Genomic DNA, 72089 nt, shown 5'->3' with positions numbered 1-72089 from the left:
TTCTCCTTGCACCTGGTGAACCAATAAATCGGAATCTGCTATCACCAAGAGTTCTTTGATGTTCATGTCGATGGCCATCCTGAGTCCGAGAATACAAACTTCATATTCCGCCATGTTATTGGTACAATATAACCTAATCTTAGCTGAGATTGGGTAACACTGACCTGTTTCTGAAATTAAAACTGCTCATATTCCAACTCCAATAGAGTTTGATGATCCATCAAAGAACATTCTCCATCCATCATATGACTCTATATCTTCTCCAACAAACAAAACTTCTTCATCAGGGAAGTAGGTTGTGAGCGGCTTGTAATCTTGGTCCATCGGGTTTTCTGCGAGGTGATCAGCCAAGGTTTGTCCCTTGATGGACTTCTGTGTCACATATACAATATCAAACTCGCTCAACAAAATTTGGCACTTCGCCAGTTTACCCGTAGGCATGGGCTTCTGAAAGATGTACTTTAGTGGATCCATTCTTAAGATCAAGTACGTGGTGTATGTAGACAGGTAATGCCTAAATTTTTGTGCAATCCAAGTCAAAGCGCAACATGTTCGTTCCAACAGGGTGTATCTTGCCTCGTACGGTGTGAACTTCTTGCTCAGATAGTAAATGGCTTGCTCGATTCTACCTGTCTAATCATGTTGCCCCAATACACATCCAAATGCATTATTCGTGATAGATAGATACAATAACAAAGGATTTCCAGGCTCTGGTGGGACCAATACTGGTGGGTTGGACAAGTATTCTTTGATTCTATCGAAAGCCCTTTGGCATTCCTCTGTCCATTTTGTGGCAGCATCCTTCTTCAGTAACTTGAATATGGGTTCGTAGATCACTGTAGATTGAGCTATGAACCTACTGATGTAATTCAGTCTTCCCAAGAAACTCGTCACGTCTTTCCTGGTCTTGGGTGGAGGTAGCTCTTGGATTGCCTTTATCTTTGATGGATCCAACTCTATGCCTTTCCTGCTAACGATGAATCCTAATAGTTTTCCCGCGGGTACTCCAAATGCACACTTTGCTGGATTCAACTTCAGATTATACTTACGCAACCTCTCGAAGAACTTTCGTAAGTCATCCAGGTGGTCTGAACTTCTTTTGGATTTGATAACGATATCATCCACGTACACTTCAATTTCTTTGTGGATCATATCGTGAAAAAGGGTAGTCATAGCCCTCATGTAGGTTGCACCGGCATTTTTGAGACCAAATGGCATTACTCTGTAGCAATACACTCCCCATGGAGTGATAAACGTTGTCTTCTCTGCATCATCTTCATCCATCAGGATTTGGTGATATCCTGCAAAGTAATCGACAAATGATTGTAACTCATGTTTTGCACAATTATCGATGAGTATATGAATATTTGGAAGAGGGAAATCATCCTTAGGACTGGCCCTGTTGAGATCTCGATAGTCCACACATATTCTGATTTTTCCATCATTTTTTGGCACAGGCACAATATTGGCTAACCATGTGGGATAATTTGTGACCCTTACAATGTTTGCCTCAATTTTCTTAGTTACCTCCTCATTGATCCTTAAGCTCAAATCCGGCTTGAATTTTCTTGTCTTTTGCTTAACAGGTAGACAAGTGGGATCAGTCGGTAATTTGTGTGAGACAATAGCAGTGCTTAATCCTGCCATGTCATCATAAGACCAAGCAAATACGTCAACATACTGCTTAAGCAATTCTATTAACTCTTGTTTTCTTTCAGCCTCCAAATGTATGCTGACTCGTGTCTCCTTCACGATTTCCTCATCTCCTAAGTTGACAACCTCTGTTTCATCCATATTGGGTTTCTTCTGACTTTCTACCTGCTCGATCTCGTGTGGCAGATTTTCAGGCATCATGCTTTCATCATACTCTTTGTGATCTTGTTCATCATTTTCACCTTGCTCGGTGGATTCATTTCATGTCATAATTGTTGAATGAGAATTTTAGTGCTGAAAAGTCCAAAAGGTAAGTAAAAATAAATAGATATTTAAAATAACGAGATTTTTTTAAAAAGAAAATAAAGACTTTTATTTCAAAGCATTCTAGCTTTTAGAAGAGACAAGCAACAAAAGATTGGGCATGATTCAAGCCTCAATTTGATCATGCGAATTTTTAAAACTAAGACTACTTTTCGACACTACCAGGACTCTGGTTGAAACAGGGACGGGTTGGTGGTCCAATTCTGCAAGATTTCTCCAGGTTTGGCATCACGAATGGTCAACTTGTTGAGATTTATCCCTTCCTCTTCTCCAGCCATGGCCACGAACAGATTGCCTAATCCTTCTACGATGTCATCAACACCAGCTTGATCTAGAATCAAAGCTTGTTCTGGTACAAAGATTGTATCGCTTGACCTGTGACAGTCTCTTCCTGAAGCAGGCTCATATCCTAGTCTGTTGGTGCCTCTCTGATGCTTCAGCTGGATCGGCTCAACTATGCCATTAGACTTAGGTCCAAGTCCATTCTTAGGCTGATATCCATACTTCAACATTTCTGACGCAACTATTTTCGCTGCACTTGACAACTTGGTATCTTCGGGCTCTGCTCCCTCATTGACCCTTATCGCTTGCATGATTTCCATAGTGTGAAAAGTGGATCCGTCTAGCTCATCGGTGACTGCGATAGAATTAAAAGAATGAATGGGGTGACTAACTCTCCGTGGATGGTAACTTCTATGCGGCCCCACTCAAACTTTACACATTGGTGAAGAGTGGAAGGAACCGCTCTTGCCATGTGAACCCATGGTCTTCCCAGCAACAGGTTGTAGTTGGATGAGACATCCATCACTTGAAATAGGATGGGAAATTCTGCCGGCCCCACTTGCAATGTGAGATAGATCTCTCCAATAACACTTCTTTGCGCTTCATCAAAGGCTCTGACTTTCACACGACTTTCCCGTATCTCTCCCATATTAACACCTAAATCCCTTAGAGTGGTGAAAGGACAGATGTTGCATCCAGAGCCACCACCAATTAAAACTCGAGTCACAATTTTATCACAACATTTGACTGCGATGTGAAGCGCTTTGTTGTGACCAGCCCCTTTTACAGGCAGCTCATCATTGTGGAAAGAAATCTTGTTCGCTTCCACTATTCTTCCAATCATTGCAACTAAGGTCTCACTTGTGGTCTCTTTTGGAAGTATCACTCCGTTTAACACCTCCATCAAAGCATTCCTATAAGCTTCAGAACTCATAAGCAAAGACCAAATGGATATGTGGGCTGGCGTCTTCTTCAACTGTTCTTTAACCAAATAGTCTTTAGACCGCATCTTCTTCCAAAACTCTGTGGCTTCAGCATCGGTAACATTCTTCTTTGGATTATGTTCTTTTTCGAGAACTCTTTGATTTAGGTCCTCCGAGGCGTAGCACCTCCCCGACCTAGTCATCCCTTGAGCCACGGCAGTGTCAATCATCTTGCCGTTGGCGTCCGCTTGATAATCCCATGGGACTGCTTTGGTGTCATACTCAGGCTTTCTAGCAATTCGAGTGGTCACTACAACTCGTGGGAGATATGTTTGGACAGTCAGATGTTCCCTTAGTTGAAAAGTGATAATAGATTGCGCCAAAGATGTCATGGCATCCGCTTCATCTATGTTTGGATAGTCGGGGGTCCCATATTCGTCATCCAGAGTAACCATGTTGACTTCCCAATTCTCATGATTTGGCAAGGGATTGTTGTTCACATTGAGAGGTGCTGGAGTGCATTTGATTACTCCTCTCCTGATCAAAGACTCAATCTGGTTCTTCAAACCATAACAATCTTTTGTGTCGTGTCCCTGGACTCCCGAGTGGTAAGCACATCGCTTGTTCCCATCAAAATTAAGAGGATTGGATCAGGTAGTTTTCCTTCAACTGGTTGCAGCACTCCCGCTGTCCTCAACCTCTCAAACAATTAAGCATAGGGTTCAGCAATCGGTGTGTAAGTGCGAGCATTTCTAGCTTCAGGATTTGGATGTGGTCTCGGTGCATATACTAGTCTATTTTGGTGAATTGGTGCTTAGACATGGACATATGGTCTTCAAGGGTTTTGGTATGCTGGTGCTCGGGGTGGATTATAGTGTGGTTGGGTATTATACACTGGGGCGTATGAAGTATGAGCAGCGATTTGGGGATTATTGGGGTATCGGTGAGATGGTCCTCCTGGTGGGTAAGTGACAGCTGAAACATCCTCCCTTTTCTTTTTGATGCCGCCAATGGAACCCGATTGTATAGCCCTACTTGCAGCTTGCAATGCGACCATAGACTGAATCTTCCCAGATTTAACACCCTGTTCTATAAAGTCTCCCATCTTGACCAATTCTGCAAACTTCTGACCCATCATTGACATCATCTTGTCAAAGTAGATACCTTCTTGAGCTTGAATAAAGTACTTCGAGAGCTCACTCTCATCTAGTGGTGGTTGCACCCTCGCGGCCTCAGTTCTCTAACGTCGTGCATATTCTTGGAAATTCTGAAAATTCTCAAATGGCTTCTTCTGTATATTGGCCAATGAGAATCTGTCAGCAGTAATTTCAGTACTGAATCTGAAACGAGTCATGAAGTCCTCAGCCATTTCCTGCCAGTCACGTCATTTGCGAGGGTCTTAGCAGGTATACCAGGTTAATACTTCTCCAGACAGACTCCGAATGAACAACTTCATCCTCAACTTCTCATTTCTCCCTACACCGACTAACTTGTCACAGTATGCCCTCAAATGTGCGTGTGGGTCGCCTTTTCCATCGAACATGTCAAACTTCGGTGGTTTGTACCCTACCGGTATGTCAATGTCTGGATGGATACACAAGTCATCATAATCCAGACTTTCTGTCCCTCTAGTGACTTGTAAGCTTTTCAATGTTTTTCTCAGACCCTGAAGCTGGGCATTTATTGATGCATCTTCTTTCAATCGAGCATCTTTCTCCATTTCTTCATATTGATCGCCTTCGTACGGGATATTAACCACAACTGGCGTTGTGAAGGTAGAAGCTCCAGCAGCATATACAGGTGGAACATGTGTCTCATAGGGAGCGGTGACATGAGCCCCAAGTATCTAATGCATTGAAGGTATGGTAAAGCTGCGATTAGAAAGGTCAGGAATGGTCCTGACTACGGTTGGAGAAGCTGGTGGAACTTGATCGTGAGTAGGAGTGTGTTGAGTCAGTTTTGGCTGATTTAGTAAGTCGGCAGAAGGCAAGTCAGCCTTTAGGAAGTAGATAGGTGTCTTGAAAGTAGGGAAAGTGGTCGCAGATAGTTTGGCCAAGTCTCGCACTTGACGCAATTCTTCCCTCAAGATCTCGAGTTCTTGTTCCATGTGAACCATTTTTCTCCTCGTTTTGAATGTCAGCTATACTTCAAGAACTTTCAGGATTCTCAATAGGTACTATTATGTTTGCGGCAGCGTTGAACTCGTCTTTATCACTCATTTTTCCCTTTGATCAAAGGTTGTATCGTGAGTCAACCAGTTTGCAAGTCGACACAAATCAACGAACTTTTGGGGATAAATAAAGAAAGGAAAACAAAGAAAAATAAAACTATGTTAGTTTGGGAAATATTGAAAGTTGTAACAAATAAGTAGATGTAACACATATATACGCCAATTTGGCGACATTCAAAGTGCGTCCTAATATAGAACCTTTTTTGCCTGAGGTAAGCCTACGTTGCAATTAGTTTGATACTAAATGATCCATTTAAACCCATCTTAGATTTGCAGCAAATATAACTGCATTGATTAAGGTTTGGCTATTACAACGATGTAGGTGGTCGGAAGCCGAAGAAATGAAAGTACAGGGGTGGCCATAAGGCGTATAAGAGGGATAGGCCACATGGCACTTTAAAGAGCTTATAAGGGAATTCAAAGAAGAAAGATGATCTACGGTCAAGTTGGAGCATCATCATCATCATCGTCCACATCATAGTAAGGACCCGGGTGATACTCTGGAGATTCGTCGATTTTCCATTCCCAGTTGTTTGAATCTTCCCTTTCATCAAACTCTATGGAACCATATTCTAAGTGAGCGTCTTCTACTGTTGGAACATGTTCATCCTCTATATGCATCACTCCTCCATCTCTAGGGTCATGCTCTGAGTATTCTTCTGGATCTTCTTCTATCTCCTCAGTTGGCTCTATAGGATCCTCTTCTAGGTCTTCCTCCATCTCTTAATTTAGTTCATCATCAACTGCCTGTATGAGATGGTTGATAAACCGTGGGGTCACCTGTTGATACATGGTCGTAGTGATGTGTATGAGGTTCAATAGCTCCATGCCAATTTGACTTAACCTTTGAGTGTCTGTGAACCCTAAGATTCCCTCATAGCTAGGCCTAGCGAGAATTCCTCCTATCATAAACCAAGTATAATATTCAGGCGTGCACCACGATTCAACCCCCATGTCTGAGTCAAGAATACCGCACCATCCTTGTACCAAAGCAGCGATCCTTTCGATCAGAATTCTTCCTTCATAATTGACCTCTATCAATGCCATATTTGACCGTAGTGGAACGCCTTGGGTAATCCCAAACTGCCAGAGGACTCTTAAAAGTGTGTAGGGCTGGAAGCCTTCCAACCCAATCAACTCAATGAAATAGGCCTGGTTAGTTCTCAACAAAGCTCGGCCATGGACCCATGGTAGTCGCCATTGAATGCGGTTCCCTGTGAGGTGGGTCAGGAAAAGGCACCAACTATCTCCATCATTTGGGGCATCCCACATGCCCAATCTCGTTGCATGGCTTCTGATTTTGTTGTGTAAGTCTGCTTCAACGCCATTTTTTACATGTCTTTGATAAAAGTGTTCCAACACCTAAATCTGCAGTAACAAGTTATTTCACTTAAAGTGATCATATCCTCTAGAGAAAAGGGATAATAATCGAAATATTTCCACCAAGATCATGGGTACAATGGTCATTCTAATAGGTCCCCTAAACATGCAGATGACCATAAGTAGTAGGTTGATGTCGACACACCCTTTTTTCTTTGGGAAGATCATAATACCCAAAAAGGCTGTCACGAAGACAATAGCCCTGAGTCTCTCCCAATCAACCCTGGAGATGAAGAATTCTTGATGGAACTTATCATAGCTATCTCGACGATCGAACCTTTTAAATAGATAATCCAACTTGACCCATCATTCATCAACTCTTCGCAAACATTGGCCTACCCTCAAACCCAAAAACTGAAGAAAACTTATTCCTAATGTAGTGCGCGGGGCCAAAGGTACTCTGCCAGCCAACAGTAAGTCAGCAATTTGACTTATCTCTTCCAATGTTAGTGTGATTTCAAAATCTGTGAACTGGAAGGTCACCGTTGTTGGTTGCCAAAATTCAATCATTAGAGTAATGAGTGACTTGTTTGCCTCCACATTTAGCAGATCAGTTAACGACCCTAAGTGTAGCATAATCTCATTTCCATAGGCCACTCGGATGTTTCCCCACCACTCTTTCAAAGTTCAGGGGACCTCAGTCATCATCCTGATATCAAGAAGGTTTTGGTTGATTTACATTTGAAAGAAAGGGTAAAGGGTATGATGAGTTTATTTACTCCAAATCCGTTAAGTGTTTAAGTTTGGATAATTTATATCAATTTCACACAAAGTTTATGTCTCGAGTTTTAAAGAAGAAACTCATTGACATTTGTGTGGTTTCCTAAATGCAACGACAATACCATATACTGTCTTGCCTAAGGCTATGCAACATGACCTATTCTAAGAGTAAGTTTATGTTCCTAGATGATTAAGAGTGCGACTGAGTAATTGCGAGAAAGTGCAGTATCTTAATTGCACCAACTCTTAAACTAAGGAATCCAAAGAGAGTTTCGAATGAGTGCAGGAACACCACTCGCGTGTACAGTGTGTGCGTGTATGGCCAAGACTCGATAGAATGTGCAAATGACTATGTAGGGAAAGCAGTAACAAGTAGTGTCTTAAAACAAATAAGAAATACAAGTTTGGATTTCACTTGCGACCTTTCAGTCAAGGCAATATATCAATAGCAAGCTGAAAAATAAACACGTAATCACAAATGTTGTTCCTAAATTGAATTTCTCTAAGGTTAAAACCTAAGTAAGTTCCCCAGCAGAGTCGCCAAGCTGTCGCACCCTATTTCAAGATAGCCGAAACAGTTCACAACATGATATGGCTGTCACTCTGATTTTGGAAAAAAATTGTTTTGTTTTAAAGTTGCCACCCAAATTTTAAGGAAAATATTAGGAAAACCATTTTTTAAATATTTAAATGTAAACTCTGTTTTTTATTTGTGAAACCACTGAGATTCTGAATAAAGGGTTTGATTACTCGAGGGGAAGGTGTTAAGCACCCCTCAGAGCCTATCCAAAGATAGTCCTTAAACTCAATTTAGAAAAATATGATTAGGAAAACTTGTTTATTTATTTGCTTTAAAAATCAATAATAAGTTAGTTAGTTTAAGAAAAGTGTAAAATACAAGGTACGACATATATATGTTTTATAAAATAGATTTAATGGTAGTATTTTATCATATTGTAAAAATAAATAAATTTACTTAAATGTATGATATATTCAGATGTAAAAATATATATAGGTAGGTGTATCATAATAAAATTATCCTAAAAATATATAGATGTTGAATTTGCGAAAATCTATCGTCTTATTAAGACGTAAAAATAAGATAGTAGTTGAGCGTAAATATGTAGTAATATGTTATGTGTAATTTGAATGAAAATATATAGAATGGAGTTTTATAAAATAAAATAAAATAATATAAATGATACTAGATGTTAAAATATTAAAATATTATATAAAGGTTTGTGATCTTAAGTATGGTATGTACACATAGGTTGTTTAAAACATATGAATATTCATTATTTATTTACATGTTGGGAAAAATTGACAATAGATTATATGTAGTAAAATAATATGTATATGAAAGTGTAGGGATTTATAAATTATAAAAATAAATAAGTAACTTCATAAAAGAGATAGTAGATATGAGAAAAAATAATATAAAGGGAAACAAAATAATGAGTTAGTATAGAGAAAACTGAAAAATATAGAATTTGTACCTTTTTGCGTATAAGACATATATATGTCGTACCTTGTATTTTACTCTTTCCTTAAACTAACTAATTTATCATTGACTTTTAAAGCAAATAAATAAACAAGTTTTCCTAATCATATTTTCCTAAATTGAGTTTAAGGACTATCTTCGGATAGGCTCTGAGGGGGTGCTTAACACCTTCCCCTCGAGTAATTAAAACCCTTATTCAGAATCTCACTGGTTTCACAAATCAAAGACGGAGTTTACATTTACATATTTAAAAAATGATTTTCTTAAAATTTCCTTAAAATTTAGGTGGCGACTCTAAAACAAAACAATTTTTTTTCCAAAATCAGAGTTACAGCCATATCATGTTGTGAACTGTTTCGGCTATCTCGAAATAGGGTGCGACAATGGTCACACTTTCCCATGGGCGTTCTGCTACGGGTAGTGGCTCCAGTAGTCCTCCCGGTTGCCTTTGATCTACCTTGTCTTTTTGTCACACAAGACAAGTCTACACATAGCACTCGATGTCGTCCCGCATGCGTGGCAAGTACTAAATTGCCTCGATCAACGCCCTCATTCGTCGCTGCCCCGAATGCCCAGCCCACGGTGTATCGTGGCTCTTCTTAATGATTCGCCACTTGATCGACCCAAAGTTGGGTACATAAACCCTCAGTTCGGATGTGAGCAAAAGACCATCTTCCACCCAAAAATGCCTTGTCTTGCCTTGGGCGGCCAACTCCATAAGCTTCATGGATTTCAGATCGTGTTGCATGCCATCCTTGATAGCATCCTGAATGTCACAATGCGCGGTAGTAATGACAGCAAGTTCAACCTTCCCACTTAGTGTATCCGCCACAACATTGCCCCTTCCCAGCTTGTACTCCAAGACGTAGTCGAACTCGGGAAAATTTTTCCACCTAGCTTGCTTCGGGGTGATCTTCTTTTGTGACTGGAAGTAGCTAGTGGCCACATTATCAGTCTTGACCACGAACTTAGAAACTAGTAAGTAGTGTCTCCACGTGCGTAGGCAATGTATGATAGTCGTCATTTCTTTCTCCTGCACCATGTAGCGATGTTCGGTCTCGTTTAACTTGTGGCTTTCAAATGTTATTGGGTGTCTATCTTTCATTAAAACTCCCCTAATGACAAAATTTGAGGCATCCGTATGTACTTTGAAGATATTTGAAAAGTCGGGCAGCGTCAAGACCGGCTCTTCGGTCACTACGGTTTTGAGACTTTCGAACGCTTTTTGGCACTCCTCGCTCCACACCCATGGCTTATTCTTCTTCAATAATTTGGTCAGCGGAGTGGCTTTAGCGGAGTAGCCACTTATGAACCTGTGATAGTAGTTCACAAGTCCAAGAAGGATCTTAGCTCGATCACCTTTGTGGGCGCCTCCCACTCTTTAATCTCCCGGATCTTAGCCTCGTCCATCCGTAATTCGCCTTGGCTAATGATATGGCCCAATAAGTGCACCTCATGCTGGGCGAACTCAGACTTCTCCCGCTTGATATATAGTTGGTTCTCCCGTAAGACTTGGAAAACCTTCCTTAAGTTCTCCACGTGCTCATCCAAGGTGTTACTATAGATGACTATGTCATCTAAGTACACTACCATGAACTGGTCCAAGTAGGGATGAAAGATCTTGTTTATGAACGTGCAAAAGGTGGTAGATGCATTGGTTAAACCAAAAAGGCATCACCAACCACTCATAAGCTCCGTATCTTGTCACACACATTGTCTTTCACTTATCCCCCTCCGCAATACGCACCTGGTAGTATCTCTTTCAGAGATCCACCTTGGTGAAGTACTTGGCCTGTCCAAGTCTATCAAACAAATCTGCAATAAGCAGGATAGGATACAGGTTCTTAATTGCTACCTTATTGAGCGCCCGGTAGTCGATGCATAAGCGCAATGACCCGTCCTTATTCTTTTGAAATAGAACCGACACGCCATAAGGTGTTTTGGACGGGCGAATGTGACCGAACTCGAGGAGCTTTTTCAATTGTTCCTTAGCTCTTCTAACTTGGGTGGAGCCATGCGGTATGGTGCATGTGTGGGTGGCTTGGTTCCCACATCCAACTCAGTCTTGTGATCTACCTCGCGCTTAGGAGGTAGAGTGTTCGGTAGCTCGTCCGACATCATGTCCTAGTCTTCTTCAAGGACATTTTCTACATCGGTGGTAAAGGCTCCTTAGCACCATTGTCTTCTCCCGAACTTGCAATAGTGGCTATGAACGTTGGCTCTCCCTTCTTAAGTCCCTTTAATATTTGCATGGTCATTAGTCGAACTTGTCCTTTCGTCGTTGGTACCTTAACCAAGGGAACCATGCATGATCCTCCTTGCTCCATGACCAAGAATTGTTGGAGGTAAGGATCGATCACTACGTGGCACTGCTGGAAGAACTATTTCCCACGAATTATGTCAAAGAGATCTAAAAGAGCGATAGTGAAATTGGTTTTACCTTACCACTCACCTAACATGATGCTTACTCCATGCGTGACTCCACACACGGGAGTCGATGGTGCATTGACCATCTTGAGTTGGGCGTTACTTGGACTGCAACTCAGCACCAACTTTGTCGTTGCCGTCTTGGTCATGATATTGGTCTCTGCACCCGTGTCGACCATAACACGAGCGAGTCTTCCATTAATTGTGATGTCGACATACTGCACGCCGTATTCTCTTGGCTTCCCTGGTTGCTTCATAATAACTCCACATAGTCCTATCAAGCCCAACTGTGTCGTCTCTACGCCTTGTCCTTGCTCTTGTGCATCCTTCTCCTTCCGCTCTCGTAGGATAGCACCAAGGCTCTTCAGTTCAGTGCACCTTGCATAGCCATGCGGCCCATCACATATGTAGCAACCAATTTTTTTGGTGGTTTCTGCCTTCCTCTCCATGGCACCATGACGTCTAGACTTCTTGCCATCGGACCTATAAGTGTCATGATTTTTGGTATGTGGCCGCTGCTCCTCGACTTTGCCACGATCTCCCCCACCATGGTCATGACTACCTCTCACCTCCTCTCATCTGGCTCTGTCAGGCTTTTCATGCCTGAAGTCTATCAAAGCTTCGGCCTGCGTGATGGATTCATTAATAGTCCTGACATGTCGGCATTCCAACTCCATCCTGGCCCAATTTCGCAGCCCATTCATGAAGTGGAACAACATATCTTCATCCGTGTGGTTGGGAATCTGAAGCGTGAGGGTTGTGAACTCCTTCACATATGTGTGTATTTTGCATGTCTGCTTCAGCTCTCTAAACATGCGCTTCACCTCATAGAAAACGTTGTTAAGGAAGAAAGCCTTTTGAACTCCGCTCGGAATTGCTCCTAAGTGTTGATGGTGCAAAGCCTGTTCCTCATTTCCGACTTACGCCTCCACCACAACATGGACATCTCAGAAAGATACAACACAATGGTGTTGATCTTACTCTCATCGCTCTTCACCCCATTACACTTGAAGTAATTCTCCAAATGCCAAAGGAAATTCTCCACCTCTTGCGCGTCACAGACACCTTTGAACATAGGTGGTTTGGGAGCCTTGACCTCCTTATCTCGGTCAAACGACGTTGATCTTCCAACTTCCACACCCTCCTTGAGTGCTTTCATCTTGGCCTTCATGGTCTCAATCGTGCTCAACGCCTCTATGAGCTGACTCTCCAAGGAAGTGTAACCTCCTTCATCTGAAACTCGGCACGCTGGCAGCCCTTCAACTCCTTGCGGATGTGGTTATTCTCCTCAAGGGTGAAGTCCTCTAGAGTCTTGAACTTTCCATCGACCTCGTTCAAGAGTCTGCCTTCCACGGCCTGCCTCGCCATTTTAACCCTTGCAATCCACTCATCTCCGAGTGTGACATCAATGGGCTCCTCACTACGGTCATCGTCAATGTGGGTGAGATGTTAGAGCCTCGCTTGATGTAGGGTCGAGTTGCATTTCTTTGCTACTCTTAAGATACTTCTTTCCCTTGCGGTTCTTCTTTCCACCATCCAGCCTGACGTTGGTAGTACTAGCGGCATTAAAGTCTCATTCGTTGGCCATTCTCTTAGTATCAAACATTTGCTCTGATACCACGTTGTCACGGACTTAGAGTCTCACTAAAGCTCCATGAGGCACTTGACAAATTACTCACTAATCTTTTAAGATCTTGTAAGCTCAAGTAAGCCCTTTAAACTAAGACCGCTAACAGAATGCAAGAAAGACTTGGAGAGTTTTAGGAAGAAGACTTGTATTGCTTTGTGGAAGATTGCTTACAACTTTCTTGATGCCTTACAAATGAATGCCCCATCTATTTACACTACAACCTAGGGGCTAAAGTGCAAATAATAATTACTTTACAAGTCCCTAACGTATTTACATTTTAGTCCCTCTCTAGAATTCTCTACATATTCTAGGATATTCCAAAGCCTTCTTGAAATATCTAAGGGGTTCTAGAGTTCTCCATAAGCCTCTCCACAACTCTAGATTATTCTACTCCTATCCGAATGCAAAATTTGACTGGTAAAGTGGCGGAACATGACATATGTCTCTGTCCGATCCTTGGAACTCTACTTAAATTTGACTTATACACACATAAGACCTATGAACCTCTGATAACATTTGTCGAATAAGACCTTGATATTATTAACATTTTCTGAAATAGATCTTAGTATCAACATACTTGCCAAAATAGTCCCCGACATCAATAGCACTCGCTAGAACAGACCTCGACATCAATAGCACTCGCTAGAACAGACCTCGACATCAATAATAAGATATCTCATCATAGTGTTCCAAAATTGATGCAAATAGGCATGTTCACATGCATGCCGATCCCCGAGACTCTACTTAGACTTGGGTTGTACACATGTGATACCTTTGAAGATTGTTAGGAAACTTTTTTTTATTCATTCTTTCTTATCATGTATGGTTACCTTCTCTAATACTGCGTTTCTACATGTTCTATTGGAAGATGACGATGACCAGAGCTACTTTTTTTGGTGGTAGAGGGGAAAACGATCCCATGCAGTTGCTGAGATCCCAGCTAGAGGTAGGGCCCAAGATAGAGCTTGTGCCTGTGGAGTGGCACCAACTAGAGGTTGTGCCTATAAAGTGGCACCAATTAGAGATAGTGCTAGAGAGGTCTCCGAGAGCCACAAGTTGAGATTGGAGAGGACCAGGTTCCTCCCGAGCAGGTAGCAACTGTAACGACCCTAAAAATGAACTAGTGAAACTAGAGCCTCACATGTGAGTTTGGAGTTGAGAACTTGATGAAATGATGAGAAATGACCGTGACGTCCGGAAACTAGTCATTTGAACTAGTGAGTTGTAAGGGTCAACTTTAAATGGTCATATCTTTTAGCTCAAAATGAATTAGGTGGACCTTTACCTATCCAATTAAAGGTCTTTGAGTCCTCTTTCCAACGCCACCGAGTTTGCCCAATTCCGACCTTGGAGTAAAAAGTTATGCCCGAAATATTGAAGCACTGTCAGGCTGAAAAAAAAGGGCGAACTAAGTCGGGAAGGGGTAGAATTTTTAAGTTAAGACTTTATGGTCCTTAGTCCTTTTCCAAAATTGACCCTATGTTATTTTATTCTTTTCCTAACAACTATAAGACCTTTTGATGACTTAATTCCTCTCATTTAAGTCACTCCTCTTAGAATTTCCAAAAAAATCATTCCCTCTCTCAAATATTTCTCTCTAACTCAAGGAAGAAGAGGAGTTGGAGCTAGGGTTGAAGATTTCGAGTGCTTCTTCTCCAATTTTCGTGGGTTTTCAACTTAGAGGTATGGGGATCCTTATCCTTGATTATTCTTTCTTTCAAGGAACCCAATCAAAAGGTTTTCAAGGTTTTTCAACTACACACAAAAACCTATTTCGATTCTAGCATGGGTTCTTGCATAAAAAGGTTTTAAATGATGATTTATATGGTTATTAATGATTATTAATGGTTTTTAGAAAGAAATTCTCATGAACCCATGTCTTCTCAAATTCTCTAAATTTGGCCTAAAGTGGGTGTATTGATTTTGTGTAATTGATGGATGATTATTGTGTAGATTGTTGTGGACTGTTCATATATGTATTTATCTATGTGGAATTGTTAAGAATTGTTAGTGAATTGAAGGATGTGGGATGTTAGCCTTGAATGGACAAAATTGTGAATTGGTCTTCATGTTGATTATTGGCTTATGCTTAGCTTAGCTTGTATAGTTGAATGTTGTTATTATCGTTGTTATTGTATTGTTAATTGTTGGAATATAAGGATGATGAAGATAGCCATGGAAAGAGGGTAAGTTGATCAAACTTGATAAATATTGTATAATTGGCATGGAATTGAGTATTGTGGCTTATGGCCTTTGAAAAGGGTGGTAAGATGGCTTGATCTCTTAGTATTAATATAATTGTTATTGGTTGATTTGATCCACCTTTGGTGGAGGTGGTTATTTGTTGTATTATTGTGAATTGAGGCCATGAAGGGCATTATGTGAATGTTATTATATTGTTGTATTATTATACACATATGAGGCTATATGTAAAGTCCTATATGAAGCTATATGTGAAGGTATGATGTGAATGAGTTTTATGTGAAGCTATATGTGAAGGTATAATGTGAATGAGTTTTATGTGAAGCTATATGTGAAGGTATGATGTGAATGAGTTTTATATGAAGCTATATGTAAAGGTATGATGTGAATGAGTTTTATGTGATCTTGTGATGATCCTATGTAAAGTGGATAGCATTGTGAGTTAAAGTATGATTTCTCATGATGTATATATGAAATGATGTTGGATTATGAAGTATCCTTAAATGAAAATGTTGTGACTTGGTTGGTAGACTAAAGTGTCCCTCCTTGTTACTTAAAGTCTTGAATGCATGAAAGTGTGAAGTGGGCTAGAACTAAGAAATGGTGCCCTTTCTATAAATGCTAAAAGAGGAATTCTAGGCCAAGACTTGAATTGGCAAAACTAAGAAATGGTGCCCTTTCATAAGTCTAGCTTTCCTAAGTAAATGTAAAACCATGATATCGGTAGACCTAATGGTGGTAGCCCTTCTCATGTGTGAAATGATAAACCTTGGACCGGTAGGCTTAAGGCACCCTTAATGAAAAATCGGTAGGCCTAAGGCACCCTTCCAGGGGGATTTAATGAGCTATCCTTAATGAACATTGATCGGTAGATCCTTGTGGTGCCCTTCTTGGTAGATGTGCTATGGGTCGGTAGACCTAATGATGGTGCCCTCTCTAGCACATATATGTGAATGAAATTACTTTATGGGAACTAAGGCTAAGCACCGAGTGGATATGGTTAAGATGGTAGCTCTCCCGAGTATGAGGCAAGAGTACAATGAACATCTTTGGATATCCCCTAAACCATGTGCCTACATGGGTTGCTTACTAGTTCTACCTTTGGCAAGTAGAACACCTTCCACGGTGTAGGGTTTTATGACACCGGATTCCATGTCTAGCTCGCATGGTCTATGTCGGTTAATGCCTATTCCCATCATGTGGGATGTGCACTCTAGTTATTGGATAGGTTCTACAACGTGTAGGTAGTAGTATGGGATGCTATCTACACATGGCACGAGTAGGCTTTGAAGATACTAAAGTGAGTTTCCTAAGTCTAACGATTATTATGTGAAAGTCCCCTTATGTGCTTGAATGTCTCCAAAATGGTTTCTTAAAGAATGTTGGTCTATTGATGTTATGTTGTAAAGGAAATGTCCTTATCTAAGGTAATCTTGGGGAACACTTAAGTGTGCTTGAAGAGGTTGTATGGGCAGTCACTTCTTGTCTCACTCAAGTGTGTCTTAAGAATATATTAGGTAGAGGTCCTATGGTAATGAAATGACATGTGTTCTTTTAAAGTTAAGCATGAGTTGTTTATGGACATATGTTGAGTATATGTATGGTTGGCTATAGTCTTATATGTTAATGTTGACTTGTATTATGTCTCTTATACTTGTAAAGGAAAGGTTTTATCAAATGATATGAAAGCATTTACTTCCTTGAAAATGTCCTTTTTGGCATGTTTTTGCATGGTCTCCATACTTAGTACTTAATTGTGCTAACCCCTTTCTTTCCCTTTTTGGACTAAAGTGTAGGGATTTGGAGATGATGACATGTCATGGCTATTTGATAGGTTTCTAAGTGTTGAAGATGAAGACTTGGTGAGTCCTCATATATTCGAGGACAATACCCCATATGTTCTTTTATGTCTTTTTAGTATTGTTTAAGTTGTGTATGGGATTGGTCCCGAATTTTGTACTCTAAAGTATTAGATGGTTTTGAGACATCATGTATAAAGTCTAGAAAGTCTTCCGCTTGCTATTGTTTTTTTTTTATGAAATGTCTTCTTTGTAAAGAAAGTTTTTAATTCATTATGGTTTTTAGTTTTATGCAATGAATGAATGCTAAGAGGCTTGTATTAGACCTCCGAGAGGTCGAGTACGCCGGTTACGACTAGGGGGTGCTCTCGGGTCGTGACAGCAACTCCCTTGTTTCAGGATACATTGTTGAGGATGGTGAGTGTGTTGTAGAGCTTCTCTCAGTGTGGTGGGGCAGTAGGCACACTACAAGGATCTCAGAGAGGGTCTCCGATCCTAGAGCAGCATCAAGCTTTGGTTATTCAGCCACTAGTGGGTCCCGCATCGACTGTTGGTGTATAGATTTCTCCCGAGGTAGACCTGGCAGAGGAGAACAATGTAGATATAAGTGGTTTCAAAAAATAAAACCACCCCAATTTTAGGGTGGGAAGAGTGAGGACGCTCACGAGTTTCTGACTATATGCCACGAGTTGCTATAGGCGGTAGGTATGGTTGATGCATATGGTGTTCATTATGTTTCACTCCAACTCCGAGGGCCTGCGATAGAGTGGTGGAGGATATATGTGGGGTTTAGGATAGTTGGGTCTCCTCCAGTTACTTGGGATATGTTAAATAGTTCTTTTTATGACCTATTCATCCCTTGGAGCATGACAGAGGAGAGTCATTTGGGATTTGAGGACTTAAGACATGGTAGCTTGTCGGTGACAGGGTATGAAGCCCGTTTCTATCACTTGGCTAGGCATGCTATGACCACTGTTCTAGATAAGGCAGAGAAGGTCCGTAGGTTCGTGAGAGAGTTGACTTTTTCCATTAGATCTTATATGTTTAGAAGCTCGAGAGGGGGATTCCTTCCAATACAACATGAGTACTGCCAAAGAGGCGGAATTGATAGTGAGAGAGAAGTTTGGAGACCCCAAGAGGGCCACTGGTGCCTCATCTAGAGGTAGCAATTCGCACAAAGGTGGTGACTCTTTCCAGCATCGTGGGCCCATTCATGCATCTATGCCCGCAGTCGAGGGTGGACAGACACCTTGAGGGTCCTACAGTACTTGCCGAGGTGGCCATACTAGCACATCTGGACCATCACAACAATCATTCGTACTAAGGTCTTGTTTTGGTTGTGGGGATCCAGGTCACATGATACGGTAAAGCCCCTTGCAAACCCACTCATGACCCCAAGATACTTAGAGCCCATTTGAATTGGCTTAAAAAGGTAGCTTTTTAGTAAAAAATAAAAAGTCAAACTGAAATGACTTTTAAGTCAAAAAATAAAAAGTAGGGGAGACCTACTTTCAAAATAATCAAAATAATATTCAAACTTATGCTACTAAAATTGTATACCTTCTTCCATTTAAGGAATTTTGTAGAGCATGTCATATTCAATCAGTAATAGTATATGTCTTTGGTTCCTGGTCAATGTTAGTGACCTAATACTATTGTATTCTAAATCATAAAAAGATTCTAGAAAATACATACTTGATTTTATGCATATAATAACTTGATTTTTGTAGTTATCATTTTTTCTTATTGATTCTCATAACGAAATCAACCAGAACATGAGCTAAAGAAAAACTCAATCTCAATTGGCTAGAGTTTCATGATGATAATGTGTTGTAAAATATAAGCAATTTACCACAAACAATATAGACAAGATATATGGAGGGTAGAATGTAGAGATCATCTTATTCAAATGTCTTCATGTCTTTTTGTGTATCTTTATAATGGTGAAAGAACAAGCCTATTTATAGATTGAGAAATTAATCCAAAAGTCACCATATTAAGTGTCATTATAAATAGATACATTCTTATCCAGAAAGGTTCATAGAACTTAGGGAATATGAATAAGTAGTTCATGTATTAACTCAATGGGCAATCCACTCATTCAATGCAATTTTTTTTGTTATGACGAATAACAAATGAAGGCTAATATGAGCATACTAGTACAACAAATCATTACTAAATTAATACTCAGTAAATTAATAATCTCTCTAAGATAATATTTTCCTTCGGTCCCGACTTGGGCCAATGGAAAAAATTACTCATTTCAATAAAATAATAAGATAAGATATTTTCAGAAGACACATATATAAATATATGATCCCATTAATATTATAAATTAATAATTCTTTAAATTTACAAATATATCTAAGACATTTTAGTGAAATATAATTTTATTGTATTTTTATTTTATTTTTGTTAAAATTTAAATTTAGTTGAAGTTCATCTCTAACTTTTCTTATTGCATCCAAAAGTTCCGATGTTGTATTTTCGAATTGCACCATAAAATTGTGAAGAGATCTAGATGTGATAGGATCTTCCTTATGCATAACTAGTTCCAAAAGTATTATATCATCTTTAAAAAAAAAATATTATTTGACCCATACACATACTCTATGTATGATGCATTTTTTTTTTGTATAAATTCAATAAATATGATACATAAATTAGTAAGATACCGATGATTTTGATGTAATAAAAAATAACCTTCACTAAATCTCAAAAAACTCTTTAAATTAATAAGTATTAACTTATCAATTAAATAATACCTCTACAAAATAATAACATTTTATGGTCCCACCTATATTAATTTAGTGAAGTTTTATTGTACTAGGTTTAATTTCCTAAATAGTTATACGTAGGGGTGTAAAAAATGAGCTCAACTATAGGTAACCTGCCCATAATTTTAAGGGTTGGGCTCAATTTGAATTGGGTTCAATTCAACCCATTCAAGCTTTAACCCATTTTAAGAAAATCTTCAATTGAACCCAATTTAATCTCCAGTTTCAACCCATTTTAAGACTCTTTATTTTCATTGTAATATGTGTTCCTATATTACTATCTATTTTATATCTTTTAAGATTTATCTATCCATTTATAACTTCTTTTTTAAAAATTTCTTGAGTTGAAATTCAAATTGTGGTTATAAAAAACTTAAATAACAATATATTAAAATTATTGAGATTAAAGTGAGTCGAATTGAGCGGGTCTTGACCCAATTCGTTTTAAGCCCATTTGAGTCCAACCCATTTTTAAGCTCATTTGAGCCAAAGTAAACTTAGGAGGGCCATGACTCAACCCAATTTCTATTTCAATTCATTTTAATACTAGGTAAATTGCCCGCGCTTCACGCGGTGGTGAACTACGTCAATAATATGCTTCTGAACATTTGATAATATAAGTGTTTTCGAGTGGGTAAAGCCCTACGATAAATTGTCAAGAATATTTTATCCAAAGATGAAATGAAATATTTTTTTAATCTTAAAACCAAAAAGATTTGATTCTAATTGTTTATGCATTTTGTTATTAATTCTTCATTTTACTCTAGTTCTTCATCACCAAATTCTTTAGAGAATATATGTAATTGTTTCACTGTCTATATTTGTATTTTCGAAAAGTGATACAAACATTTTATTCATCAATTGCTAGAGTTTTTCTTCTATTCAAGGTCTCTACATATAGAATCTAAATGTTATACATCTTATGTAATTAGTTGTGTACTTGATAAGTAAATTAAAATATAAAAACACATCTCTTGGAGTTCAATGAAATAATGTATGTCGCTCAAATAATTTGGATTAAATGATGTCTTGGCAAGTCCCTTATTCAAAATCATTCGCAATCGATGACACTACTTTGATAGCCAAAAGGCATATTTTGTTGTTTATGTTTCAATCAATATGGTTAAAACTTTATCTAATGTTTATAAGAAGATAATTATTTCTTTAAGATTTGATTAATATGGATTCATCCTACTTTGAGGGGTAATTCATTGACTCAAATCCGAAATTTGAACCCCAAACTTTTGATTAAGGTTGAGTACAATACTTACCATCCCACTACATTCCTTTTATTTTTATTTTTATGTCACTAATCAATTGAATCCCTTTAGAAGATAGAAAATTGAATAACTAAAACTCCAAGGTAGTGTGAAACCACCACAACTTCTGAACACTCAAAAGTCCCTTCTTGGACATACCATGATTCTTTTGGTCACGGAAAACTCTATAAAGATCAAAGTCATTCATTTCACAAGTTTAAGAATTCGAATCTACATGACACCAATAGTCTAATGATTACATTAAACTCTAACATATGTTTATTTCAACATAATGATCTACAGTATAAGCATAAACAACAAAGTTTAAAACATGTACTAAAAATAGCAATTAATAACATAAACATAAATTAATGACTGTAAAAAACCATATCAGCATCTGTAACAATCGAATGAAACAGAAAGGAAAAAATGGAGCCCACTGAATTCACATTGTCCCCTTAATGAAATTATTCCCCTCTAGTACCCGAGTTTTAAAGGAATAGATCCTCTCAAGATAGAACGATTCTATTCAGCAGTGTATTGATACAAAAACAATGGTGTCAGTGAGCTACTCAACATGAGCAAAGTACTGGAATATTTAATTGTGCAGAAGAAGAAAAAGTTCAGAATTTTCGTTGTTTTAAAATGAGAGGAAATCTCTCTATTTATAGACAATAAAAGGTAGTGTGAACAAATGCTTATTGTGCCTTATCGGAAAGGGCACAACTCTTTGGAAAAGTCACAACCTTCATAAAAGTAGCAACTTTTCATAAAAGTTTCAACTCTTCATAAAAGTCGCAACTCTTCGTAAAAGCTGCAACTCTTTATAAAAGTCACACTCTTCATAAAAGTCACAACTTTTCATGAAAAGGAAGGTTAATTTTGGAAATAAATAATTAAAAGGAAATCCTGGTTTGTGGTGGCGCCACGTCGGCGGGCCTAGAGTTCTCTTTTATATATATATATATATATATATATATATATATATATATATATATATATATATATATATATATATATATATATGATTTTTTCAATTTCAATTCAACCCGCTAATTTGTCACCCCTGATTATACGCTAAGATTATGTTTACAATGAGTATTAGTCCACCAAAGAGTCAATTATGGGCATTTTCAAAAGAAATTGGTTGGGATAAATTAAGGCCACGTAAAAAAGGGGGTTTGTCAGAGAAAATCTTCAACATCCATTTTGGTCCATGAATCATTGCTTCCGAGCTCCTCAATCCTTCTTCTAAAACTCTTTTGTCTTTCTCTCTCTCTCTAAACAGCAACAGCAACAATCAGCGTGGCCACTCATCACCCTCTTCATTCCCTTTTGGGTTTTGCTCACCATTCATATTCTCAATATAAAAAATTAACAGTGAGGGAGGGTTGTTGATGTTCCCATTGCTCAATGCTTTGTGTGTTTCATAGTAAATACTATGTGTGACTTCATCCGTCGCTATCCTGCTCCCAAGGTATGAATTGTATTCTTCAGGTTTCCTCCTACAAATTCATCATAATCTTCAAATTCAATTACTACTATTACCCTATAATGCTATACTATTTTGCACATCTAATTTTGTAGCCAGATGGTTGAATTCTGCAATACATAAATGCCACTATAACCTTATTTACCTTTCTCCTAGTGCTGCTTTCATCTGAATTTCTCCTTTTCTTTTATAGTCTCTGCATCTCTTTAAGATTGTCTAGTGATCATATATACACTCAAATAAATGACAATTAATATGTTTACCTTGCAGGGATATAATGTAAGAGCTCAAACGAGGTCTACCTGGTCCACCTTTTCTGCTTCTTGTTTGCATCCACATTATTCTAATCTATCATATGCCTATAACAAATCCGTTCATATTTCTTCATATCACAAGATAAACCATCCATCTTCGGGAACAAATGGTGTTTGCAAACGTACACCTTTTTCATCTTCGTACAGCGGAAGAGGAGTTTGTATCTTAAAACACCAAAAATCTTTGAGGTGTAGGTTTCAGATATATGCATCACTTGATGTTGCAAGTGCTGTTGATGTTATCAATGACCTTGGGTTAGACACTTTGACATTCTTAGCTGTGACTGTACTCATTGTTCCTGCCTTCAAGACCATAAAAGCTAGCCCTGTGAGTTGAATACATTATTCAAGTCCTAAAGTTACCAAGTTCAAAAAAATACATTATTCAAGTCCTTCCTCGTTGTTTGCTTCATGTTATAATTGGTTATGCGTGTATGTGTCAACAGATAAGTACTTTTTAATGAAAGATTTCCGCTTTTCAAATCAAGTGCTACTCTCCTTTTGTTATTTGATACTTTAGTCAAAAACAGAGTTGACTATTTTAGTGAAGTAAATTTTGCTGATGAATTTTAGGGTTAAATAAGGCCTTAGCTGGCGTCAAGATTACCTATGTCAGCATTGAGGCATTAGTGAGTACACTTCATGATCTTAAGACCAAATCGAGTTTCTAGTCAATATTGATGTAATGCAGATAGTTTACATGGGAAGGTATATCTTTCAGTGTATCCTAACAAGGAAAAGCAGCCCTTTACATGATATTAGTTTCTAAAATTGCCTTCCAAAATGAAAATATCCAGGAATAAACACATGATAGTTTTTGTAGACCTGCTCACTTGCCTTACATCATGACAACATTGATCTGAGTGAATTATATGCCTTCATTTGATCCGTATTGTCAAAAGCCAATGTGAACAATATCAGCTCACATTGTATCTTGGATTCTATCCTAAGTTAACATTAGAACATGTATGTCCATGATATCGATATTACACCCAAGTTCAACCCAAAGATTTACTTGCCTGAACTTGTGTTTTCCAGTGAGAAAGAATAAAGCTGTTTTTTGACTTGATGAAAGAAACTTTGAATTGTTGATATTTGACCTTTACTATACTTGTTACACTGAGTTTATCTGAACTCAGTTGTTAGCGTTTCAACATAAATTATTAATCACTGGAAACCTATGTTGCTCGGACTCTTCAAAAATGTCAAGGGATGCACGTCGGATTCGCCAAAAGTAGTGTATATTTGGAGAATCCGACACGAGTGCCGCATCAAAAGTGAAGAGTCCGTACAACTTAGCTGGAAACCACAGTACTGTATTATGGTCCTAAGTCCTAACTACCAGTCATTTTTGGTACTTGCACTGGCATTTGAGTTAAAATTTACATCATCTAGGTGAAGTCTTTGATGTATTTGACCTCTCTATGAGAGCGTTATTTAATGCTTTCCACTGATAATTAACATTTCAAGTCTAGCTGAAGGCTCTTATAGACATCTTTTTTTTTTTGATGACAAAGGAAACCCGCAGCCGCTACCCTTTGGGTGCACACAGGGTAAAACCCCGCTCCTATGCAATAGCTCGCAAACCACATAGGAGAGGTAACCCGCACTAGGCAACCCCAGTGCGACGAGCTGACCCAGAAGGCAAACCCCTTGCTTTCGCTGGTAAGGGGTTTTGAACTTGAGACCTCCAACATGGAAGTCCAAGCCCAAACCACTGTGTCTCTTTTCTCTGAATGACTCTTTGGCGTCCTAGGCAAAATCATGGAAGTTCTTAGAAGTGATTATACTTTTAAGATGCGTAAAAAAATATTCCATGAAGTAATTTTCCACCCATATTTGCAAATAATTGTTTAACTATGCATCTAATGGTTTATATGTGAGAACATGGTATGAATTCATTTGTAATCTAGTCATCTGTTGGAGTCGCATCAAAATTTCATGTCACCGAAGTTTAAGACAGAGATTGTATAGTACTGTTTTCTTGTAGTCAGATGGTGCTAATCTATTTATTGGTTTCAGATACTTGGTTTTTTCTTTGCTGGAGTTGTGCTTAATCAATTTGGGCTGATCAGAAACATCACGGATGTTAAGGTTCTTTCGGAGTGGGGGATTCTTTTCTTGGTAAGCTCATTGGTTGCTGTATATCCCATTTTGAACATTTGACCGTGCATGTAGTGTGTTTGTTTACCACTTAAAAGCAAGAAACCCAAGTCGGTAAAGAGTTAACTTATGAGTAACTGAGTAAGTAGTTTGTCAGTCTTTCCCTTCATTTATTCTTGTTCTTTCTTCTTCATATCACCATGTTTTGTTTGTTATTGTTCTATTCATAAATTCCTACTCCTTCCACTTTCACTCTCTTAAATAAAACACAGAATGGCGCCCCTTGCTAAAGTGCAATCATGTTTTTAATCATGTATTTGTTGAGGGAATCAGTTACAGAGAAAGTTGGAGGTGACCTTACACCGTTTTGCCTTCTTTCAGCCTATTTATATACTCTATTGTTTTTGATAATGACATCCATTGCAAAGTAGCATAGGCACCTGTGAATATTATTGGTTTAGACATATTTCATGTACATGTGCTGGTGAGAGGAAGCAGGCACCCCGTGGAATTAGTAGAAGTGTGCACAAGCTGGCTCAGGCACCAAAATTGTTAAAAAAGATATTTCATATTGTAAAGGTCAACCAATATTTATGTTATTTGCTTGCACGTTTGATTTTCTGACTTTTTGCAAATCCTATTTATTAGAGTAGGAAGCGCTTATTGATTATCTAAATCAATCAAGCAACAATCAATGATCAACAATCAACTATGCCTGAATCTCAAACTAGTTGCAGTTTGCGTTATGAATCCTTAGCTATTTAGTTCTCCCATTTCTATTTTTTCTATAAGCGGAAAATGTTCAAAAATGCCCTTAACGTATTAGAAATGGTTAAAAAATGTCTCCTTCAACCTATTGGATAAAAAATGCCCTTAACCAATTAGAAATGGTTCAAATTTGCCCCTCCTTGTACTTATTAGATCAAAGATTCCCTTGACATTTTAGAAATGACTCAAAAATATTTTCTAGTTCTAATTATATGTCAATAATTTTTTTTACTATACATTGACAATTATTTAGTTTCCTTTTGATTTATAATTTTTTTTTTGGAAAGTTCTTGGTTGTTTGTCTAAATGTTGTCTTACCTAATAGAAGTACTTACAAAATATATGAACTAACATGTAAATTGACCCGAATGTATGTTGTTTAAAAATATTATCTTAGTCACAGGGAAAGAGGAATTTCATTATGCATGTATGCCTACAAAAAGATATTTTTTTCTGTTAAGATGTTTCTTAAGAAAGAGTGTAAATACAATATCTCTAAACATAAATTATACAAAAATCTCAGTAGATTTTAAAGTCTGAAATTGTTAAGTAATGGGAAAAAACAGATACATAACTAAGATGCTAGTAGTAGTAAAAAAGATTAAAAAATTGAGACTTAATTTATTCCAATTTGAAGGCTAAAAAATATTTTGATGTTATAAATATATTATGTTTATAAATTCTAATAAAATATTTAAGACCGCGCGAAGCACGGGCATATTATCTAATAGTTAATAGTTGATAAACATTTTTTAGGTAGAAGGAGGAGGGCAAATATCAACTATTTATAATAGGTTAAGGGCATTTTTTTGAGGAACAGGTTAAGGGCATTTTTGAACCAATAGGTGGAAGGAGGGGCAAATTTGATCTAGTAGGTGGAAGGAGAGGAAAATTGGAACCATTTCTAATACGTTGAGGGCATTTTTGACAGATTCAAATTCCAAATGCTCTATTGTAATTGAGCACCTTGGAAATTTAACCTGTCCAACTCCAAACTTCCAATTAGCGAGTATTGGGCAAACACTGACAGATCCATAACTACTCATATTTACTTATAGGATCTGGGGCATATGATAGTATCTGATGTTATATTCATCTTTCCCATTGCTTGCGTCTTGACTTATTTGGAAAAAACTTGTATTATGTATGTTCGTATAGAAAGATCAATGAAAAACAATCAATTAAATGTATGCTGACAAGCAAAGACCATTTTAGTTAAGATCAGTGATTTAATTTTTCAGTTGGGTTAGACTTTTGTTTTGGGGTGGTGGATGGGTGGGGGGTGGGGGGTGGGGGGGGGGAATGGAAGTGATATCATATGTTGTGTTGTTTAACTTAAAACTTTTTTGTGTGCATTGATGTTCTGGTGAGTTGAAGATGTAGTTAATTCCTGTATTTATGCCTAAAAATGATACGTTACTAGCTCTAGTCTAGTGGTAAGAGGCGCAACTTGTGATGTTTGGGTCAAGCGCAGTTAAAATCCAGATATTTATGTGGAGAAGGGTAGAGGGTGAACCCATTATCCATCGAGTTTCGAACCGTGAACCACTTGGCCCGGGGAGATTGTTTTATACATAACTTAATCATGAAAATGAAAGGGTGACATTGCGATTGTTTTCTAAGGTAGGACTATTTTTCAGGATAAGGAAGGCAAAAGAATAAATATGAGAAAGCTTTATTCTTAGAACTTAGCTTTTAATTAATACCAATATTTCAATGGAAACAAAACCGAAGTAATTGATATTTGAAAAGGTTCTAAGTTTATTTTTACCATTCCAAGCTATTGACGGTTAATGTTTCAAAGTCCTTTTACAAGTTACAGTAGGACTGAAATCAAGTAACAGAAACATGTTTTATATGGAACTTTATCATGAAAATTCACGACTGATATCACAACGGTTTGCTGCAGTGAGTATATTTTGCTGGATAAGGAAGCCAAAAGAAGAATAGACAGCCTTGTGCTTTCTTTTGAGGAGGATAAAAAAGTTTTATGCTTATTTTTCAGGATAGAACTTAGATTTTAATTAAACGCAACGTTTCAATGGAAACAAAAGCCTAGTAATTGATATTTCAGAAGGTTTCTACGTTTGCTGTCACCCCAAGTTATGTCACTTCAAACTTTGTTTTACTTGATAAAAAAAATGTTACTTTAAACTTGCTATATCTTAAATGGGGGAATATGCTCTGCTGTTCCATCTGGTAGAATGGAAATGTTGCTCCTTCATTTCTTTCACATCATAGGATTACACGTTCAATTTTTTGATTAAAAAATTCTCGCTTCTCCTGTTTTTGTAATATGATGTGATGGATTCCCTCTTTATCTTTCTAGCTGGATCCCCTGTTTATTTAGAGGATAATACCTAACTTAAGATTCCTGACTTGATTAAAAAATTATTCTTAAGTAGAGATGTGTTTTTTAGTAACTGGAATCCTCTGATCCAACAACATATAGTGTGATTAGTTTCGTAAAGAAATATAATGATGATTAGTATACCTAAGAAGCTTAAAGGTCAGTATGCTTTGTGGATTGTTGCATTGTTATAAATTTCTAGGAAGTCTTATCTAGAGAATCAAGATCTTAATCTGTTTTAATACCCTATTTTTCTAATCAAGCATTTAATATAATATTAAACATTTCTTCTCTTGTATCCTTGGTTTTGTTTGTTAAGAATGTTGCAAGGTTGAATCTGACTCAAGGAAATATCTTTTTACAGCTTTTTGAAATGGGATTAGAGCTTTCACTTGCACGCTTGAAAGCGCTTGCAAAGTTTGCTTTTGGCATGGGACTGGCTCAGGTATTTTCTGGAAAAAAAAATGAATCGCTCCTTCTAATAGATTACTAAATTCTACATGCCATGGAAAAAGACCTTCTATCGTTTCAGCAACAGACATTTATATTAAATTCCTGTTAAGAAGTTGCAATGGTGCTTCATTATGCTTTTTTAGATAAATGTAAGAGGGGCAGTCTTGTGCTTGAAGACAATGCACCTCCCTCTTGAGATATTTATAACTGTTATTGTCTGCAGTTTTAGGAATTATTATGTGGGATATGTCTCTACATAAAATAGAAGTTGATTCTCTGCTTTTGGAACCATTTCATGGCCTGTAGGAGTTTGGACTCCATTGTGTTGACTAAGTGGGGTTTGGGTCATTCTGTCAATGGAGTTACCACTAAATATGGTACTCATTTACCTTATCTTCCTATTTTATCTTATTATAGTTAGAATAGGAATAGGTTTATACAATCCTATTAGAATAGGAATAGGAATAGAAATAGATATAGGAATACTAAATATGTCACGACCCAAGCCTAGGGCCTAGACGTGACCGGCGAATGGGGAACCCGAAGGAACCCCAAACAAGCCTCATAGCGTATCATTACACATCCTTGGTCGCGGAAGCAATTAAAATGACCATAAGCCATAAGCATAATCAAAGGGGGAAATCGGGACTAAGGGAGCAAGAAAAAAAGAAGAAGAAGAAATGATACTTAAATACCATAGCTGAGTCAAGCTCAAGCATAATACACAACTTGTCCAACACCACCTCTAAACATAGGTACTTTAGCGGGGGCCAAGACAAACAACTGGGCTCACCCTCATAGTCAAAACATAACTAAAAGGAAAAGTCTTATACATAGCAAAAGATCATAAGCAACGTCCCCGGAATGGAGGACTCACCAATAACCTTGATAGAAAATCGTATTAGCCACGCGGAGGACGAGGGTCAAGCGGTGCTCCGGTCCCTACATGGTGACATCATGTAGGCATAGAGTATGCGTTAGTACGTTGAATGTACTAAGTATATGGGATGCAATGCAATGCAACAAGGGATGGACATCATAGGCAAAATGCATAATCGTACCCGATAGATAGCATATTAATGAGATGATATGTATAATGATGCTTATATAAAAATCATATTTAGTAGGGCATAGTATATGTGTAGTGAGTGACCATCAATATAGTATTTCCAAGGCCTACCACCCCCTTGGAGAGGCGAAAGAGGTACAAACCCCTCAATGTGGTTACCCGGGCCTACCACCCCCCGAGCTAGGGACCAAGGTACAAACCCCTCGATATGGTTATACGGGCCTACTACCCCCCGTACTAGGCAACCAAGGTACAAACCCCTTGATACGGTTACCCGGGCCTACAACCCCCCGAGCTAGGCTTGATCGACTCACACACTATATAGAGAAAATCATATACATGTATCCATTTCATCATCATTTCAATACTTATATAATCATCCGACTCATAGGACGTACATTGGACCTTCCATTTCATAAGAATTCTATAAATGGCATTTTATCAAACATATGGTGGGCTACTTGTTCATGTAAATAAAATCATGTATTTTAAGAGTACTAAGTCCAACCAATTTCAAAATCTATATAAAACAGCCCACCAACAACCTACATATATATATACATATATAACAACCTTCATAATTTGATCATGGAGGCATGAAAACCATAAACATCATATAATCATTCCTTTTCATGATAACATACAAGAATAGACCATAATAGGATGTGTAGTAATAATTCCATAATTCAAGAGTTCATAAATGATCATAAGGACCCATAAACTTGGAGTAAAATAGAGGATAAATGGTTGGACTTGTGGAAAGGAAGGTTTCCACAATCAAACCCACATACCTCAACTTTGGAGAATCCTTGATGAAGATTGGAATGGAGAATTGATGCTTGAGATTGAATCTTGAGTCCGGAATTAAAGCTTGGGATCCTTGAATTTGGTTGATGATCTTGGTGGAATTTTGGAGAGGGTTTAGAGAGAGTTTTTGGATGTTTGAGAAATGTTTTAGAGACTTGGAATGAACTAATGATATATAGGGAATATCATATGCCCTTTTGGAAAAAAAATTGTCCAACACTTAGAAAAATTAATGGGGCGGGTGAACAGTGTTTCGGCTTACTGGAAATGGCACTTTTCTGCCGGCGAGGTTTTACGAAAATGGTTATAACTCCTTCATCCTAACTCGGAATGAGGCGAAACAAATTGCGTTGGAAAGCTAACTCACAAAGCTTTAATTTTGATAGTTTGAGCTCCTTCCAGTTCCTTGTGTGCTGAGAGATATGCCCCTTTAAAGTTGACCCTCAAAATCGCATTTTTTGCGATTTTCGAATTTTGATACGGTTGTTCTAAAATTCGGGTTAGACTCATTTCCCACTCAATTTGACCCCCTGAATAAGAATATGAAGTCGAATTTCCGAAATGATGCACGGATTTTGAGATATATGGAAATTACAATTTTAGGTGTTTCCGAAGCACATTTTCGGGCATTTTTGGGGTCGTTTCAAAATAGTATTCTACTTGGTAAAGGATTGTATTCTAGGGTCTATAAATAGGGTCTCAATGTAATAATGTAGACACAACAACAATTCAATAATATTCTTTTCCTATATTTCTCACATGGTATCAGAGCCTCTACGATCTTGGTAGAAAACCAAAGAGCTTCCGCTGCCGGCGGGTGGCTATTATCCATATATGCAGCCCAAAAGTTGGGTCACCGTGCATCATTCCGGTGACTACTTTTCATATTTAATTTGTGTAGCACCGTGCCATCATTCTGGTGACTACTTTTTCATATTTAATTTGTGTAGCACCGTGCCATCCTTCCGGTGACTACCTTTTTTTGCATATCTTATTTGTGTAGCACTGTGCATCTCTACGGACTACTTCTCATATTTAATTTGCATAGTACCGTGGATTTTTTCTGAACTATTTTCTCATATCTGAGTTGCATAGCACCATGTGTCTTTTCAGTGACTCCTCAGATTTGATTTGCATAGTTCCATTCGTCTTTCCGGTGACTCCTCAAATCTGATTTGCATAGGGTTGTGCCATCATTCCAACCCTACCCGTATAATTTTTCTTTTTCAGTAGGGTCGTGCTATCATTCCGACCCTACCCATATTATTTCTCTTTTTCAATGAGGTCGTTCCATCAATTCGAATTATCCTATATAATTTTTATTTTCTAGTTGGGTCGTGACATCATTCCCACCCTACCCATATAATTTTATTTCTTAGATTGTGACCACTTTTAGCCATCAAATCTAATACTCCGGCATATGAGCATGTTTCAGCCAATTTTTCGGTGACTTGTTTAATATCGACTCATCTATTGATTCCAACATGATCCATATACTTTATACTAGATTTTGAGCACTTTGTTGCTCAATGGGAGTTTAGTAGCCTTGTATGTCGATTATGTGAGTCACTCTATGGTCTGAAACAATCTTTGCAAGTTTGGTTTGGGAAGTTCAACGCTGTAATTTTATCACTCTGTGTTTTATCGGCATTATGCATCAAATTCAATATTTCATGAGAAGATTAAGCACATTGAGATTGACTGACATTATGCATCAAATCCAGTATTTAATGAGAAGACAAACACATTGAGCTTGACTGTCAATTTTGTGAAGTCGAGTGATCAACTTGCAGATATCTCACCAAGCCCCTCATCGGTCCTCGTGTTAATTACATTTGTAACAAGCTAGGTACATGAATTGTATGCACTAGCTTGAGGGGAGTGTTAGAATAGGAATAGGTTTATACAATCCTGTTAAAATAGGAATAGGTTTATACAATCCTATTAGAATAGGAATAGAAATTTATTCTTACACTGCAGAACAGCTGCAAATCTGTGGGACATGTTCTTATGTATACTTGGAATTAACTGGGTAATGCCCAAAACTACTTTAGAGTTGTTGAGACAGTGGGAAGGAGTGGGCAGAAGAAGAAGATCCAAAGAGGACTGGTGGAAATGCATCCCAGCCTGCATTTGGTGGACATTGTGGAAGGAAAGAAATGAAAGATCACATGATGGGAAACTTAACAGCACTCAGAAAATCAAGATGAATAGCTTGGGCCTGCTGTATTTTTGGTGTAAACAGGATTTGGCGGGGGAGGTAGATAGCTTAGTGGATTTTAAAGCTCAATTGTAAAGTTTTGCCCAGTTTTTGGCTTTTGAAATTACCCCCTGGGGGCTGTAAATCCCACCTCATCAGGCTTTGCTGACGAGTTTTGATGTGAATATAAAGTTACCTTATCAAAAAAATAAATAGATATAGGAATACTAAATAGTATCCTACTTGGTAAAGGATTGTATTCTAGGGTCTATAAATAGGGTCTCAATGTAATAATGTAGACACAACAACAATTCAATAATATTCTTTTCCTATATTTCTCACAATTATAATGGTTTCTGACTTTCTGGCTCATGGATAGTCAGTAGTGCGTAACTAAATCTACAGATAAAGATAAAAGGATATATACTGACAGACACTATTTGGGTGTGTATTGGAATTTGCCTCTTTCAACAAGGCTGTCTTCACCTCATCTTCCTGTGTTCATTATTTCAACAGTTTACCCTCTCATTTAATCTTCGCAGCATGTCTAGTGGGGTTGATACGTAGAGGCTTACGCTCTGGTGTTGCTAGAGTACTAATTTACTCTTTCAGCACCACTTTGCTGCAAATTAAGTAATCACTCTCCCGCTTCTATTTTTGGATAGAAGGATGTGATTTGTTCTAGCACCAAATTCATCGTATACATTACTATGGTTGCAAAAATAATGCCATAAAAAGTAATAACCTTGATTAAGAGCATCTCCAATCCTATTTTAGACTTTCTTACTGTTTTATTGAAATACAGTAATGAAAAGTCAAAGCTAAACTCTGTTATAAATTTGATCCTTTGCATGTCTCAAGAGAGGTGAGTTTATGTTACTTCGTCTGCCACTAACATGATAGAGTGAGAGCAGCTCTATCTCCTCCTTACCAGGTGGAGACAGAGCCCTGCTTGCTACAGACATGCTGTTTGTTAATATTTCACTTTTTCAAATTAAAAGCTTCTCAAAGCTAGAGTTCTCAGCCTTTTTAGTAAAGTCCAGATTTCTCACCCTTCTCTTTCTTTTTGACACATTCTGTTCTATTCAAGTTCTGTTGAGAACTTCACAATCATGATACACCAAATGTTTCTTCTCCTATTTTGCTGACACACATTACAGGGTTGAGTTATAGTTGGGGGAACCTGTTAGTTCTTGTTATTGTACTATTTATTTGATTTAGTTGGTTTCTGGAGAAGGTTATGCTTTTTCAGGTAATATCTTAGCAATGACAAGCTAATCATGTGCTGCTTCGTTGCACCTTCACAAGGAAGATTTGGTCAATGTTTCTAGACATTTGTGGAGCCAATGGGTCATTGCAAGGAAGTCTTAAACTTGTTCTGTGATGGCGGTGTAAATAGTCCTTACCTAAAGAACCAGACAGTTCTGAATGGTGTTCCTACTTGCATATTTTGGATTATCTGGTTGAAAAGAAATAATAGGTGTTCTAATGATAGAAGGGGTAACATTTCACTTGTAAAATCTATATGTTTAAAAAGTCTCTATTTGTGGGGTCGGAAGAATATTGTATCTGATTTTGATTCTTTGATAGACATTCTGCACTTCTTCAACCTATATAAGGATGATGCTCCCTTTTCTGATGTAATCTTTCAGTACCTTGTTGGTACTTCTTTAATTAAATATCACCATGTCATAGAAAAATGCTACACTTAAATCTGGATGAACTGTGTTTTGGGCACAAAAAATGTCTTATAAAATTGAGGGCAAGGGGTTGAAGAGCAAATCTACATGGGAAAAGAGTTTGTTGTTATACTTTCACTTACTTCTTTGACTTGGTCAAGAGAAAGCATTTTCATTAGCACTGATAAGACCACTTCTCATTGCTTAAGTTTTATATTTCTTACATTATTTTATGCCATTCGTTAGTAATCAATAGGCAATATTGACTGGAACTGATGAGGAAAAGTTGCCTCTTATGTAGCTACAATTATGTATGTACTTCTTTTCTGCATTTGAATTCTTACAACATGATGCAAGTGCCTAGGCGATATGAAGTCTCAGAGAAATAAGGAAAATTAAAATACAACCTTTTGCAGGTGTAATTAGTTCTCACAGTCAAGTATGTGCTATTGTTTGATGCTCTAGCATAATGGAATACCTGAAGTTTGATATCTGATGATTTCCTTTAGGATATTTGTACCTAGGTACTATGTGGTGCTTCAAACGTTTGCCTTATGTTTTCTTGTTTATTATGTTGAAGGTTGTATTATCTACTTTGGCATTTACATCTTTCGAGCTTCCACCTAATGATGCTGTCGGGACAAAGATTTTGGAGTTTCTTTTTCACTCAAGGCCTGATCTGGTAAGTATCATCCTTTAGGAACTAACTGTACTGAAATAACTCCTATAGCAAATAGAGGGGCTTTTATGAAGGCTAGAAATGTATGCAGTGTGTTGGTATACCACTTAAAAGCAAGATACCCTAGTTGGTAAATAGTTAATCAGATATGAGTAAGTAGTTTGTCAGACTTTCCCTTCATTTACTCTTGATTGTTCTTCTTCATTTCACCGTGTTTTGTTTGTTATGTTATTATGTTCATAAGTCCCTAGTCCTTTCCCTTTCTCTCTCCTAAATAAAATAAAAAGAATGTCGTTGGTATCAGAGTTGTATAATCCTCGGCAATAATGGCGAAGGGTACTAGGGTATATGGTGAATCTGGAAGTGAGAATTCTCCAACAGAAATGGGAGAATTATGCGATATGGTGCAGAGACTGGTCGCGGAAGTTGGACATCTCTATGGGGAAGTGTCCAGTTTGAAGTGATTCGATCAAGTGGTCAAATCGAAGGTGGTCGAGGGTAGAGAACCCAATCGGGGTGGAAACTGCAAATCTAATGGAGGGAGGCTCAACTGGAAGGTGAAGGGGGAAGAGTCTTGTTGATGCTAACAATTACAACCATGGGATGACTCGCTATTGATTTTCCCAAGTTCGCAAGGGAAGATCTGAGTGCTTGGTTGTTTATAGTAGACCAAATGTTTCCCTTGGATCAGAGGTGGGCATTGCAGCAGTCATCTTGGAGGGGAGGCCATTCAGTGGCATTTATCATTCGTGAGATACAGAAAATACCTACAGCCTCCATCCTGGATTGAGTATGTGATGGCGTTAGTGGAGAGATTTGGGGCAGATTATGATGATTCTATGGAGGAGATTAAGAAGGTAAGGCAGACTGGTAGTGTAAAGGAATACCAAGTTGTTTTTGAAAGAAATTTGACCTGGGTGAATCTATCTCAAGAAAATGCCATAAGCTATTTTTCGGGAGGATTCAAACCTTAATTCAATTTAGCAACCCTATGACTTGTCTCAAGTTTATAAGTCGACTAGGATGCAAGAAGCTTATCAAGTTGCTCAGGCAAGAGCTTATGGGCAGAGCCCTTGACCTATGGATCAAAGATTTTGCAACAAACCTATCTTGCCAACTCCTAGCACTGGGGGGTCTGCAAATAGTAGGGGAGTTACTAGAAGGACACTAAGTTTAGAGGAAATGAATGAGAAGATATTATGTTACTTTTGTAATGAAAAGTATGTACCAGGACACAAGTGCAGGAACTTGAAACAGCTATATCTCTTGGAATTTGAGGATAAGGAGGAGTTCCAAGTTCAGGAGGAGGAGGGGGTACTAAAATGATCAAGGAGTGGAGTTGAACCAGCCGTTAGAACAGATGAAAATTTCTGTTCATGCATTGAATTGATCATTGGGTTACAGAACACTCAGGATGACTGGTTATCACTCAGGAAAATCATTGAATATTCTGGTTGATACTGGTAGCTCCCATAACTTCATAGATCCAGAGTTGGTGAAGAATTTACTAACTCCATTATACCTCAAATGGTTGTTGCAGGCAATGGAAATATGATGAAGGTGGATAATGATTGCAAGATTTCTTGGTTATTACAAGGGGCTGAATTCTCTGCTGAGTTTCTTTTACTGCCACTGGGGTCTTGTGGAGTGGTTTTAGGAGTACAATGGTTACTGACATTGGGGGATATTAAGATGAATTTCAGCAAACTCACTATGAGTGTACAAAGGATGGAAACATTTACTTAAGAGGTGCAGGTAAGCAAAGTACATTGGTTGGAGCTGGCACACGCTCTCGAATATGTCAGGTAATCAATCCCTGTTGTATGATTTAAGTAATCCCTACTATGTGTACTGAACTGCTTGCATTAGAGACTAAAGACAATACTGATAAAGATCCTAGAGTAGTGAGTTTATTGGAGGAGTTTGTGGACTATTTGCTGAACCCACAGGGTTACCACCATCTAGGGGGGATTTTTGACCCCAAAATGGTTTTACAGAATGGCATTGACCTATTAACCAAAGACCCTATAGGTATCCTTCTGTCAAAAAGGAAATTATTGAGGAACTTGCGCAACAGATTTTAAATCAGGACATTTTTCAGCCTAGTAGCATTCCATTTGCCACACCGGTGTTGTTGGTTGACAAAAATGATGGCTCATGGATGCTTTGTGTAGACTATAGAGATCTTAACAAACACATTGTTAATAACAAATTCCCTATACCCATTGTAGAAGATCTTTTGGATGAACTAGGTGTTCAGTGTTTTTTTCCTAAATAGATCTTAGGGCTGGATAAATCAGGATGGACGAGGAAGATCTACCAAAAATAACATTTAGAACTTACTGCAGGCATTTTGAGTATTTGGTGATGCCATTTGGATTGTCTAATGCACCAACTAGCTTGCAAGGTTTGATGAATGTTGTCTACCAAAGATGTCTGAGGAAATATGTCCTAGTCTTTTTTATGACATGTTGATCTATTGTCAGTCTGTTGAAGACCATCTACTACACCTCAGTGATGTGTTTGTTGAACTGAAAAGTCATCAACTACTAGACAAGGAGAGCAAATGTTTTCTGGGAGTGGATAGGATTGAATATTTGGGCCATTTCATTAATCATTACTAAGGATGGGGTATCCACTGATCCTCAGAAGATAATTGCTGTTGAAAATTTGCATGTTCCAACTGCTATCAAGCAATTAAGGGGTTTCATTGGATTAGTTGGTTATTACAGAAGATTCATAGAGGGGTTTGACATCATCAATAAACCATTAACTGATCTTTTGAAGAAAGATAGTTTCAAATGGTCACCAACTGCTACTGATGCTTTTGAACAACTGAAGGAAGCCTTTACTAGAGCTCCTATTTTGGCTTTGCTTGATGCTAGCTGGATCTTTCTGGTGGAAACAGATGCTAGTGGTTTTGGTATAAGAGCTGTGTTGATACGGCAAGGGCACTCTATTGCCTTTATCAGCAAGTCACTATCACCAAGAGATGCAGCTATGTCTGTTGATGATAGAGAATTGTTGGCTATTGTGCATGCAGTTGGCTATGTCAGATTTTTGAGAAAGTTGGTCTTGTGGCCTACACATTGCTGTTTCCAGACACTCTGAAAATCCACTGTATCTCTCCTGAAGAGATGTTATGATGTCTCCTCTCATGCTTATCCTTCTATTATTGATATTGCAAGCCCCCACTACCCAGGACCTGAGGCCATATTACAAAGATGAATTATTAAGAAGGGTAATAAAGCAGTAGCACAAGCCTTGGTGAAGTGGAAAGACTTATCAGCTGATGCTGCTACTTGGGAGTATTTCAATGTCCTTCTAACCAGGTTTCCTACTTTTGATCATTGCGATGGCCCAGGATGAGGCGGTACTAGTGATATTTCGGCATGGGACGCGTTTTATTTGGCAGTTTTTTGGATGTTAAATACTATTGGATGGGTTACTTTTTATTGGCATTAGAAGCACATCACATTATGACAAGGTAACGTTTCACAGTTTAATGAATCTTCCACTTATTTGATGGGCTGGTTAAGGGATTGAGGACAAGGATCTCATGGTGGAGGGAGTACTGTTATCAGAATTATATGGTTGCTGAGTCAGCAGACGAGTCAACAAAGAAGTTAGTTGTTAGTCAAATTAGCTAACAAGTTTTAGCAGGAAAGTTAGTTTTGAACAGTAACAGTTCAGGAAATTAGTTAGGAACAGATTTGATTCAATTTATTCCCTTGTATTCAACTATATAAGTACTTGTACAATTCATTGAGAAGATTATGGATCCACACATTTACATTTTATCTATCACTATCTCTTCTTCAAAATCCATTTCTTCCCTTCCATCAAACTTTGGCTAAACCCTTAAACTTCTCTGTAAGTTCCTGATTAGCTACTGGATCCTCGAACTCTTGATTGGGTCCTGTAATTCAGATAACAGCATACCTCCAATAAAGGAATAGAGTTCCTATCTGTCCCATTTTACCATAAACCCTTTTCCTATTTTACTGAGAGTCTCTACGATTGAAGGTGAAGAAGAGGAAGGAATTCGACGGCGGCAGCTGAAGGATTAGAAGCGGCATGATAATGAAGTGTTAGGGTTGAAGAATGTTAATATGATTTGTGAGGAACTAAGTTGCTCGGACTCGGGTGCAAGTGTCCGATATGGGTGCGGCTCCAGAGGTCGGATCCTTAATGATCTAATTTTTAAGATTCGGGGATATGGATCCATGTATGGATACGGGTGCGGGGATTCGCCTAAAAATAATTAAAATATCCAAAAGTAGAGTTATAAAACCTAAATTATGAGATATTATGTGGAGAACTTGAGGAGAATTTTGGAAAGAGATTAAAGGAAAAGGAGTGACATAGAAATTTCTATATAAAAGGTATCCATTTTCTTCAATTTCACCTTAGTTTTTGTATTATTTTTTTTTGATAATCGAGAAATTCGTCTGTGACCCCCCCTTTGGACCAATCACAACCTTCTAAACTTGGTGGATAATGGGCCCGCCCCTCTACCCTTCTCCACTTAAATACCAGGCTTTGCTTTGCATGGTGTGGGGCTTGACCAAGGTATCTATTTTCTTCAATTTCACCTTAGTTTTTGTATTGATTATAGAGATCATTAAAACTGTCCAGACATTTCCCATCGATTTTTGTCAAAGTACCCAAAATCAGTTGACCAAGTCAGACACAGATCCCACACCCACACCCACGTCATGTTGACATAGGTGCGGCACCAAAAGTGAAGAGTCCGAGCAACTTAGGTGAGGAATGACGTATGAAAAGATTAGGGGTTTTGAGGGACTGGCTATAGAAGTATGAAACCTAAATGTTAACTAGGGTATATAAAATGAATAGGGCTATTCTTTGTAAAGGGCTATGCTGGGTTGCTAGTCCGGTTAAATCTTCTAATTTTATAAGATATAGATATTGATTAGGTGTTTACATTTACACCATTGGCACTCTCCTTTATCCCCTTTCTGCGTCATCACTAACTTATTGGATGCATGCAATTTTATTTTTCTTTTGCCTTATAGATGTGAAATAATATTCTTTGCTTCTTCATCTTTTTTTATAGTTTGGTATGGATATTCGATAGGCACTTACTTACACAATGTTTACACTTTCCAATATCCTCTTTTTGCTCCTTCGTCAATAACTTATTTAGGATGCAGGTGAATATTAGAAGTGTTGATGAGGCTGTAGTGATTGGTGCTGCGCTCTCACTGTCTTCTTCAGCTTTTGTTCTGCAGGTAATTTCTTATTAAGCTACAATGGCCTGATATGTTGCAAAAGCCTTATACTTTTTGAGATGAAAAGGAGTGTGCAACGAGCAAATGCCTTCTACCTGTTAAAGGCTTTTCTTTGAAAAAGTATTCTTTTTGTTAAAGATTCATTTCTTGGGGAACTCTTTGGAGATTTTGTAATTATGTGTCCTCTTACGTCCCTGTTAAAAAACATCATTACAAGGGATCCATGCAAAATAACCCTATTAAAGTTCAACCTAGAATGTTGCAGCTTTGCAATTGCACCTAAATTCCATTAATAAGGGATGCCAAAGAGTTCATGGCATCTGACATCCTTATGCAGCCATGGTAGACAATGATGTTCATGGCAGTATTTTGGAGAGCGTGGAGCGAGAAAAAGTGACAAGGCCCTGCTTCGCATAAAGTGTGAAGCGAAGTGCTTGCTTCATTGAAGTGAAGCGCAATTTAAAAGAGAAAATACCAAAATAAATAGAGACAATAAATAAAAGAAAAAGCTCCAATTAAAAACTAAAAAGTAGATATCACAAAATCTCCATAGACCATAGGACAAACAAAATCAAAGTTATTAATGGATCAACATCTAGTTCTTATTCTTCTACTTCTACAAGATTACCAAAATCTTGTATTCCTCCATTTTCATTTTATTGCTCATAGTCTTCTTCAACTTTATCATCACTTTCAACTTCATCAACTAGAGATAGGCTTGTAGCTACTTCTTTTTCCCTCCTATGTAAGCTTGAAGTATTCCCCCTTAAACCACAATGGTTCTCCTAAACTCCATTTGTCTCCGCAACAACACCCCAAGTGAAAGCAGAATCAACAAAAAATTGCTTTATCTTCATGAAATTCAGGGACTCAGGTTAGCCATTCATTAGCATCATCAATATTGTCCAAAAGAATTGGATCAATTACATTGCGAGTGTTGTAACGACCCCTCAATGTTCTATTGTATTTTATGAACTCTAGCTCATTGGTAGAAAACCATCTCTTCTTGTAGTTTTTTCTATTTTTGGTATACCTCTTGTATACATGCATGTCTTTCCGAAACATTAATAAAATAATTACTTAATCAGATAAATAAAAATTTCTATATTTATGATGTCAAAAATTTCAATTAGTTGAAGTTATAAATCATTGTGTTTGTTATTTTCTCACTTGAAGAGTTATGTTTAAGATAGTTAACATTTATAAGTTCTTCCCTTCTATAAATTTCAATTTCCTTCCTTATTACAATTATGTTTGAGTTGAATTATGCAAATCGGATTCAAAATATTGTTCTATTGAATTGATTTTTTGTTTTGTAGAAAGTTGTTATCATACTTGACAATTGGTATGGGAAAATATCTCAAGAAATTAAAAGGTAAATAGATTTTATCAAATGAAAAATATATCAAATTTGAGCTATTTTTGACAAATCATCTAAATGATTTCTGATCGGCATTTTCAAATTTACTGGATTTTCTTTTTCTATTTCTTAAAAAAATTATTCAATAGAATTTTGTTGAAGAGAGGAAAAACATCAAACTGAACCCAAATACGGATAAAAATCTAGTGAATCAAACCCAATTAACCCGAAATCGACTGGACCGACTGAATGTACACTATTTAATCAAATTGTGACAAGCTATATTAGGCCTCATTTGTTTTAATTAAGATTAAGACATCTGGATCTGATTGCCCATAATATGAACACACCTTTGAATATTAAGATGTTGCATTACGATCTACTGAATAGTTAAGATCGTTTGTTTTCTCAACATTTGAATGTATAAAAATTGTCTTTGTTTCAAATAGTGGCTTTAATTTGTAGACAACTCAATGTTGTCCAATTAATGATGAAATATATAATGAAAATTCCAAATCTAAGTAGGGTTTGAAAACCATGAAATTCAATTTAGGAAATATAGTTTACAAAAATATCAAAAAGATTACTAATTGCGAATAGGGATGTCACTCCCCGAGCCTATACCTTGGGCATGACCGACACTCAGAAACCATTATTGGTCCCAAGCGAAACTAGGCCTGGCTTACTACTATACGGAAGACTAAACACTTATGCGGAAGCTTTAAAAGTGATAAACATTCACACTTCTGAACATGCTTTATGGAAAGTGTGAAATATAAGTATGAATCATCATAATAATAATGTTTAAAACATCTAAAGATCAAGACTTAACTGACTCGCTAACTAGTCTATGAAGCCTCTACTGAACTAGGATAGGTGCCGAGACAGAACGCACGACTACCTGAATGATAACTAAAATGTCTAACAATAAAGAAGTAACTGAATTGGAGCCCTCCGAAAGGCGAGGAGGTCTCACCAAAAGCTGATGCAGGGGATCTCAACGAAGCGCCTGCTATCGATCCTGAAAACTGTATCTGCATCTTTAACTACAATGTCTAACGATAAAGAAGTAAATAATTGAATTGGAGCCCTCCGAAAGGCAAGGAGGTCTCACAAAAAATTGATGGAGAGGATCTCAACGAAGCGCATGTTATCAATCTTGAAAATCTATATTTGCAACATTAAAAGATGCAACGCCAAATGGCGTCAGTACATGAAATGTACGGTATGCAAAATGGCTGAATGAAACAATGATTAGGTTGAATATACTTAACTGAAAGAGTAACTTAGAAAAGACTGTAACATAGATAACTGTAAAGTAACACATGCAAATGTATTGAAAACAATAAAGCTTTACAACTTAGATATATGCAATATTATCAAATGCTAAAATAGTATACTTTACTTTTCTTGGGGAGTTTCTCTAATGCACAACTATAACTATGAGCATTGTGATGATACAACGTCTTGCACACGTTGCTAGAGTCATCCAATACTTTGCCGGGGTATAGGATGAACTTACTAATGGATCCCATATCTAAGCCCTTACCATCAACAACACGATCCTATCCTACGCTAGTTGCGCAGTTATGAGGTTTGGATTATCTGAACCCTTACCAAACTCGGTGCTCAATACTACCCCCAAAATAATGCAATAATGCTCAATAGCGGTATGATGTCCCATTTAGGGAAAAATGTCCCACTTTAGTTAATACTCTCTGTGTTGGGTTAATACTCTAAAATGCTTCTTTATAACTATACTCAACTTGCTTTAAAAACCTATGCTATATGAAAACTGACTTCACTTTCTCAAAACTAAGATATGCTCTCTTTAAAGCTAACTATTCTTTTCTTTATGGAAATAATGCACTTGAAGCAATTCATGCTTTCTTGAAACCCTTTCTGAAATATTGCTAAAAGATTTGGAATTTACTTTACTCATGAAAACATTTCATAAGAAATCAATATGACAAGGTCTTCAATAACTCTTAAAATAAAGAGTTCATGTGGTATATTAAGCATGAATCAATAGTCAAAGATCATTAATAATGTGAAGTAATGAAATCACGAAGTCAATAATAGGAATAAATAGTAAATTCGAAAATTATGAATCATGGGGTAAAAACCCTAGCTTTGATCTTACTAATTGAAACTGTAGATGTAGGGCGTGAGGAAGAACTTAATCCCTCACTATGATAACCTTACATACCTTCAACGTTCTACAAATCTTGATGAAGAACCCTAACTTGAAGAATGATCAAGAAACCTTTTCTTGAGGTTCTTGAATTCTCTTCCTTGAAAACCCTATTGCCAAGAATTAAGATTTCTATCAATGATTTATGAATAGACGGAGGAATTTGAGTTAGAAAGCTTGAATTCTATGAAAAAGGACTTACCTTGATGGAAAAGGATGAGAGGAGGAGAGAAAACACTTCTAGGGTTTGAAAGAATGGTCAAAAGTGAGAAAGATCAGACTAAAACCGACTTAAGTGATTTCCCGTCGTCCAACCAGTGTTTCAACTGGTGAAACACCTATCCAACATTGTCCAACGCCAGTGAAATGCATGTCCAAAACAAAATGTCTAACAAAACTAAAATGATCATAACTTTTTACTCCGAACTTCGGTTGATGCAAACTTGTTGGCATTGGAAATAAGACTCATAGACCTTTAATTTGATAAGTTATGGAATACCTAATCTTTGTATGCTGAAAGATATGGTCGTTTGAAGTTGACCCTTGCATGAACTAATGCGAAAAACTTAGCCAGTAGGAAGGCTTTGAACTCGACTTAGTGCTAGAGGTCTCTTATGACCCCAAACCACTTCCTACACTTGGTAAAGAACCTTAAAACACATGAGCAAGTAGGACATCACCTGGTTCAAGCTCATATACTTACGACAAACAATTCATATTCTAAGAGTAGAGTTGCGAGGTGTTACAAGGGAGTCAAGATTTATTAATCTTAATTTCATTTTATTCCTCTTGAATCATTAGATACTTCCTCCTTCAATGTTAATCAATTCTCAGAATATATTATGTGAGCACACTATTTGTATCAACATTGTAATGGAGCCCATCAACCTTTAGAGCATATATTACATCTTCAAATACAAAATTAGAAAGCAAAATAGGTTAGATAAAGATATACCGATCCAGGAACAAAAATATATGCTTAGAATTTGATGATAGGTAGAGTCATATGCTATACAATGAATATTTTAATGGAGTACTCCACTTAATTCGATAGACAAATGTGTTCCCTTCTCTCACTCCACCCTATCCCTCCCTCTTTTTAATCCAAAATACCGTTTGCACTTGTAATTACAAGATTGCAAAAAAAGGAATTATTGAACTTACAAAGTTGTTTTACCTCAACAAATGGAATTCTACATATGCTTTGGTGAGGATTACTTGGAATTTTGATCTCAAGAATATGGGTGCTTGCAAATAAAATTAGCAGTATCCCATTTCTCATTTAACATACGAACCAAAGATGGTGCTGCTTCTTGGTGAAATATTTGTCTGGTAAAAAATATATTTAGTGTTCAGACTCATAAAATTCCTTGCATCATATAAAAAATATAAACTTGTGAAAATTAAAAAAGCAAGTACCAATTTTAGAGCTTATAGAATGCTCTTTAATTGATATTACAAAGTGACCAAGCTTATATAAGTAAAAACATGCAAAAAAATAATAGAAGAACATAAATGAGGGTTAATGCTGTGAATTCCCAAACTACTTCATTACTCCGTAAACCATCAAAATTGGACTATATATTTGTTCATCTAATTTGATCAAAGACTTCCTCATAAGCAGGTATTTAAATTTATATATCTGGTACAAATCTGTTGGAAACTTGCAATGGTAATGGTGCACCATTTATGTTACTTGATCCAACCAATTTTAATGTCAAACTGGGTAAAATTTGGACAATACCTGAACAATCCTCACACAGAACAATACATAGTTTGGCAGAAATAAATGCTGTTAATAAGCAGCTACATCAACCAGTGATTTTTCAATAGAGAAAAAAATGCAACTAATGGCTAATGAAATTATCTAAATTTGTGCAAGTTATAAAGTGAGGGAAAAAATATCAGAAGGCAGTAGGAGTAGAAGATAAATGAGCAAAACTTAAAGTTATGAGATGAAAACACTTACATGGAACTTGTGATTAAAAAAAATCTTTACAATTAACGACATTATTGGGATTTGGGAGTTATTATTTACCTTTAATAGGATGCCAATATTTAATGGTGAAGGAAAGGGTGTTACGTTTGTCTGCTTCTAATTGAATATATATATATATATATACATATTTGAAGTAATATCAAGTTGAAGGATATTATAGCACTTGACTTTATAAGGTTAGTTTCATAATCTAACTTTTAACTTGAGGGTTTCTCACTTATAATATAGTATGATATGATGATATGATGAGAAGAACCTGTCTTGTACCATTGCAGTACCTTCTTAGTATTTGTCATTAGAACTTTTTCCTTAGTATCAAAAAAAATTCACTGTAATCCAGAGCTGTTCAATTTTAATATTTTTGTAGCTTTATATGAAAGATATACCTAAAAAATGTATTTTCTTATTGATACTGAAACTGTTTGTAGAGAAGTTTCATGTATTTTTGCCTGTGTATTCTCGTTCTTATCTCTAGTTTTCTTATTTTTCTCTTATCTCTTTAGCTTTATTGAGTATAGTTTCCTATCATGAAAATTGCTGAATTAATGTGGGGGGTTTACCCTGTGTAGAAGAACTTGAAATTATTGAGTGTGAATGGATCTATGGGTTCTGTGCTCAGTTTGGCATACTTTTAGATTCTTGCAGAGAAGGGTGAGCTTCCAACTAGATTTGGCTCGGCTACATTGGGAATACTTCTTCTTCAGGTTATATTTGCATTTTACATTTATGATTATACATGTTCTTTTTGAAATGGTATGGTATTATCGATATAAAAAAACCAGCACTACAAGAGTTCTGCGGTTACCCAGAAAATAACAAAAAAAAAAAAGAAAACCCTGTGAGTCTGACCAAAAGATTCCAAGAATCGTAGCAGGATTTCACTCTCACTTGTCCTAGCCTGTTTACACCAAAAAGATATCAACAAATGCAACCTAATTTGATCTTCAAGAATGAATTCTCTTGTCCTTCAAAGCATCTGCTAGACTCCTACTGCTCTTTTTCCATATGCACCACCTTTTTTGTATTCCAGGCCTTCTTCATTTGCTTTGATAGTCCCTTCCTATTCCAGCATGACAGTAACTCAGTGGTAGAGTTTGGCATCACTTGTTTAATTCCCAAAATGTTCAAGAAATTTTGCTACAAGCGTGCAGCAGCTTTGCAATGCAGGTATAGATGTTTGATAATTTTTGCCTCTTCTTTACACATATGACACCTGTTAACTATTTGGGATCCCCTTCTCTGTAAATTATCCAGAGTCAAACAGGTTTTTTAGACGCCAACCATTCAAAATATTTAACTTTTATAGGAGCTTTTGACTTCCAGATTTGCATCTAGACCAATAAGAAGGCTGATTCACTTCTTTCATGAATGTGTTATAACATGTCTTGACAGTATAAATCCCTTTGTTGTGGCTTCTCCCTATCAAATAATCTTCATTAGTGCTTAGGCTTACAAACATAATATACTGAAGAATTCAGCAACCTCATTCAGCTCCAAGTTGTTTTTATGTCTCTTCTGAATTTTATATTCCAACTTATGCCTTCCCAACATCGTGCTACTGTGAATTCTTTGTCAAGTACCAATCTATATATTACAGGGAAAACTTCTCTGCTGGGTAGATGACCCAACCATTTATTTTACCAAAAAGAAAATTTCCTTTCATTGCCTATCGTGAAGTCAATATGCTGTGAGAAAACATGCCATAAGGAGCATATATTTCTCCAGAAACTAATTCTTTGTGAAGGGGCACCTCTTTTAGTGCATCATACTTTTAAAGAACGAAATTTCTCTGCTATTACTCCCTCTACAAGGGGCCAGCTTCCACACGGAATCTCCAAAGCCACTAAAGGCTTCTGTTTTGTATCCTTATCTCTTAATGCGCAAACCTCCTTGCTCCTTGAAGGGGGGAGTAGTTTACGTTAATGACGGACCCAATAAACAAAATGAAGTTCTTAATAGAAGTTTGATTGGCAACTTCAAGGATGTGGATACACCAACCCTCTTAGAGATTATAATATGGTCCTCTAGCATGTGGAAGCAAATCTTTGGGATGAACATTTATGAAATGGGAAGTAAAATTTTCCTATTTGAGTTTTCTTCGAAAGCAACGGCAGAACAAGTGATGAATGGTGATTGGCTTTGGAAACAAATGCATATCAGGTTCCAGTGGTGGAGCCCTACGGTTGCCCAATGAGCTGCTAGACTCTAGGGTGAAACAAAAGATGCCCCAAATTCTGTATAAGCTTGAAATCGAGAAGGCCTATGATCTTGTCAATTGGAATTTCCTTCTTAAAATTCGAAACAATATGGGGTTTGGCAACAAATAGAACGGATTTTGCATATCCAATGTGAAATTGTCACTCATCATAAATGGGAGCACTGAAGTTTTTTTTTATGTTCCAGAGGGGATGAGGCAAGGGTACCCTATATCTCCCTTTCTATTTTTACTAGCAATGGAAGGCTTCAATCACATGATCAGGATTGCAAATGGAAAAGGATGATTGAAGGGTTTTAGTGCCCAAATAGTCAGGGGAGATGCTTTGGAGGTTCCACACCTCCTGTATGTAGATGACTCATTAGTTCTTCGTGAAGCAGAGGAGATTCAGATCAGTCACCGAAGGGTAATTCTCACCATTTTCGAAGTCATTTCTGGATTACATGTTAACTAGAGTAAGAGTTCCCTCTATCCTGTCAATCAAGTTGACAATATGCAATCCTTAGCTGAGACTTTTGGTTGCCAAGTTGCTTCCCTACCTACAAAATACCTTGGCATACCCCTGGGAGCTAAGAACAAAGAGTTGGAAGTCTGGCATTCATTAAATCTGTGTTGGATGGCCTTCCCACTTATATGATGAGTCTATTTCCAATACCTCAAAAGCATTGAAAAGAAAATCAATTAACTGAGAAGATCTTTTATCTGGCAAGGAAACAAGGAGAAGATAGGGTACAACCTGGTGAGGTGGGATATCCTAACACTCGACAAAAAACAAGGGGGCCTAGGTTTGAAGAATCTCAGCAAACAGAATGCATGCCTACTACAAAAATGGTTATGGAGATTTTGCATAGAAGTTATGGCTCTGTGGAGAAGGTTCATCACAGCTCATGAGGTGTTACAAAGAAGAGGTTTACAAATTTGCTCAAGGTGTTTTATGTGTGACCAGGAATCAGAGGTAAATAGTTTTTTTCTTTCTACAGTGCAAAACAACTGCAAATATGTGGAACATGTTCTTATGTATTCTGGGAGTAAGCTGGGTAATGCCTAAAACCACCCTGGATCCACTCAACAGTTGGAAAGGAATAGAAAGAAGAGGCAGAGCGAAGATTGGTGGATGAACATTCCAATTTGTATTTGGTGGACTTTATGGAAGGAAAGAAATATCAGATGCTTTGAATGCAAAAGCTGCAACTCATAGAATATCAAAATGAAATGCCTAAGCCTGTTATTTGTTTTGGTGTAAACAGAATAGGGTGGGGGAGGTAGCAACTCTAGTTGATTTCATAGGCAAATTGTAAAGCTTTTTAGTTTTTGTGAAGGATGTTTCCCACCCACTGTGGGTTGTAAGTGTTCCACCTCATCATCCTTTTGATGATGATTTTTTTGTGAATACAATGTTACTTTCTTAAAAAAAATATGTCTTCAAAGGTGGGGTCATATCAGATTTAGATTTTGAACCCAGTAATTCTTCCTTTAGCCATAGGGTTTTCCCCATTCCCCAAGTTCTCCTCTAACTGCAAGTTATCAGTCTGTCCCACCAAAGGACCCCATTACCCAATGGTGTTTCATCTTCTCTAGAGGACCTTAGACTTAAATCATACCACCTGAAAGTCACATTGTTGGCGGCACTGCAATTCCTTCCGGCCATTTTCCTGCAATCTATTGCTGTTCTTTCTAACCATATAGGTATCTTGAAGATCCTCTAATTCCACTTCTATCAATGACCGCATAAAATCTGGTGGCCCTTCGACTCTCAATCTAGTCCATCAGAGTTGATTTCTCAAAGGTGTTTCATCCTCAGTTTCTAACCACCCACTGTACTTCTTCTCAATCACTTTAAACATCTTATTAGACCTGAGACCACAATTATAAAGGTATCCCTAGTAATCTGATCCATACCAATTCCTGTCCAAATGTTTTTTCGAAAAACAGCCTGTCTTCAATAACCACCATTGAAGGTTCAATGCCAAAATTTTCCAGCACCATTTATCCATCCTGACTCTTTGTGCTTTCTCCTTTGATGGGAATTTGGATATGAACTTGAAATCATTCATTTCAAATACACTGACCCCCCAGATACTTCCCAAATTTTCTGTACCTATGTTGTTACATCTGAGCATGTTGGGATTTCTCTCCTAAGATCTACAAAGTTGCCTACCCAACAGTTTTGAAGAGATTCTGACCTCTGTTTAGTAGTGTTGGAGTCCACAAATAATTTAGTGAGTGCTTTTCACCCCAGGTCTTCTTCCGACAACCCCTTTGGCTTGACCGTCTCTGAATAACTCCCTGGTTGGTTACCATGTAGTTGTCTGGCCTTTTATGTGAAATAATCTCTTTTGCAACATCAACCCAGCCCACATTGTGTGAGAGTTCGGGGATGATAATACTACTCCTCCGAACTCATTGTTCCACACTGATGATTATGAATCTGCCTTGGATGTCACAATATATTCAACATCCTCCCTATAAGGAAGAAGACCTAGTAAACAGGGAGCAAGAACTTTTGATAGTTCTAATAGATCTACAAGTTTGACATTTAGATCCTCTTAGGTACCTCACTTACATTTCGAATGGTGAAAGCATCTTATTCCCCTTTCTGTAGTCTATCCAAGGACAATGGTGTGAGTAGGCAGGGAACATGTTACCCATTAATCTTTCCTCATTTGTTCTGTGGTTCTTGATATATGCAGGACATTGCTGTTGTGCCTCTTTTAGTCATTCTACCGGTGCTGGAGACCCAGGTACGTGGATCTTGGAAACTTCGAATGTCTATAAATTTTCTTCAATGCAGTTGGTTGGAAAATATAATGCTTAAAATTTGTCTCTAAGCATCATTATGGTAACTACTTAGATAAGTTTTTTCCCTTTATGTATGAGAGGTAAAAATATCTCGTCATGGATGATATGTTAAATTGCAAGAGTTATCAATGAGTCTCTATTAGATAAATTAGTTCCCAACTTGGTCAAAATTTCCTCGGATGGGGTATATAAGGTAACTTCCCTTATATTTTACACAGATGTGGGATCAAGCTGACGGACATGCCATTTGTTGTCTCTATCCTTGCTGCTGTATAGGTTTATGACTGTTATGAGAATTAAAATCTTCAAATCTCTGCAGAATCTGATAGAAGAAAGTATTTGGCCAATGCTTGCAAAAGAAAGTCTGAAGGCTTTAGGTGGACTGGGGTTGCTTTCTTTTGGAGGGAAATACATATGGAGGCGAGTTTTTGAGGTGCTCATCCTTGTTCTTTGGCCAAGAATAACATGTAAATCAGGGGAGAATATAGGCATAGTGAATAAATACACTTGTATTTTTACAGCTGAAACAATAGATCATTTTTATCGGTCATAGGTTGTTGCAGAAACGAGAAGTTCGGAAGCTTTTGTTGCACTTTGTCTTTTGACTGTTGCAGGAACATCACTATTAACGCAGAAGTTGGGCTTTAGTGACACGGTCAGATACCCTTTTGAAAAAAGTAATACCAATTGACCCAGATAGCAGTTGAGTTCATCATTTGATATTTATCCCATGGTGCAGCTTGGAGCATTTTTAGCTGGGGCACTGCTTGCAGAAACAAATTTCCGTACTCAGATTGAAGCTGATATAAGGCCATTCAGAGGATTACTACTTGGCTTATTTTTTGTGACTACCGGAACTTCTATTGATATGCAGGTATTTTCTCATAAGCATGACCTTCATTATGTACTATAGTATGCACTCTTTCTTTAACCCTTCCTCTAATTGCACATAATTTTTAACCTCATGCCAGCTTCTTTTCCGGGAGTGGCCAAATGTGCTTTCTCTCTTGGCTGGTCTGATTGTTATCAAGACATTGATCATAACGGCAATAGGTCCCCGAGTCGGACTATCCCTTCAGGAGAGTGTGAGAATTGGATTTCTTCTTTCTCAAGGAGGAGAATTTGGATTTGTTGTCTTTTCTTTAGCAAATAGGTGAGTTTCATCTGAAGTTCTGTGAAATAGAATAATTTTCTTCAACTGATAAACACAACCATTTTACTGTAGGCTAGGAGTGCTTCCCCTCGAGCTGAATAAACTGCTTATCATTGTTGTTGTACTTTCTATGGCACTGACTCCATTACTCAATGAAATTGGACGAAGAGCTTCTGAGTTTGTTGGCGAGAAGTTTGACAATGAGGATGTAAGTCTTTTACCAGTCCCTGGGATATGAGGGAATGTAATGAAATTGATTTATCCATGAGCAATCTCTCTCTCTCTTTGAATTTTCTCTCATTGCTTCATCTCTCTGAATCATGAAATTTAACATATGCACATTGAGATTACCGTAGCAGCGAATAAGCTGTATTTTAGTTTCAGTAAACATGTAGGACGAAACTTCGTATTCCTGTGTCACATATAGCCTAGTATAATATTTGATTGCCTCATCTGTTAAGGATAAAAAGATGCTTTGTTGTCTCTTTCTCTTAAGGTGATTTGAAATAGAGCAGAGTTTTTATCTCAGGTCCTCGAACTCTCGGAGTCTCTGACCAACATGAATCAGAAGTTAATTGTTCTTATAACTACTAATGTAATTCATGATCATCTCAGAGAACTGCTGAAATGGAAAACTTTGATCTGAGTGAACCAGTAGTCATCCTTGGATTTGGCCAAATGGGTCAGGTAATGCAATTGTGGGATCCCTGTTGCTTAGGAAGAAGCCCTGCTTTATCTTTCTGATGATTTGTTTTTCCATCTTCATACAGGTCCTTGCCAATTTATTATCAACGCCACTAGCTTCGAGTGATGGGGAGGAGTTGCAATACGTTGCTTTTGATCTAGATCCTTCTGTTGTAAAGGTTACTACATTTCATATATTAAGTTGTGTGCTATTACAACATAGCGTGTTCTTGTGAACTGGTTAGTGATATTTTGCCCATGTCACTGCAACAGGCTTCTACAAAACTCGGTTTTCCTGTTATCTATGGTGATGGTTCACGTCCTGCAGTGCTGCAGTCTGCTGGAATATCTTCTCCGAAAGCAGTCATGGTCATGTACAGAGGAAAAGAAAGGACCACAGAAGCTGTCCAGAGAATTCGACTAGCCTTCCCAGCGGTACTTCCGCCCTCCTTCCTCGTGCATATCGGGCTGCAATGGAAAATTTAGAGGAAAGGTTCAATTTTACAAATTGAAGTGAGGATAATCCAATTCAAAATGGATAAAAAAAGTTTACATAGCAGAAAAGTACAAAGCTGTAACTATTCTTGTGTATAGCTGGTGTTGGATACATTAAATACATCTGGATTCTTATGACTCATCATATTGTCAGGTTCAGGGTCTATCAATTCTGACCTTTTGCTATTTCTCGACTGAATATCAATTACAGGTACCAATATATGCACGAGCTCAGGATGTGATGCATCTATTAGATCTGAAGAAAGTAGGAGCAACAGATGCCATTCTTGAAAGTGCAGAGGTAAAACCATGGCAATTCTTCTCTTTTTCTTTATGTGAATTCTGATCATGCCCTATATATTCCTGCAGACAAGTTTACAGCTTGGCTCTAAACTTCTAAAAGGGTTTGGTATCATGTCTGATGATGTAACTTTTCTAAGTCAACTTATTCGAGATTCTATGGAGCTGCAAGCGCAAGAGGTTGTTGATAAATCTGATGATCAAGTGTCTAAAGTTATGAAACCATTGCAGGTACCAACCGTTAAAGAATACATATATATGTTTTATTTCCACATGCTTGAATAAATATTAATTATGAATTTACTAGTATTGGAACATTAAGTTTGCATCTATTCCTTCCAGTACTGGTAGTCTACCACTAGCTGACTTTTGGGTGAGGTGAACTAGGTTTTCATGGTCTGAAATCTTTGTGTGTATCGGCCTACATTTTTTTGGTCCAAACGATATGATTATATAAATAAACTACCAAAAGTACATGGAGTGTTGTGTGATACAAAAAGGGGGACTCATATGCGAGTCCGTACAAAAGGGAATATGGGAGGGGCGACTTTGTGAAAAGTCGTTACAAGGGGGAAAAGGTTGGGGTTGGCTATTCCTTGATGAAGATATTCTTTCTTATTGATATTGTCCTGCTGTGCATCATTGACAAAAAGTGGAGGGTCTTCAAACACAATGATGGAGTTGTCGTTGACCTTTTTGCATCCATATTCTGCCAGCTTGTCTGCTACCCAATTTTGTTTTCTGTAGACTTGCTCCATAAAGGGATCAGTTAGCTATCTGTGCAAGTACCTTCAATAGTTTAAAAGTGATGAGTGAGCTATATGTTGAGACATTATGCTAGTGATGACCTCCTGTGCTCAAGATTTAGGGGAGAAGGGTAAGGTTCTTTTGATGGGCTAGTTTGAGGCTGTGGAAGTGAACCAGCAGTTCAGCCTGATAGCAGTTTGAAGGTGCAGTATTTCCTGAGTATCCAAGCATCCAACATCCCAGGTTATCGCGATAAAGCTCCACTAATGCCCACGGTGAAGTTGAACTGTTTATATTCTCTTGCTTAACAAGTATATATAGCGATCTCCCTGCACTAACCTTTTTGTAGAATCTCAAAAACAAAAAAAGATGCTTTTTAGAGTGTGTTTGGTATGAAGGAAAACATTTTCCAAAAATTGTTTTCCAATTTTCTCATGTTTGGTTGGTCAAAATGTTTTGGGAACATTTTATCTAGAAAAGCAAGCTCCTTAAAAATGAGGAAAATGGCTTCTCTAATGAAAGTAGGGAAAACAAGTTCCGTAAGTGACATTCTAAGTTCATTGTCTCCTCCCCACCCTCCGAACATCCCCAATCCGCACCCCTTGATCATCCCACCCACCACCACCACCCGAACCTCGAGTCCGTACCCCATCCCGCCCACATAGGTTTTGCAAGATTACATATAAATGGTCGTAAGATAATATTTTTTGCTTACTTACCAAAAACTAGAAAATGAGAACTTTACTTATTTTCCAACAAAACATTATCCATGGAAAATATTTTCCTTCATACCAAACACACCAAGTATAAGTCACGTAAAATTATAAGCATATAAGAATTGTGCCCTTATAAGTCAACTTCAAAATACAAACTTGATTCTTAATGAGGATTCTTAAAAAATCCTTTTGTTGATATAGGTAACTTTATATTCACATGAAAACTCATCAGCCAGGCCTGATGAGGTGGGATTTACAGCCCCCAGGGGGTAATTTTAAAAACCAAAAACTGGGCAAAAACTTTACAATTGAGCTAGAAAATCCACTAAACTATCTACCTCCCCAACCAAATCCCGTTTACACCAAAAATACAACAGGCTCAAGCTATTCATCTTGATGTTCTGAATGCTGTTAAGTTTCCCATCATGTGATCTTTCATTTCTTTCCTTCCACAGTGTCCACCAAATGCAGGTTAGGATGCATTTCCACCAGTTCTCTTTGGATCTTCTTCTTCTGCCCACTCCTTCCCACTGTCTCAGCAAGTCTAAAGTAGTCTTGGGCATTACCCAGCTAACTCCAAGTATACATAAGAACATGTCCCACAGATTTACAGTTGTTCTGCAGTGTAAGAATAAGTGACTGTTAACTTCTGCCTCTTCCGCACACATGTAACACCTTGAGCAAATCTGTATACCTCTTCTTTGTAACACTTCATGAGTTAGACATGCTTTCCTAATTGCCAACCAAGTGAAATCTGAGACCTTGTGAGGAATCCTGATTTTCCAAATTAGTTTCCAAGGCCATTCCATTTCCATAGTATGATTAGAATTTAAGCTCCAGTAATAAGACTTCACAGAAAAAAGCCCTTTCTTGTGCATTTAAAAGATTGGAGTATCATGACCTTCAGTGACACCTGGAAATGCATTTAGTGTCTGTAGTAATCCTGCTACTCTATCAACTTCCCAGTCATTTAAAGCCCTCTTAAAGATCAATTCCCAACCTTGAGGGCTCCACACCTATGCCACAGTGTCCATCTGTTGTAGGCTCAATATATAAAGATCTGTGAACATGATCTTCAAATTCTCTTCAACCTAACCAGAGTTCATTCAAGAAACTGGTTTTCACCCCATTACCAATCCTAAAGGATAGATTGGGGATAAAGGATGGCCACAGTCTTCTGATCGTCTTCCAGACAAAGCATCCAAAGGTAATATTTGCTTCTTCAGTGATCCAATTGTTTTGGAGACCATATTTTTTGTGATATGAATCTCCTCCACAAAGCCAGATCTTCACTACAGAACCTCCATAGCCATTTCTTCAACAATCTGACATTCTGCATACTCAACTTCTTTATACCTAAACCACCCTGCATTTTGTTGAGTGTCACTTCATCCCATTTAACAAGATTATACCCAAGCTTCTCTTTATTTCCCTGCCACAGGAGGACTCTTCTTGATTTTGTTGATTTTCTTCTCTATACTTCTTGGTATTGGGAATAAGCTTATCATATAAGTAGGAAATTCATCCATCACTAAGTTGATAAGAGTTATTCTGCCTCCGAAGGATAGATATTGCCTTTTCCATCTTGACATCTTCGTCTCACATCTTTCCTGTACTTCATTCCAAACTTCCACCTCTTTGTTCTTAGCACCAAGAGGCATTCCAAGGTCTTTCGTTTGGAGTGAGGCCACCTAACATCGTAGGTTCTCAGCAAGCACCTGCATATTTGCAATCTGGTTAACCGGGTATAAACAACTTTTATGCCAATTGACATGAAGTCCTAATATTCCTTCAAAGATGGTTAAGATGGCCCTCAAGTGTCTTATTTGATTAACTTCAGCTCCACTGAAAACCAAGGAGTCATCTGCATATAGCAGGTGTGAGATCTCCATAGTATCTCCCCTATTTGCATTTGCACAGAACCCTTGCAACCACCCATTCTCACTTGCTTTCCGGATCATGGAGTTGAGACCCTCCATAGCTAAGATAAATAGGAATGGTGACATGGGGTCACCTTGTCTCAAACCTCTTAGTGACTGAAAAAGCCCTTCAGGATTGCCATTAATGATAAGGGAAAACTTCACAGTAGATATACAAACCTTAATCCAGTTGATCCATTTGTTTCCAAAGCCCATATCTCTTGGAATCTTCAAGAGGAAGGACCAATTTACATGGTCATAAGCCTTCTCAATGTCCAGCTTGCATAAGACTCCTGGTAGATTCTGCTTCACCCTGCAGTCCACTAGTTCATTTGCTAGCATTGATGCATCCATTATCTGCTGTCCCTTCAGAAAATCCACCAAAACCCCCATGACCTTCTTCATTCTTTCTGTGAGAAGCTTGGTTGTGATTTTGTATACTCTACCAATCAGATTATTGATCTGAAATCCTTCAACTCTTTTGCTCCATGCTATTTCGGAATTAAAGCTACGAAAGTGGCATTGAATGATTTCTCAAAAGTTTCCTTCTAGTGGAAGTTATGAATTGTCTGCATCAAGTCCTCCTTCAAAGTCTCCCAGCAAACTTTGAAGAAACTCATGGTGAATCTATCAGGCCCAGGTGCCTTGTCTCCATCACAGTGTTTGATTATATTTAACACTTCATCTTCACTAAAAGGCCTTTGCAACCACTCTTGTTCCTCTTGGGAGATTCTAGGACAGTTCACACACTCAAAAGAGGGCCTCCATAACTCTATTTCAGTATAGATTTTTTTTATACAACTCAATCATATTCACCTTAATGACTTCCGGCTCTTTGACCTCCTCTCCTCTAATTATTAGTATGTCTATATTATTATATCTTTTATGAGCAGTAGCCATCCTCTGGAAAAACCTAGTATTGTTGTCTCCCTGTTTCAACCATAAAATCCTAGATTTTTGTCTCCACCTAGACTCCTCAATTTTTGCCATTTCTTCCAACTCTACCAAAATTGTAGCCCTCACCATCAGCTCATCCTTTGTCAGATGTCTTGAATCTTGTGCCAGATCAATATCTGCTAATTTAGATAAGAACTTGTTTTTCTTAGTGCCTAGATCCCCACCCACTTGTGTACTCCATTATTTGAGTTTATGATTCAGCAACTTCAGTTTCATACTGAGCTTGTAGTCATGGCAACCTTCCACTACAAACTCACTCCACCAACCAGTGTTCAGGAAAGCAAGCGCTTCATCGCTTTAAGCGGTGAAGCGAAGCAAAGCGAGGGTTCAGCGCTTCAGTTGGCTGAAGCAAGGCATGTGAAAAGAAGCGATCGCTTCTGGGCTTGAAGCGCGATGCGACCAGAAGTGGTGAAGCGAGAAAAGCAACGCTTTTATTTTTTCTAAGTAATAAGTGATCGATTTTAAAGAATAAAAATAGGCATGACTTACCTAGTTCTTCCTCTTCTTCTTCTTACTACTACTACTACTACAACTAGCCTAGGATATTTCTTTTTTATTTTTTCCACTTTGTTCGTTATTCTGTTTTCCTTTGCCCTGTTTAGCTTTGATTATTTAAATTATATGTTGCTTAATTTTTTTTCCTCACAGTGATTAAAATATACATCGCTAATTTGTTTTGTTTCTTAACAATGACTAAAATGTTGTTGAATTTTTTCTTAATAGTGATAAAAATATAATGTTGATTGGTTTTCTTAAATCTTATCCGCGATTAAAAATGGCTGGCCCAACATGAAAATATGGGAAAAAAGTTAGTGAGACCAATAGGACAACAATTGTATGCCTGTTTTGTTATAAGACAACTAAAGGGGAACCTTTTTCTAGTATTTTAATATGAATTTTTGCTTATATATTTTGTCTATTTATTTTGGTCTTTTTTCTTTTAAATTGTGCTTCACTTCAATGAAGCGAGCGCTTTGCTTAAAGCATGAAGCGGGGCCTTGTCGCTTTTTACCGCTTCGCGCTCCCCTAAACACTGCCACCAACTATGAACTAGCCCCTCGAAACCATCAACTTTGAGTCACCAATTCTCGAACATGAAGTAGGACTTGTTCTGACCCCAGTCCTCACATTGTAGCATAATAGGACTATGATCAGATGTCACTGTAGGCATATTATCGTTTGCCTTATATTTTTGAAGGTTTCTTCCCATTCCATTGAATATAAGAATCTGTCTAACCTAGCTGCACTGTAATGGTTTGCCCCTCTGAACCATGTAAAATTCGCACCATTTAATTGAGGGCCATGTAATTCCATCTCCTCAATCCAGTTGGAGAAATCTTTCATCACATTCCATTGAATATAAGAATCTGTCTAACCTAGCTGCACTGTGATGGTTTGCCCCTATGAGAAAATTGAACTAAACTACAAGTTGTTTCCCGAAAGCATTAGAACTATAATGTTAATGCAATTTTAAGAACGACATACCAAAGAGTAAAGGAAAGAAAAATACTAGAATTTTTTTGCCAAAGTTCTCTCTCTATAAATAAATAAAGTAACATTTTATTATCTTGTTTGGTTTAGGATATTATACCACTTTTTGGAAAACCAGCTCAAATTTAGTTTTCTAATTGGTTTTTCTTTAAATACAGTCTAATCCAAACAAATTCAGGTCTTAATTTCAAAGGAACTATTCCCAAAATGTTAGTTAAACACAAATTGAGAGAGCAAATGTATTGGTTGAACTTTCACTGAAAAGGGGTCGCTAACTTCAGCTCTTCCCTTTTCATCTTTTATTCTTTCTGAAATTGCAAATGTGAAAGATGGCTGATTAATTGATTACAGATATCTGTCCCAGTAGGTTTAAGGCTCAAAATTTGATTTTTGCTCAATATAGAAGGCACTCTAAACTTGTGGTTTCTAAAGATGAGTCTTTTAACCCCTCAGTACGTCCACCCTACTTTAACTTTAACTTTACCACCATTTCAGGAGTAAATATTTGCAGAACTTTTTTCTATTCTAAATGTCACCTGCAGTGTATATCTTTTAATTGTTTCTAAACCTATACCATATTAGTAAAAGGATGAATTAGTCAATGTCCAAAACAGGTTCTAATTTGTCTTTTTTCCCAAGCATCCACATTTGGTCATGCTAAATGGCACAGAAACACGAGAGTTTGTTTAAGTAAAAGGCTTCTGCTGGCTTCACAGTTAAAGGAGTTGGAACATAAGCTTATTTGTTCTACTGATTATGCTTACTACTCTCTGAGCTGCTATAACTTCTTTGTGCTTTTGCTGATTATTCTCATATACTTAAGCTGGACAAATGTGGCTATTAACAAAGTTTGAGAACATCTTTATTAGGTAAGAGCTGCAGACTTTGTCCAGAATGGGGTACCCACGCTGTCTACTGACACAACACAGGATCTAAAGGATAGAAGTTACAGTTTGGCTGCAGCTGATCAGTCATCTGATGATGGCACCACGCTGTTAACTGACACAACACAGGATCTAAGGGATAGAAGTTACAGTTTGGCTGCGGCTGATCAGTCATCCGATGATGGCGTCATGCTGTCAACTGACACAACACAGGATCTAAAGGATAGAAGTTACAGTTTGTCTGGAGCTGATCAGTCATCTGATGATGGTGCCACCCTGTTAACTGACACAACACAGGATCTAAGGGATAGAAGCTACAGTTTGGCTGCAGCTGATCAGTCTTCCGATGATGGTGCCACGCTGTCAACTGACATAATACAGGATCTAAGGGATAGAAGTTACAGTTTGGCTGCAGATGATCAGTCTTCCGATGATTGTGCCATGCTGTCAACTGATACAGCACAGGATCCAAGGGATATAATTTACAGTTTGGCTGCAGCTGATCAGTCATCTGATGATGGTGAGAGCCATCCATCTCATGCTCTAGAAAATGGAGAACAACTGTTTGAGGAGGATGATATGGAGAGTGCATTTCCAGCTAACTCGAAAAGTGGTTGTGTGGAAAGTAATACAGATGAGATCTCTCAACAAACTTAGGGTGCTCAGCTGGTTCTGCTTTTCCGACCTAAGGTCCTGGCTTAAGACTACCATCCTTCAAGAACAAAGTAAAAAGACAATAACAAGGTGAACCTTGCATTTGGAGGCATCCAATTTAGGTCTATCCCTCCAGTGAGTACGTTTTCTAGATTCCAATTTTTGATAGTTGCATTATTGATATTTGACCAAGGACGAGACAGGAGCATGCTAGGAAATTGGCTTACAAATTGAAGTTTTCTTAGTGATCATATATTGTACATAGTCAAGTTAATGGGATTGGGTGTTAGCTAGATGTTATTCACCAATCCGAAAAGAAGGTGAATTCAGTTTGATTTTGCTTGTAGTCACATCTGAAAACAAGAAAGGTTATCGGGTTATTCAAAGAATAAAAGATGAAGATTGATGTTTATCAATTTCTTCTCCAAACAGTGATGTATTATAAAGTCTCTTTTAATAGTCTCCAAGTTTGGCTACTCTAGCCACTCCTTTCTCGTGTTCTTGAAATAGACACTCATGCTCTACCTGTTATTTTCAAATCTTAGTGATAAGAAAGTTCTTTTCCGGAGAGAATCTAACTAACATTAGGAAAAAAAAATATCCTAGAAATATAGTGATCATCCTTGAGGATATTATTTGAAAAGTTAGAGACAAGGAGAGAGATGCAATTATTTGAAAATACTAATTGTAAAGTTTTGGTTTCATAATGAACACTGATATTTCAATTCTTGATACTCTTCATCAGCATCAACTTAACAAATCTTACTTTGTTTGTTCATATTTCCCCCCCTATAAGTCTCAACTTTAACTTTTAAAACCTTCATCACTTCCTTTCCACATCTCACAATATATTGAGAAGCTCTCATTTTTACTGTATTATTTTATGTTTGTTCTAAAATTTACTCTGGTTCAACTAAATTCAAATGTAATAACTATGTTGTTTTGGTGTAATCATTTGCGTTATTCAGTATTGTATATTGGTTCATAATCGTATGCACAATAAAAATTTAGAAAAATTATAGAACTCCACTGCACTTGTGTTATTTAGAATTACGTATTTAGTTCACTTTAATAAACTACTTGAAAATCGACGGCCAAAAGGGGAAGATAGTGTCGTTTTTAGAAAAATGATGCAGTTACTTTTGGTGTTTTTGTCCTCAGCGCTTTTCAATATGTGAAGGACTGCGTCACATTAGAATGACGGACGGGGTCCTTTTCTTGTTTTTTTCGTTTAAAAAAATTATTCAAAAGCAACGGATGACATTGCAATTTTTATTTTTATTTTAAAATAAGCAATGGACGATGCGTTTTTCTGAAAAAAATTTATTAAACTTCTTTTTTCAGAAAAGCTTCAAACAAAAGGGATTTTGTCCATTGCTTTTCTGCATTTTTTTTATAGTAGAACTCACATACAATTCAATATATATTCAATCAAATTATTTCATATAAACCAAACGATTAATCAAATACACACACTATCATAGTTAAACTTCATTCAACATCATTTAACACTAAAATCATATGACATAAAGACTTATAAAGTCTTTCAAAAGTTCCAAAAACTTCAAAATGTTCACAAAGTGTCAAAAGTCATAGAATGACAATAGAAAATGGATGCTAAGAGGTGGAGGCTATATATTCGTTTTCATCACTTTCAGTTTCCTCGATACTAGAGAACTCTCCTGAAGAACGAAATGCACTTCGCCAACGAGCAAGGTTAATCACTTGTTCCTTGATTTCCACAATGGTTCTGCTCATGCTTACATTTTAAGTTATTCGTTGTATCGCGAACTCTGGTAAGGCATATGTAATTTGTGCGATTTCCTGCGATATAGCAGCTATTTGAACATAGTCAATTGCCTCCGCTTGTGTGACGATCATATACTTTCTAGTCCTAATTGAATGCATCATAGGCCATATCTAGAACCCATCCTATAGACTCTTCCCTTATGGTCCCTCTACCACTTTTTTCTTTCAAATTTGAGTGGCTTCTTCAGGTGTAAGCTGGATCAGATTGCCCAGAGCTTGGAGAGTTTGGCTAAACTGAAACAAGTGTTGTTCATACTCTCTTTGCATATTAAAAAATGAAGTGAGCATCAATATATATACATAATAGATGTACTATTTTTTATCTCAAAATTTTAAGCTAAAACCATGTTTAGCTCTTTGCTCAATCCATTCATCCGGATCTGAGTTATTCTTCTTCTTTTCTATATGTGTCTGCTAGAAAACCTCATTTTGAAGAGGGTGCGCCCCAGTAATTTTTCTGCAAATAAAATATAATTTTAGGCAATCAAGTAAATTTAACCAACTTTATTTAAATCTATGAATTAGAAGTTTAATTTGAGGAAATTTACAATCTCTTTCTATATGGTTCCAACACTCTTCTCACCCTCGTTGTGCAACGAGCCACCCTTCACAATGTTTCTAGCTTTCTTGGCTTGTTCAGACAAAGACTTGAATTGTTCAATAGCCTAATATTGACCCAACTTCTCAAAGTCATTTTGCAAAATCCAAGTTCCATATGTCTTTGTACTCTGAACTTGTTAAAGCTAGCTAGACGACCTCACACTAATGTTTCTCCCAAAAGTTGTCGAAGTGATCATATTGTATCGATTTCAAGTCCACATTGTCTAAAAATCAAATTACTAGTGTAGATGATCCCCACATTTACGTTCACACAAGCTATAACCTCTGTATTAGCTTGTGTTGTCATGGCTTGAGCCAACACTTAAAAAGTAGCTTTAAATTCGGCATGTGAGACTTGCTCGGCCAAGGGATCAACCAGCGCTTGAGGATCTTTAGTTACCCATTCACATTCTTTCTCACCAGAACTTTTCTCTGATGGCATGTTCTGAAAGCTTATAGAACAAGAGTTAGAAGGAATCTTTATAAAGTTCAACTCTATCACACGACTTAGAAGTATTAAAGAAGTGAAGTATTTAATAAACATCTTATAGCCTTCTATTCATAAATGTGGTGTGCTTTACACTCATGAACAAAAATCTACTAAATGTGGCTTGTTAGACACCTAGGACTCTTTTAAAACTTGATTCTCTAAATACAATATTTGTCATGTCCCAAGCTACCCCCATAGATGTGACATGGCGAATAGAGCCCCAAAAGACCCTAAACAAGTCACTTGACATAAGCTTAATACTAAGAATGAAATAAAAAAAATCATGTCTCAAATCAACATCTTTGATATCAAACAGAGCACAACTCATAAGCGGAAATACTTGGAAAGGTAAGACACTTATCTAAAGAATCAAAATCGTGATTATCTTTTCATAATGAGAATACTTCAATTGAAAGAAACCATTCATAAAACATATTGATACTTTATCTAAAAACATGCTTGGTTCATAAATGTCTCAATTTCATGATGCATGCATTTTTTCAAAACATAATTCATAATCATAAAACAGGCATAAGGCGGGGTTCAATGACATTCATTAGGAAACATGCAGTTTATATCAAATCATGTATAATAAGATCAAATATACTGAATTAAGCCATAAACAATTGAACCAATGAAGAAACATGCAAAACACTGGAAATTTGAGTTGAATTCATAGAAGAGAATTGGAGAAAATATTGGGACTCAATCGATGGAAGGATCCATTGATGAATTTCCATATGACTTTGATGAACTGTAGCCTTTGAAGTGGAGAAAGAAGCTTGAAAGCTTGAAGAACCCTAAACCACTTGAGAGAATCCTTAGAGTGAGTATGGAGAGAAACCCTTGAGAGATTTTAGGGCTTTGGAGTGAATGAGAGGGAATGGGTAAATTTTTGAAGAGTAGTTCATTTATAGGACTTAGATATAGGGTCAAAACGACATAGTTTAGGGGTAAAAGTGTAGGAAAAGACTCAAATAACCCTAACTTAAAAACTATCAGAGGAACTCTACAGACTTACTTATGGTCCGTATAAACTTCTACAGACCATTGTTAAGTTAGAAAGTCTCATATTTTCATATATGTACATATGCACATACTCTTGAGCTATAATCAGGCGGAAAGAGCCTTATTTGGCCATTTTTATATATATACAATGGTTAGAGTATGGATTAGCCTATATGGAAGAGATTACACCTCCGGTCCGAGTATAGGTTTGATAGCTTATTACATGTACATAGATGCATACAGAGTTGAGTTGCATTGGTACTAGGTCATCCGTCTTTTATAGCAATCAAAGTTTCAGGTTCTATCTCTATTTACCTTCTGTTGCAGCTACCATTATGGGAGAGTTGGCAAAATAGTCACTCTAAAGACTTAATGTGTCATTAAGTCACAAGTCTTGAAAAATTAGTGGTATAGCCACTATTAATGATATCATTCATGTGCCCTATTTAAGGCATACAAAAGACCTCCCTAAGTTTTCATATCTCCACTTTGGTCCCCCCCCCCCTCTTTTCCAACAAACATGGAATAATATATATCTATTTTCAATTGTTAAAAATTATATTAGAAAAAAAAAAAAAGCCAAACGGGAAACAAGAGCAGCTCGTTTTTTATGTTGTCGAGATTGTCGATTCCAACGAGTTTTCTGATCATAATATCCATTTTCAAGGTAAAATCATGTTCATCTCCTACTCCATTTTCTTTCAAAAACCAAGCTTCAAAATGATTTTCCCGCCATTTTAGATATTTGAGAAATCTTTCATAATCACTTGATAACTCATTAGTAGATACATTTCTTTAGTTTAAAAGCATTAAAAAAATGTTTCGTCATTGCAGGAGCTGAATTTTGTACCCTGATCTGATACGGTCGCATTTTTGTATGGATTTCGTACCTCATAGATCGTTAAAAACTGATACTGTAATCTAGTATCGATATTTGTAGTTTATAATGGTAGTAACTGAATTTGTTGTTGCTGGTAGAGATTACATGGGAGTATGGGAGGAGACTCCCAAAAGCTGGAATTGGAAATCTTTTAGTAAGACGACAGTGCCCATTGCGTTGTGTCGCAATGGTTCATATGACGATATGATTGCAAGTGTAATTGAGACCGGTGAGTTAACTTGCAAGCCAAATGACTTGGTGATTAGTTATCAAATGAATGGGAGGGGGGAAATACATCTCACATTCATAAAAAATGATCGGCACGTTAGCTTGTACATGTTAAATATTGGTATTGATGGCTCTAGGTCTACATTGAGGATAAACATCAATGTGAGGCCTCCAATTGAACCAACAAATTCATTTAACGACGACAATGATTCTATTGGAAATGAAAAATTGGGTGATCATTCAAATGAGAGCTTTGGTGATCATTCAAATAAGAGTTGGGTGATCATTCAATGAATATACATGATCATCCAATGAATGTGGAAAATCAGCCAGTAGATGCAGAAGATCCCGAAGGCAAATGTTGTGAAGAAATGTAGGGAGAACAGGAATTGAGATCACAATCCAACCATTCCTTCTCCGATGGAACTAATTTATGCCTAAATCAAACTTTCAGTAACAATAATGAGTTGCAATTGTTATTAGCCGAAGCAGCGGCAAAGAAATCTTTTGATCTTTCTACTTTGAGGAGTTGTACTAAATATTTAAATGTGAAATGTGTATCTCACAACTGTGCATGGATGTTGCGGGTGAGGAAATATAAGTGTTCGGATAGATTTCGTATCTACAAATACATTGGCAAGCATAGTTGTGGCGTTGAACATGCCAACAGTAGCCATAGAAAAATCTCAATCAAAGTCATTCCTTCACTTTGTGTAAATATGTATCGTGATGGCAAGGGTCCAAATGTTAAAGATATTCAAAGGGCTATGTTTAATTCTTTTCGTTGTAGTCCAAGCTATTGGAAATGTTGGAAGGGAGGTGAGGTTGCCAAGGAAATGGTCCGAGGGACAGCGGAGAACGGATATTCATGTTTATCGACTTTTTCCTACATGTTCGAGACACTTAATGTTGGTTCTAGCTATTTTATCATGGTAAACAAGGATAGTCATAGGTTCACGTATTATTTATTGACCTTTGGTGCTTGCATTAAGGGATTTGCCCACATGAGAAAGGTAATTGCGGTTGATGGCACTCATTTACATGGTAAATACGAGGGCGCTTTGTTGAGCGTTGTTGCACAAGATACGGAAAACCATGTTTATCCAATTGTTTTTTGTGTCGTGGACAAAGAGAATGATGCATCTTGGACATTCTTCTTTGAGAAATTGAAGGAGATTGTGGTCGATGAACCAGATTTGTGCTTTATCTTCGATAGACACAAGAGCATCGCCAATGGTATTGTGAATGTTTACAATCATGCTCACTACGGATATTGTATGAGGCACCTTGGTGAAAATCTTTATCTTTACTACAATGCGGCAAAGGCTTATTCTTTGGAGGAGTTTGACAATAATTTTGTAGAATTCAAGAAAAAATTCTCCGTGGTAGCTATCATCCTTGAGTATGATATTGGTTTTGAGAAGTGGAGTAGGGCACATTTTCCTGGCAATAGATATGATGTGATGACTACAAATATTGCCGAGTCACCCAATCCTATGTTGATAGACGAAAGGGAGTATCCCGTGGCATTAATATTTAATTCGATTGCTAAGAGGTTTAGAGAATTGTCCAGGGAGAGGCATGCATATATCTTCAAATCAATGGGTAATCAAATGGTGCCTGCTGCCGAAAAACTTGTTGTCACGCCCCAAGACTACACCCCGGACGTGGCTGGCACTCGAGAACCATTGATGGCCCCAAGCGAACCCTTGTCCTGGTTTACTTACTCAGTGGAAGACTTAACTCATGAAGAAAAATACTTTTAAAGTAAACTGAACTGCTCAAAAATATAACTTAGAATGTATTATAATAACATTCACTGCCAAAGTGGCAACTCAAGTCTCAACTTAACTGTAAAGGAGAAGTAAAGACTCATGAACTAACATCACTAACTCTGTCTATGAAGCCTCTAAACTCTGAGGGATGTCGGGACAAGACCCCCGATCATCCTAACAACTGAAATAAGCAAGCAATAAAACATAACATAACCAAAGAGATCCTCCGGAAAGCAAAGAGGCTCACCAACTGACTTTGACTGATCAACTGGATCAACGATGCGATGGATGCTGATCCTGATTACCTGTGTCTGCATCATAATAAGATGCAAGCCAAATGGCATCAGTACATTAAATGTACGAGTATGCGAGAGGAATTCTAAAACAAGACATAAGCTTGAAAGGAACTGAAGAACTTACCTGGCTCAACTGAACTGAACTGATTTCAATAAAAAGCAGTGTATATGAATGCAGTATAAAGAAAAGCTTTAAAACATGATTTTCAACTCTGTGTATTTAGAAATACAATAATAACTTTGTATGTATGCAAAGATACATTATGAACTCTATTTGTATATGAAAATACAAATATTTCTGATGTATATAAAAATACAAAATACTGTTATGGGAGTTCTCTAATCGACAACCATCACTTAAGAGCTATAAGTGATAATACAACATTTTACCTCACGCTGCCAGGGCCGTCCTATACCTTGTTGGGGGTATAGAACCTGAACTACTAAGTGGATCCACTAGTCTATGCTAAAATGCACTAAAGGAATCATCTAAAAAGTATGACCCTTTTCTACCCATGATGGCTACATGGTTTATCGCAGCTCGGAGTTTTCTGAACTCTCCCCCATATCGGTGCTCAATACTGCTCCTAAAATATACTAGCTCTTTATGATTACAAACATAACTTCTTTATGTAGTTTGAGATAATTGTTCAAAACTTAGCTCAAAGGCTATCAGTTTCCCTTGTTGCTTAATTATGAAAGCATTTACTGTTTTCTGAAAACTAGTTCAAAGGCTCTTTGGAAAACAAAGTTTCCTTTCTTGCTCAAATGTGAAAACATTACTCTTTAACTGAAAATTAGCTCAAAGGCTCTTTTGGAAATCAAAGTTTCCTTACTTGTTTAAATGTGAAAATATTTTAAACTCTTTGGGAATACATAGTCCCCATATACTTTTGAAGAAATGAATTTCAACTTTACTCTTTACTGAACTCAAAACTCAAGTCTTAAAACAAAGTTAAATCATTTGTAAAAGACTTTTGGAAAGCTTTATGAATTTCTCTTAACTTGACTCTTAACTTTCCTTGAATTGAATTATGCATTCAAGGATTGTGTTTTGTGATAGGAAAGATCTCATGATGTTTAGGAATGATTTTAGATAGCTAAACATGAGAAAAGATCAAGAAATCACTGCCTGAAAACTGGTTAGCGATGCGGAGATGTATTTAAATTTTTGGTCGCGAAATCAATTTTGAGGCAGAACGGTCCGTGACCGCTCTGCGACGCGAGGGGAAAATTTTCAAATCTGAGGAAAGTCGCTGACCTGGTACCCAGATTTGCCCGACTTGTTCCTTCTTCGTTTTCTAGTCCCAATTCGCCTAATTTCGATTCTTTTTCTCCATATCTCTTTAGATTCAGGTACCCACAACATATACACAAGAATCTAACTCAGAGCAACTCTAATAATCAATCTTAAACTCTCAAGAACTCCTCAATCTCATCTCAAATTCAAGAACGAAAGCAATTCAAGAATACAACTCAAGAACATCAAATTCTCAATATTTTTAGGACGAAATTACACTGAATAAAACATGTTTGGCGCATGGGTGAACGAACCCAACGCTGTGTGAACTCACATACCTCTTTAGGGATTAACCTTTGTCGAAATCCACAAGCTAAACCTTCAAGAACGACAAACTTTGCTCTTTCTCCTCTTTTCTTCTCTTGCGTTCTTTCTCCAAAAACGCTAGCGTAAATCTCCAATTCCCTAAACTGAACCAATTCAGTTTTGACCCTTAATTAATTCACCAAAAACGAATTAAAATAATATGGTATGAAAAAGACCAAAACACCCTTTAAAAATCCGGATTGGACATTTCCTTATTTGAACAACCCAACTTCCAAAGGGCCTATCTCACTCATAAAAGCTCGGAATTGCACAAACTCGGTGGCGTTGGAAAGATTATTCCAAGAGCTTTCCAACCATATCTGGAAGTACATATAAATCATCCTGATCTAGGAGATATGGCCGTTTGAAGTTGACCAAAACTCAACTTATCCTAACTTAACAAAATTTTCAGATTTTCATTTTTTCCTAAAATGACTATTTCCAATTCTTTACTTCTTCCTAGTTATTTCAACTTGCGAGATGTTACACTTGCAAGAAAAAAAATGATCGAGGACGACTCCTTGTTTAACCACACATTGTTGATTGCCACCCCAATTTATCTAGACTCATACACGATCACATGCTTATGTTCTAAAGATGTTGATTGTATAACCACACATAACAAGTTACATCATTACAACATACTTAAGCTTTCTCAAACATTATTCTAAGGATGTTAATTGTATAACCACAACTCTTCCTCATACATCTCTAATCACCAAACCCAATTTATGTGGACTCTTACATGATCATATGACTTGTTTCAACTCATTTAATTGGATAAATTTCAAAAATATAATTTATTATTAATTAATTATTGCCTTTTCTAAATTCTACTAGTTTTGGTCTACATATAAGTGTCAGATTCTAGTAGGTGAAGTATCGACAATGCTTTAAAATAGATATAAACCCGAATACACCTTACTAATGTCAAAGTGTAAATCTCATTGGTCATACATACAACACGCACATAGAGATGTGTTGATTGTATAAAGGGTCTATATATATTTTAATAACCAGTAAATATTTAGATGTACAAATTTTACAACGGTAACAAAACTTCAAATTCCACTTTTTCAACGGTAACATCTGGTTTTTTTTTGTATAAAAGGAAGGCAATCCCTCATAAACAACTCAAACACCTCCATTTTTACAATGTCTCAAGCATCTCAGACATCCAAAGAAAAAAATTCTTACAATTGTCATTGTGGTAATCCAGCTACATTGAGGATGTCACACACCGATACAAATCCAGGTCGACAATTCTTTAATTGTGTAGTTCGCCTATGCTCATTTTTTAGGTGGCTTGAAAATGAATCATCAACGAGTAGCCCATCAAATTTTCAAGGTGTTGCCAAATTTGAATTATTAAGAAAGCTACGGCAATCCGAAGAAAATAGGGATTTGCTAATGACTTTCTTAAAAAAAGCCGAAGAGCAGAGGAATCACTTGAAAGTGTTGCTAAAAGATGTTGAAGGAGATAGAGATCAACTAAAAGAAAGATTGATTTTGGCAGAAGAAAAAGAAAAATGCCTAAAAACTGTATTGTGTGGTTTATTTTTGGTGTTTGCTTTTTGAAAATGTGTAACAGGAATGTAATATGAATAAATAAAAGCATTTCTCTCTATTTATTGCACTCTTATATCTTTCATTTTTAATCGTTGATGTTATAAATCAACAGTTAAGCATACAACTTTATTGTCGATAATTGACTGCTAAATAATTTTACCCCATAATGGTAAGAAACTGAAGTTAAGCAAAAATCACATATTATTAAAACATAGATTCATAAAAACCCCTTTATGAAAAAACATGTTAAATTGTTTCTCAAAACTACCATTAACCATATACAAAAACATTTATAATCTTTCAGATGTACATTTTTTCTCCTCGAAACAGCAAAACCACAAACTTCAAAATGTCTTAAAATGCCAATACTTTAAAAACCATTGTCTTTAAATGCCAATACTTCAAAAACCACTTCAATTGTTTTTCTCTTCACCATTAATCTAACCATTGATTTCCATAACGATACTCATCACATCCACTGAATTTTTAGCACAGTCATCTACTTCTTTCTCTTATTCATCATCTACTGACTTCTCCTTTGTTTTTTTCTTCTTCCTTCTCTTTTGCCACTTCATCAATTGTATCACCTGCCACTTCATCAATAATATCAACTGTCACTGGATCAAATGCACATGCCACGTCATTGCCTACCACATCATCAATTGTCACTATCACTTCATCAACAACATCAACTGCCACTGGATCAACTGCACCTGCCACATCATCAACTGCCACAACATCAATTGCCACTACCACTTCATCAATAATATCAACTGTCACTGGATCAACTGCACCTGTTATATCATCAACTGCACATGCCACTTCATTACCTGCCATTTCATCAATATCATCAATTGTCACTTCATCAACAACTGCCACTTAATCACCTGCCACATTATCAACTGCCACATCATCACCTGCCACTTTATCACCAACCACATCATCAACTGCCACACCATCATCTGTCACTTCATCAACTACATCA

At 37.2% G+C, this 72089-nt stretch overlaps 3 protein-coding genes across 3 annotated transcripts in view; 2 read left to right on the top strand and 1 right to left on the bottom strand.

The window, feature by feature from the left end:
* LOC125840660 (uncharacterized) overlaps nt 1–114 on the bottom strand; it is a 1647-nt gene extending 1533 nt beyond the window's left edge. Inside the window, exon 1 of the mRNA XM_049519637.1 lies at nt 1–114. This exon is cut by the window's left edge and continues 1533 nt beyond it. Coding sequence (XP_049375594.1) covers nt 1–114 — 114 coding nt within the window.
* A 17823-nt stretch (nt 115–17937) lies between these two features.
* On the top strand, nt 17938–61178 carry LOC125840659 (K(+) efflux antiporter 3, chloroplastic). Its single transcript, XM_049519636.1, has 19 exons — nt 17938–18066; nt 22870–23241; nt 24936–25037; nt 28499–28579; nt 34923–35024; nt 40199–40276; nt 46465–46533; nt 50735–50785; nt 51163–51276; nt 51397–51498; nt 51583–51717; nt 51815–51996; nt 52069–52204; nt 52612–52683; nt 52767–52859; nt 52954–53115; nt 53387–53476; nt 53545–53706; nt 60175–61178. Exons 1-19 carry the CDS (start codon nt 17938–17940, stop codon nt 60844–60846), a joined length of 2904 nt encoding a protein of 967 aa, XP_049375593.1. The 3' UTR covers nt 60847–61178.
* Nucleotides 61179–66577: 5399 nt separating this feature from the next.
* On the top strand, nt 66578–71113 carry LOC125840658 (uncharacterized). The gene is made up of 2 exons (XM_049519635.1): nt 66578–67437; nt 70837–71113. Exons 1-2 carry the CDS (start codon nt 66578–66580, stop codon nt 71111–71113), a joined length of 1137 nt encoding a protein of 378 aa, XP_049375592.1.
* The last annotated feature ends 976 nt before the right edge of the window (nt 71114–72089 follow it).

This window comes from Solanum verrucosum, unplaced genomic scaffold (assembly GCF_900185275.1).
Source record: "Solanum verrucosum unplaced genomic scaffold, falcon-dt-bn FXZP01000176.1, whole genome shotgun sequence".
Taxonomy (NCBI): domain Eukaryota; kingdom Viridiplantae; phylum Streptophyta; class Magnoliopsida; order Solanales; family Solanaceae; genus Solanum; species Solanum verrucosum.
This window is presented reverse-complemented; position numbering and strand designations above follow the sequence as displayed.

What these genes read in the sequence shown, in the direction of transcription:
- LOC125840659 (XM_049519636.1), top strand. Translation starts at nt 17,938, where the DNA reads ATGACAGAGGAGAGTCATTTGGGATTTGAGGACTTAAGACATGGTAGC. An exon ending in TTCTAGATAAGGCAGAGAAG is followed by an intron (nt 18,067 to 22,869) that starts GTCCGTAGGTTC and finishes TTTACCTTGCAG; the next exon opens with GGATATAATGTAAGAGCTCA. An exon ending in TATGGAGGCGAGTTTTTGAG is followed by an intron (nt 51,277 to 51,396) that starts GTGCTCATCCTT and finishes TATCGGTCATAG; the next exon opens with GTTGTTGCAGAAACGAGAAG.
- LOC125840658 (XM_049519635.1), top strand. Translation starts at nt 66,578, where the DNA reads ATGTATCGTGATGGCAAGGGTCCAAATGTTAAAGATATTCAAAGGGCT. An exon ending in AGAGAATTGTCCAGGGAGAG is followed by an intron (nt 67,438 to 70,836) that starts GCATGCATATAT and finishes CTCATTTTTTAG; the next exon opens with GTGGCTTGAAAATGAATCAT.